The following is a 72,089-nucleotide window of genomic DNA, read 5'->3' on the forward strand; positions in this document are numbered from 1 at the left end:
CACAAATGATGACACTATTTAGTATATAGTAAAAGAATGTATGTGGTAAAGCACGCTTACTCTATCTTCCCGAGAGAATCATATTTAAATCAATAAGTATTAGATGCACCTTCCGATGGTTGCAGTTTCGATTTTCACACAATACAAATATTTTGTATTCATGAAATTCTATTTATATTTGTCTCGACGTTTTCTATGCATTATTTGGAATTTCCAAAAATGTGTGTATATATTGCTGTTCTTAGTTTGGGACTCAATAGAGATTTTTAATGGATGAAAATGGAATAGTTATGTCGCCTGCGCTATCGGTAAATGCTGGCGGGGCACCAGTGACGGGTGATAGGTGAGGATGAAAGCTTAGTTAATTCATGGTGACGTTTAACACAAGAATTAACCATGATGATTTCCAGAAGAAACTACGTGGAGGTCGAATTGATAGGGTATATTGCTAGCGATAGGGCTTTTAGACCGCCTTACTAGGAATCCCTTTCACTAGTATTAAATAGGGTTGTGCGATTGATATGTGGTAGGATTCTCGTTTCTAGTATATAAGCCTATAAATTATATACTATACTAACTAACCCTGTAAATGTTGTTCTGCTCTCTCATATAAGTTGAGGATAGGATACCCTAATCATCAAGCAGTATGAAATATATTTTCATACCTACCAAATATACATAGAATTTTATAAAAATCTGTCGAACCGTTTCGGAGGAGTACGACCATAAACACAGTGACAAGAGATTTCTAGATAAACAAATATAACATTTTACTATGTAATATTCTAGATTATAATAGGTTATGTACTATAATAATGTTGGTTTTGTACAATTGTTTTATCTTGATAATGTCAGGTAATCCCAAAACAGTTTTGTCCTTTGTGTAATAGAAATAAAAAAACGATGTTAATAGCCTAATGTTACCTATTATATTTTACCAAAATGTACATACAATAGTAGCTTCATGTTAGAAAAAAAGTTTTATATAAACTTGAACAAAGTTAGTGAATCTTTATTGATAATAAAGTATGTGCTAATTATGTATTCTTTCATGCATAAACAACATACTCGTACATTAAAAATTTACTTCTATAAGTACATAAATTTTCTTAAACAGGATTTAAATTATTAACAAATTGTTGTACTTTATAAATAAAATAAATGTTAACTTATATTAGAACAATTTATAATTAAATTTTAAACCTATTTTAATATAATTTAATAATAATAAAACCATTTATTCAGCTACAAGTATAGCAGTAATTGGACAAAACGTACTAATGACTAGTGTAAGAACATTTAATATTACCTATACATTAATGTAATAATGGGCGAATGCTGTGGTAGCAGCTAAAATGGTCTCTACTCAGCCTACTATTATTAGGATTATATATTTAACACTTGAATAAATAGGTGTACTTTTAACCAGATTGTAACCAGATTTTAAATTTTTCTATAGAAAAGCATAAAATATTGTTCTGCGTTAAAAAGTATCTTATATAATTATATCGATTCCAATAGTCAAAACGTTTTTAAAACTATCATACTACCATTACATTTTTCAAAAAACATTTAAACTAATATGAAAATCTTTATTAATATATTAAATGAGAAAGTAAGTTCGTTTGTTTCCTTAACGCGCCTATGAATTTTGGTACAGGTACACATATATGAAATGAAGAAGGACATAGTCCACTTTTATTCTCGGGTAATGAATATATCACGCGGAAGAAATAAAGGATAAAAGTTAATATTACATATTGTCCGATTTTATTGCAATGTTATTATTAACTAGCTGTCTGCCTCGAATTCATACGAGTGTACTAATGAAGTAAATGAGATCAAATCTTTCCACTTACTTTTTATATGGAGATTTTTATTCCAAATTGTCCACTTTTTCGTACGATTTTTCAACATTATATATATATATATATATATATATATATATATACTTTGTTCTAAAAATTACAAATACAACAAAAGAAGGATTAGCCAAATTGGTGAAGCAATTTTAAAGAGTGTTGAAGGCAAATAGTAGAAATGGAATCCTAATAATTTCAATTTCTTAAGCTGATTGGTCATCTATTTATGTATTTAAACAACAGCTTTCGATGCTCTCGAAATTAATAATGTAAAGTTTTCGAATAGTTGTCCCTGTGTCGAGATCATGTGCTCCCGAAAAGTCGAAAAATTGTTGCCATTCTTCTTCTTAACTTTTCATGTGAAATTTTTTAATTAAACCACGATAGCGACTCGCAATAAACCAATAATGTTATAAAAGATAAGTTCGAATATTTATGAAATACTGCTGTCACCTTTAAAATGCTTCTATTAAACACCAGTTAGCTATTCTAGATTCTATTAAACGCTGAGCCAAAAAGTTTATATAAAACGACTTGCTCTCATAGAATCTGAACTCCGAAGTGTACCATAAAAGTGGGCAGATATTTATGTTTTATGTTAGACAAAAATATTTTGGTTGTTATAGTTTACGATTGGTAAAATAAAATATAGATATATATAATTATAACAGTAATTATAGCAGTGAACACTTAACACCGACATGATATTCTTTTTTATTAGTATTGAAATTTCACTATACCGAATAAAATTAATAGTAGTTTTTATTATAATGAGAAAGAATTAAATACACAATTACTTTATTACCATTAATTATGTTAATTTAAGCTAATGAAAATTACAAAGACGTTTTAGGGTCCTCTATAAAACTACGTAAGTAGGATAAGAAATCATTTTCAAACAAGATAAGAGAGCATATTGATATTCAATATGTTATGAATTCAAATAAACCTAGTATCTATCTAGTTCTCTATTATAATACTAATAAATACCACAGGGCAATTATACAAAGTGTTGTATAATTGTCATATCTAGTTTTAAAGTAAGCAGAGCTTGGCATATTATAAGACTGTTAAAAATACTTGAGTCTTTTTTTATATTATAATACACATTATACATCAAAAAAAGTTCTGATAAATAGAAACAGTATTTTCATTAATCATAAACAGACAGACTTACTTATGAATACAAACGTTTTTATTTTGTAGGGTAGTTCGAACCTACAACCATGAAGCGTCGTTTATGAAATTGCTATAACAAAGTCTTTTTCAGGAAGCGTTACGCTTTAGTAGTAGTTTAAGGTCATTTCAATCTTATTGATATTAAAAAGTTTGTATCATCCATCTTCATATCAACCCATTAACACACTACAGTTGGACACGGATCATAAAAGAAGTGAGCATTAGTCTACTATTACCACGCTGGACAGACAGCGCGCTATAGTGTTTTATTTTGAATTTCCCTTCTGTTACACTGTACGCGATGTATTGTGCTTTATTCCTTTAGTAGCCTTTTACGACAACGTGGGGATAAAATGAGCGGGGGCATATTCATTCTTACTTTGTATAACTTTAAAATTTCAACATTAAAAATTAGAGTATTTAATTAAAATAGGTAGTTATATACGTAAATAGTTGCAATAATCTTTATTAAAATAATATTAATAAAAATATCGAGTTATAATCTGAAATGAAGTTAAAAAAATGTAAACAAGAAAATGTCATTGTCAAAGACTAGAATTTTTTTAAACTTTATAGAATTTATACTTTGGCTGCGATTATGTAAGTATTCTAAGATTGTTTTTGTGTTTGTATTATGCCCATTTGATGCATATATCTATTTTAAACTGTTACAATAATAATTTAATAGATTAATTGTAATTGATTTGAATTTTAAATCTTCTGGAATTGATTACTCTCATCAATAATACTCTATATTTGAACATAATATATTTTCGCTACGATACAACAATAACGAAAATGTTATTAATAGCTATGAATTCTTATTTAATTAATTAATTGTGGTAACCTTTTGGGTTTCCATTACATTTTAGTAAACAAATAACCAAACTCACTTTCATATTTCTAATATTAGTAAGAGCAAATATATAAATTTATTTTCTAACGTTAGACAATACGAACCAAAATATGTTAAATTTATTATAAATTGGTCGTTTTTCAAGTCTGTAAGATGGTCAAGTTTTCATATAGTTTTAGAATTGTATTGTATAATAAAATTATTCTACCTCTTGAACGTTCATGAACATTATCATTATAAACGTTCATCAAAATCCAAATTAACAAAATAGGCGACTTGCGGGAACAAAGAAAAAATATGCAAAATGTTTAAAGTACTTATTACTACGTATTATATCTTATTACCAGTATCATAATTATTTAAATTACAATTTTTACTTTAAAAAAGTATTAATTATTTTTAAATCATATCACGGATTAATCAAATCTCTTAAAAAGTTCTAGCACGAATTTTCGCCATTTTTGAATAAATTACATAAAATAATGGATTTTTTTATGGTAGTTTGATTTAAATTTTTAATCTTGAATTCCATTTTAGATCATAGTATTTATTCGCTTACATTTATTAGTACGAGGGCTACACTGGAAATTTTTAGAACTGGCTACTTAAAAGCAATATAATAAAAAAATTGTTAAAATTTTGAAAATGGAACTCTTTACGAATAATACTGAGTATATAATTTATTCGTTTGTCATTTGTTTTACTGTTTGGCGGCAAATTGAAAGTAGTCTGTGTAACGTTATCATGAACTTAACACGACAAAATTTTCGTGCGAGGATTTTTTATCACTTTCGATGTCATCTAAGTCAACAAGAAAGTTATGATAGACTACGATTGGTCTTTTATGATAAAGCCCCGTCTCGTGCCATTGTTTACAACTGGTTTAACGAGTTTAAACGTGGTCGCACTAATCTCACCGATGATGTGCGTGAGGGACGGCCTTCTACGGCGATGACTGAAAATAACATCAGTGTTGTGCGGCGTATGATAGTGACTGACAAAAGAGTGACCAATCAGCAGATCCGGGCAAGCTTAGGGATTGGTATGAGTCAAGGGTACAAAATCCTCCATGAACATTTAGCGGTCAGGAAGCTTTATACCCGGTGGATACCTCATAATTTAACCGAGGCTCAGAAACTCCGTAGTGTTGACCGAAACGCTTCATGCATAACGTTCATTCGTAGTTTTACAGAGGTGACTCAAATTCTGTGTTTGACATAGTTACGGAAGACGAAAGCTGGATTTACTGTTCCTAACTAAACTATCCCGAAACTAAAAGACAGTCAGCTCAGTGGGTGTTTCCTTCCGAGGAGTTGCCAACTAAAGTGAAGAGAGGTCGAAGCGTGAAAAAAAGATGGTGGCCTCCTTCTTTAGAACGACAGGTCATTACGCGACAATTGTTTTAGAAGATCGAAATGCAGTTACTGCAGAGTGGTACAGTAACAATTGTTTGCCAAGTGTTTTGGAAAAAATGCGTGAGCAACGACCTCGCAGTAGAATCCTCCTTCACCACGACAATGCTTCGTCGCACACCGCCAGGCAAACGATCAATTATTTGGTGACTTCAGACGTAGAACTACTGGGTCATTTGCCTTATAGTCCCGACCGAAAAATAAAAGAAAAACTTCGAGGAAAACGTTTTATGGACGCCGAGGAAGCTGTGGCTACGTTTCAGAAGGCCGTCGAAGAGATCTCTAAGGACAAGTGGGCAAAGTGCTTTTCTCAGTGGTTCTATCGGATGCAGCGACGATGTATTGACGTGAATGGATACTATTTTGAAAAGGTAAAAACTTGCAAATTTAATAAGTTTTTGATTTTCTAAGGACTTTCAGTTTGACCCTCGTATATTTTTTGTCCTTCTATTATACTTATTTACTTCGTCTATATTACATTTAAAATGAAGATTAACGATTGGTTATATTTTTTTTTATGATGGGTGAAAATGGTATGGTAACCCCGCCTGCGCTAACGGAATACGCTGATGGAGCACCAGTGAAGGGTGATAGATGAGAATGAAAACAGGCCAGTTAGCCCATCATGATGAATTCATCAGGAATTAACCATTATAGTTTCCAGGGAGAACCGCCAGGAGGTCGACCTGGTTGGATTAATTGCTAGCAATGGGATTCTCAGTCTCCATTACTAACAATCCCTTTCCCCCCGACTGGTTATATTAATATTGTAAGGCGCCAAGAGTATCAAACAAACAGACAGACTTACTATTTACATACATTTATAATATTTCTACTGAAAGAGTAAGTATTTTTCACAATTTATTGTACAGATCCTTTCATTTCTGTAAAAAATCTAATTAACTATACTCGATTAAGCTTAATTTCTTTCTTAATTGTTCGCGTGAATAATTTAATTTACAGTCTACTTACTTCATTTGAAACGCCATTTAAATATAGACTGAAATCATAAAATCCTCAATTGTTTCAGTTCTTTCAAAATGAAATCCGATTCAGGAGCTTATCTGTACCAATATATATCTCTCCATGTCGCTACGTTAAAGTTCTTTGATATTTGGCTCTACAAACCACAATCGCGTCGATCTCTCAAATTTTGGTTTTATTTGGTAATGCGAATAATTGTTGGTATACTCGTTTACATTATACCTACAACTGCACAAGTTATATATTTGGTAGAAATTTGTGTTGCTAAAAATGCCGGAATTCAGGACATCGCTGCAATGTAAGTATTTACTCCATTGTTGTGCGGTTTCAACGCCCACCCAGAGGGCGCCACCCTCACATGATTAGTAGTCGGTGGTATTCCATTGTATTTGATTATTATTGGGGTAGTATGTTTTTATCTTATATATTTATATGTTGTGATGTATAATGAGTGAGACGTCGGTAGGGGCCACCCTCGTCGGACGTATGTCAACCAAATAGGTGACATTTTGAAAAAGGTCCAAAAGTACTCGCAACCGACGAGCTCGAATGAATAGATTGATAAATGTGGAGGAAACGAAAGAGGTTTGTTTGAATTGGAGCATTAGGCGTTCCATTGTTTCTGCCTGTCCCAATAGAAGACAAACATATGTGTATCAATATACGTATATAGGCGATATTATATAGGCAAATAAATAATGAAACTAAATGCATACACTGGTCGTAGACTAAAACAGCATGAAAATTTATTCAGCATTCTTTATGTAACATTAATAAGCATACGTAGAGTTTTAATCATTCTAAATCAACTTTTAGCTGTTTTGTATTACTATATTTTTTTAGATATATTAAACATATTTTTATATTTCATTCAACTTTTACACTATCTTTAAACAAAATATAAAATGGTTATATGTATCGCTACAATATATTTACATTCCAAGTACTTTTCAAGACATAAATTCGATAATCTACAGCAAATAAAATTTAAAAATATATAAAACAATAAATGAACATTCTATCATTTAAGTGTGAATAATTTCGTCTAATCTGTTAAAATCGATTCCATAATCTTCTTAAATATCAATTACTTTATAATAAGCTTAATACAAAGCTCTTTATATTCATTTTCATTTTCCTTTCGATCAAGCTTAGAATGTCATTAGATCATTATAATTAAAGAATTCTCTAAAGGTTTTGAATACCAAAATTAATTATCTTTCAGTGTACACCAATAATGCACGTGCATTTTATTTGTCTTCAATTTTTTTATAGAATTTTATTTGATATATTTATTAGATTTTTAAAATATTTTTAAATTAATATTTATATATTTGAACTATATACTATCTTACGCCAAGTTCGAGATTTTTAGGTATACTTTTATCCTTATATATTAAAGCTAATAAATGAGTGAATCAATGACGAAATGATGAATTTTAATAATGTAGATTTTTGTAAAGTAATTATAATAGATATTAATACTATAATCTGATAGTCTATAATTATGAATAGAACAAGTTACATTTATAATAAAAAATCCTTGTCCCTTGATATTTATCAAGGCACAGAAAGCCTCTTAATATATGCCTGTCAAAATGTAAAAATACTTGAATGTTTGTTACTCGAACAGTATGTAAAACAGTACATAAAACTTATATCTTCAGCTAGGCATTATTTGCTTAAATTTCAAATTTGTACCTCTGAAACCAATTTATTTAAGCAATTACGCGAATGAAGTCGTGGGCATAGCTGGTTAATTATAATTTATATTAATAATATGTAATTCATTCTATATATGATATTTGTAATACAGGTACATTATTAATAAATATTACATTAATGAGAGTTGATTTATTATTAGGAACTCAATTATTGGATACATTTAATAAGGTATATTGATTGGGCTCAATCAATTCAATATTAACACAAATAGAAATTATTGACTGACAACCTCGATATTGAGACACGATCAAATAGCGCAATGTAATTAGTTAGATGATTACAAATCAATTCCTGAAATTTTGTTAATTATAACAAGCATAATCAGAATATATGCTGCACGGACCAACTAATTTCAATAGTAAACTATTTCAATATCAATATGTACTATATATGAGTAAAGGTGCAATTACAAGAAACAAACAAAGAGCATGAAGAAAGAGCCAGAATAGTCTTAGAGATAAAAAGCACAAGGGTTAGAATAGAAACCGTTTGATAGAATGCTTTTGTGATTTAGACGCGCTTTGTGCTATTGACAACAACGTTAAATTTAATTATTATTTTGAGCTTATCAAAATATCTATTTTTTAACAAAATATCGGTTATGCTGCTTTTATTACAATAAATACAGAATCGTTTTGCACTTTACGTAATGTACAAGTCCATGTTTTACATATTCGATTATTTATGTTTTCACACTAATCGCTTTCTGTTGTTCAGAGGAATATTCTGTGATCATATTCTTACACTGTAAGTGGACGTTCTTAGAACATTACACAATATTATTTTGTACTCTATTTTTTTTATTGGAAGATAATGTAATGGTAACACCTGCGCTAACGGTATACGCTGGTGAGGCACCAGTGAGGAATGATAGATGATAATAAAAAGACAGGTCAGTTAACCCATCGTGACAAATTCAACGATAAATTAGTCACGATGGTTCCCAGGTGGAGGTGGGTATATTGATAGCAATAGGGTCTAATCTTCCCATCACTAACGATTTCTTCCCCCCTTTAGTATTAGAGCAACGAAAAATATTTATATTACTTTTACTTTTAACATTAATACTACTTCTAGTTCTTGTTCCGTGCTCTTTGTTAGATTATATAATCTGTGGTTCGGTGTAGTTGAGTTTTAACACTTAGATATTTACCTATCATTAAGGTACATAACAGTTTAGTACTGTTTCACCCATGATAACCCCCCATGCGTTGCCATTCCTGAGAATTCAGGTGTTATTCTTCTGTACCCTGTAAATTCACTGCCATATCCCACCCTTCAAACCGAAACACAACCGTGCAAACACAACTGCTTCACGATAGAAACAAATGGGACAGAGGTTCCCAAGCAAACGAATTTTGTACGAAGCCTCCCTCTAGTATTTGGGGTCGACACATTAAGTTATCTTCTTCCATTGGGATTAGACAAAGGCAAAGCAATGATGAACTAGGAATGCCGTTTAATCGTTACAAAGTCGTTTGCATGAGTACCTCTGTCCCTCTCCTGTGTCATGGGAATAAAATATGTTACCATTGTAAAATGTTTCCTATTATGTTTACACAGATATGTACTAATTTATTATTACATCAAATCACATCACAGTTTTTATAATAGTTTTACGTGGTACGTGACCTGGTGATTTATTTATTGATTTTATTCTTATTGCACTATAAAATATGTAGAATAGTTATTTTTTTGTACAGATAAAAAACATACCTAGATATTTTATATTTTTATTATACATATATATTATATATTTTCGCTATATTTATATTATATATTTTCGCTAATTAGAACGTACAATACCGGAGTAAACTTAAAATGAAATGTATAATGTCGTGATGTTCTCATATTAATTTTATCTCGATCGAAGTAGTTTCATTAATATTATTTTAATTTTCTTTTTATTCGATTTGTGTCACCAATCCATTAAAATACAAGTAGAATTAATCTTGTGAATTGCTTTAAAATTACTAATGATCTACATTTCAGAGTAAACCTAGTTTCAACGGAAATACTGGCGTCGCTGAAACTGCTTGATTTGCACTTGCGTCGGAATTTAGTCACGCAGCTAATGGATCAGTTCAATGAATTCCACTATTACGACGAAAATCACAAAAACATTCTCGATAAAGGTATAAAACTCTCGAGAAAATTATTTGTTGTCTTGCTATTCGGTGCCGCCTTTGATGTTTTTGGTAAGTATTTTTAAATGACATCTGCGCCGATTCCGGGTAGATTAAACAGGCGGTAGTACGGAAAGCTGAGAATTGTTTCTAGTCATATTCATTGTAGAATACTCCTTTAAAAATATGCTAATTAATTCGATATACCTGTATAGGTACTTTTGAAAGATTATTAATATTGTAATATAACAATAATATATTTTTTATTTATAAGAAATAATTTTACTGTGTGGTCTCGGTATAGGATAGACAATCCTTTTATTTCCCGTAGGTGTCGTAAGAGCGGCGTCTCTCTTAAAATATCACCAAAATATAACTGCGGTTGCCAATCTGCCTGCCAAGCGTATAACTATTATGGAGGAGGCCTATGTTCAGTAGTGGATAGTTAACGAATGATATGATGATGATGATAGAAAGAGAAAAATTTCAACCATCATAGGACCATCCGTAATGTGCCTTTTTTAATTATAAAACCTGTCTTGAACTCAGCAAAATTTGATTGCTATTTATTTATACTAAAAATTTTATTTTATTGCTATTATTTTAATACATATTGTTTGATTAAATAAAAACAATAGTAATAAAGCCTGATTGCACTCTTATCTTATGAATAGGTTGACAAGTATTGTGTCGTGATGATATTCAATGATTCTAACTCAGTAAATTATTCAACCAAAAGTTTTATAATTTAACTTAAGACTGATAATTGACTTTCGCTTCTGTGCCATTTCCTGAAAAGGAGTATTGCGAATAGACATTATGGAAATTCGCTTAAATTTCAATGAAATGCGTTTATTTTTTTAAATATCATCCAAAAGGAATTTGTCAAGTTGTCTGTATTTTGTGTGCGCAATATATTTATCAGTTCTGAACCGGCTTTGACAATTCTTCTTGCTAACAACAGAATTTACTCCGATGTAGGTCCTACATTAATTTTGGTTGATTAAAACTACTTATTTTCTTTGTGAACTATAAAATGTGCTTACCGTAATGCAAAATTTGTTGGTACAGATACGTAATTTTATTTTCTAAATTCAAGTATTTATTATATGCGTTTTATTCATTTTAAAATAAGAACATAATGTTAACGATTGAAGACTCTGTGTTTTTAGTGGAGCAAAAATGTTTTGTTTCAGTTCATGTAGTCGTAGTGCCAGCATTAGAAGGATTTCAATCATTACCATTGAAGATGGACCTGCTTCTGTTTGATGTGAATGATGACAAATACTTCAATTATATTTGCGCTTATCAGGTAAACTCAACTATTTTTAGGCGTTATCATTGAATAAGGACCAAATCACCCTTTGTTTGAGAGTCCGCGCAATGTTGTTGTTTACCATTCTGGTGTTGATTTACTCATCCCGTTTATCTACATAGCAAACTTTCGTCTCATGTTTCACACAGTTCATAATAAATCCGTGATGTATATATATATATATATATGATTATATGTATTTATAAACAGTTACAAATATACAATATGAATATATTTTAATGGATACCTATTTTGATTGAGATTTTGTCTATTATTATTATTTTATGCAGTAATAAATACAGACAATATTAAATGAAGAAAAATTTACCACATATTATATTAAAAGAACCGAAAACCAATAAGGAAAAACGTTCTAGTGTGTTTTTTTTTTTTTTTTTTTTTATATAAAGTGATTTCCGTCGCTATCTTTGAGGCGACAACTTTCTAATCTGTTTGTATTTATTTCTGTAAAATTTTAACTGTGTATTTTTTTTTTTTTATTTTTTATTTTTTATTTTTTTTTTCTGTATTTATTATTATATGTATATATATATGTACATTAACTATAGTAAAGTCCGAGTTATGTATTTTGTCAATCCATGTATTTAGTGCCATTCTCCTTCCCTATTACTTTAAATATCATTTTAGCGAATTGTATTAATTGGAACCTGCTGGAATCGTCTTCAAATATATTTTTTAAGTTTTCTTTTGTTATATTAGTATTTGTAAGAAATTCAAAATTTAATCTTTTATATGAAAATCTAGTACATTCTATAAGGAGATGCATAATAGTTTGCGGAGTTTCACCATCACAGGTACAATTTGGTGAATCAATTAATTTAAATCTATGCAAATATGATCTATTTCCCCCGTGTCCAGTTAATAGATGAGTAATTGTATTGTCTATCCTTACTGCTTTTAAAATTTTGTGTGCTTTTTTAATATCTGGTAAAAATTCCTTAGTAATACTTCCGGTTTTAGTTTCTGAGTAAAATTTTTGTAATGTTGTGATGGATTTTTCTCTAATTTCTCGCTTAACCAGAGACAGGGGAAATCGATCATATGAGGGTAGGGTATCATTTTGCTGAGCAGCAGCTTTAGCTAGAGTATCTGCTCTTTCATTACCTGGGATGCCTATATGAGCTTTAACCCAGTGTAAAAGAACCTTCCCTCCTCTCGCCTCATGAGCCTGTATTTGGTTGCGTATATCTACTGATAATGGGTGTAAGGAGCATGGATCGGAGACACTGTCTAAAGCCGACATAGAATCGCTTAGAATGTTCGCCTTATAATACTGTGGCTTTGTTTTCATAATTTCGAGTGCTTTAAGTATTGCTGTTAATTCAGCCTGAAAAACTGAGCAATAATCTTCCAAGCGGAAATTAGTATAAAAATTTTCTTCACCATTTATCCAGGCTGATACTGATCCCCCTACCTTATCGTGAATTTTACTTCCATCCGTATACAATTGGGGCCAATCATTGATGTTCTCGCTAAGATCTTTGGAGTCGTTTATAATATTATATTTAATATTGAGTCTTACAGCAGGATGAGGTAGGGTGGTAACTGAGATTAAAGATTCCAGCTTTTTCCCCGGTAGTTCCTGTAGCTGGCGGCCTCTCTTTATACAAAATAGTTCCGCGTGTTCTTGCGCCTTAAGCTTGAGCGGCAGCACACCAGCAAGGACTACGCTTGATGCAAAAGACGTGGTTCTATGGGCTTTTGTGATTTTTATGGAAAACAATCTCGTTACTCTATCGAGAATGGCCTCATTAGATATTTATTGGCTGCATGTGCCCAGCAATTAGCAGCATAGAGAATGGTAGGCTCAACCACCGCGCCATATATCAGCTTGAGAACTTCAGAGTTGAGTCCCCACTGTGCTCTAGCCATTTTAGAAACCGCCTTATATATATTTAAAGCCTTAGCTGTAACATTTTTGAGATGGGCATTAAAATTAAGGTTGCAATCGATTGTTAGGCCCAAAACTTTAATGTCTTTTTGTAACTGAACTGTGACACCATCCATATAGAGCTTGGGAGTGTAATATTTAAGTTTTTTGGTGAAAAGGACCGCTTGCGTCTTATGGGGAGCGAATTTAAGTTTGAGTCGGCTACCCCATTGTACAAGCTGTGAAAGTGCAAGATTCATGTTCCTTTCCACCTCTTCACCTGTGTTTCCTCGCGCTATTAGAAGTATGTCGTCCGCAAACGCCTGGATATGAACACCACGATACTGCGATGGCTCCAGGACTTGGTCTAGTTGCACATTCCAAAGGATGGGACCACAGACCGAGCCCTGGATACATCCTCTGTCCGTGCTCCTGGATAAAGTACTGCCAGAGTATTTCAACATGATTTTCCTCTCCGATAGATATGACACTATAAGGTGAAGAATGTCCGAATCAATTCCCATCTCATATAGTTGCGTTGTAATGGCAGGCCACCAAGCACTGTCGAACGCACCTTGTATATCAAGGGAGACCATTACAGCGATTTGTTTAGATTTTAATGTATCCTTGATGATCTCAAGAGCGTCAAAGAGTGCATCTTCTGTGCTGCGTTGCGGAGTAAACCCGTATTGATTGGGTTGTAGTGTACCTTTGTTCGTGAGCTCCCATTGCAAACGCTTTGCAAGTATTTTTTCAAGTAATTTTCCTAAAAGAGGAAGAAGGCCAATGGGACGAAAAGACTTGGGTTGGCTATAGTCAGTTTTCCCAGGTTTGGGAATGGTTTTTATAACAGCTTCCTTCCATATCCTCGGAAAGTATCTCAATCTCAAACATTGATTGTATATAGCAAGTAGGGTCTCTTTATCTGCTTCATAAGCATTTTGACAAATATCAGCTGTAAAACCATCCCTTCCAGGTGCCTTTTTGGGTTTCATTTGCTTCAATGCAGTTTGTAACTCATGATGAGTAAATGCAGTGAGGTTCCTGTCAGTCGGTGGTTTAAATGTTAATAAGTTTGCCTTTTGTCTCACAGTAATATGCTCACTAGTATCGGTTATAGGATCATCTTGAGGGAAAAATGTGTCTGCCAATAGTGATACGGATTTATCTGGAGTAAGGGTAGTGCCATTGTTGTCTGTAAGAAGATTTTCACGTGTTACTTTGCCACTATGTTTTATAATCCTGTAGGATCTCTCCCAAACTGTTTCTTTTTCCTCGCCTGTACAAAACTTCTTCCAGCTGTTAGTTATTGAGTCTTCTATAGCTTTTTTGTATATACTCTTCTTTTGTAAATATTCTTGTATAATAAATTCCTTCCTTTGTAAATTAGCCTTTTTAATTTTATTTTTTGTCCTTTTTAGGTCTGATTTTAATTCACTAAGTTCTTTTGTCCACCACTTAGCTTTTTTATTTTTAATTTTCGGTTTCTGGATCCTTGGAATACAGTTTGCACATGCTTGGGTGATTGTGTCCTGGTAATCTATTATTAGTCTTTCAAGCTCTTCTATACCTAAGGTATTCAGCACAGTATCGGGATTGATGTTACGCGTTGCAAGCGTTTCTTGTAGTGTATCACGAAACTTATTCCAGTTAACTTCACCAGTATAATAAATTCGTGTAGAGGGAGTAGGTTCTGTAAGATTAATCTGATGATTATTAATATCAAATGTGATTGGGATATGGTCGGATAGAGTACATAGGTTGGGATTTATTCTCCAGTCTGTGACTTGATTCAATATTTGGGAAGAGCAGGTAGTTATGTCGATAATGCTGTTACACAATTGTCCCTGGCGGTAAGCGGTGAATGTCGGTGTTGATCCCGCATTGAGCACTTCCAGATCAAGTTCGGACAGAGCGTCCATTAGATGTGATTCCCTGGTATCCTCCGTGTCACAGCCCCACCAGATACTTCTTGCGTTAACATCACCTGCTAAAATTAAATTAGATGCTCCTGTGTTTGTAATTATATTACGTAAGGAGTTCAAGGTATCGTGTATGTCATGGGTCTTATCAAAGTAAGCGCTTATGAGAGTAATTGTGTCTCTGCCGGTTTTTATTTTGATAGCGACTATGTCTTCAGTCATCCAACTGGGGCTCTCGATTACTTCAAGGCTATTAGGGTTCAGAATAACTATAGCAGAACGAACAGGATGGGAAACATCGTTGGGCAGTTTCTGTATTACTCGATAACTGGTACCTATCGCTAGGTAACCTTTAGATCCGACATATGGTTCCTGAAGAAGCATAATCGAAAACCCCTTGTTGACTGCTGTCTGAAGACATTCATGAGTAGCTGCATATCCTCTACCGAGATTTATTTGGACTACACTAATTTTACTCTGTGATGATTGGGCAATATCTGTCCTATCCCTGTGGCTGCCTTTAGCAGTAGATAACTGCAGATCTAGCTATCCTATCCCATTTTTGCCATTCTGGGCACTCTTGGCTATAGGATGGGTGAGCAAGATTCTCTCTTTTAGCTAGCTTGCAGTTATAGCACACCGGCAAAGAATTTCTATTTGGACATTCTCGAGTATCATGAGTGAGTGCACAGTAGCCGCATCTGTTTTGTGTTTTGCAATCAGCGGCTTTGTGGTTGTACCCCATGCAATTATAGCACTGGATAACTGGAGATTGATCAATCGCAGAAACTACTTGGAGTCCAATATGCAGCTTATGCCCGTGAACAGCTCGCCATATAGATGGAGACACTTCTAGAATAATATTTTTGATATCTTGTGTCCTGCCTTTTGTCCTTCTTAGCACTTTAACTGTTTGATCAGATGCTGTGTTGAGAAGTTGGCGGTTTTGATTAATTACTGCTTTTTCGATCTGTTCATCTGTAATACTATTAACCACGCCGATAAGTCTTATTTGTGGAAATTTGTCTCTAGCGCTCCTTGCTGAAACTTGTAAGCATTTCTCCTTGATTGCCGTCTGTAGGGTCTTCCGGTCTTCTTGTGAACCACAACTCATTATCACCTTCTGGTTCTTAATTTTAGTAACGCGATTTACACCGACTCCTAGGTCGATGACATTCACGCTTTGTTTGACTTCATTTATAATGTCGTCACTGGTCTTTCGAGGGTCTGCTGATTCGAGGAGAACTGCGAAGTTTGGCCTCGATAGTGCTTCTGCATAACTACGCGGATGACGAGCATCCGATTTTTGTGCTTGCGCTGTCTGATCCTGCTTCATTTGATTAACAACTGGTAAAGATGGAGGAGTGCTTACTGTTTGTTTAGCTAATTCAGTTTGCTTCCTGACCAACTCAGTGTTCTCCGTGACCTGGGAGCGTATGTGATCCAGCTGCTCCTTAACTTCGATAAGTGTCATCTCAGTATCAATTGCAGAGCCCTGCTCGGTCATAAGAGCTACGACCTCATCATGCTTGTTCTGCTTTAGATCCATAACGGCAGTGGTGACCATTTTGATATCCTTTTTAAGTGGGTCCATTTCTTCACGGAGTATTTTATTGAGATCATTTCTCCAGATGTGTGTGGCTGCACATTTAGCATCGCGTTCGGCTAGTTCTTTTCTGAGAGATCTAATTTCATCCATTATAGCATCAAACGTTGTTTGTGGAATATTTGTTTCTGTAATGTGAGCTGTAGGGAGTACTCTGTCGCTGGGCATAGTATTGCGAAAATCGTCCATAAATGTTTTAATTTGCCCCAGTTCGCTTCGTACGGCTGCTATCTCCTGTCTGCACTCATAGGCTACTGTTTCCGCTTGTTTGAGTCGCCGAGCCATAGAGTTGTTCGCTAGCCGAGCAATCAAGTGCGCAGACTCAATAGCACGATTCCGCATTTCTGCTGTAACAGACTTCGCTTGCCTAAGTGTGCCAGCAATATCCAGAGCGAGATCCTGTAATCGTTCAGAGCAGTCTGCCATAGTATCGGCCTCTCTCGGAAGCATATACGCAGATTGTGAGACTTGTGTGATCGGAGCTATTTCCGCTTCATCGATAGTTTGAAGTGAAGTCACGCTTTGTTGGCTATTGCTGGGAGATTTATGAACATTGATAGACCTCCATGACGGTAAAAACGTGTTCGATGAAGAGCTAGTAGAAGTAGAAGTTGTTGGTATGGCTGTAGTTTCTGCCCTCTGAGCCTCTGCTGACTCAGACGGCAGGTTAACAGGTCGCCTGACCGGTGACCGCGCCAGAGGCATTTTTGCAATTTAGCACCACTAGAGGCTTAATATCAAGAGAAGGAATGACGTAGGTATAGCTAAGGGATAGTACTATCAATTTGTGGAAGAAAAAAGTAATGGCAGATTTTTGTATTAAATGTCCACCTTATCAGTAGAGAAAAATGGGTGAGTGGGCGGGCAAATTTTTCGCAAAAGTGTTCCGATGGGGACAAGTGTGGTGTCTATGCACTCGGGACGGAGCGCACAGCACGGGAAAAATACTAGAAAAATTCTAAAAGCGACAGGGGGGGAGAAAATTGGGGAGAAATAGTACGATTACGTGTAGGTAAATAGTCAAAATTCAGGGGGTTGACGGGGGTAGGGGGGTGATAGGTAGACGAACGACAAGAGGGGACGAAAACTAACTAATTCAAGAAGAAAAAACGACGAAAAAAGACAATTTACGAGCGATTTTTTGAGATTTCGAAATAACAATAAAACCACTTGCAACGGGGGGTAGAAAGGGGTGAGGGGTGCAAAAACTATATTAAACTGTACGGAGCAACTAGACAACAACTTTGACAACGAGGGACAGCGAGAAAACAGCGAAATTCCAGAAAAAAATTTTTAACTATGATATGTTATTATCGAATTCTGGAGCGCTTAGGTAGCCTCGGTTCGATGCTTTTTCGCAAAAGTGCTCCGATGGGGACAAGTGTGGTGTCTATGCACTCGGGACAGAGCGCACAGCACGGGAAAAATACTAGAAAAATTCTAAAAGCGACAGGGGGGGAGAAAATTGGTGAGAAATAGTACGATTACGTGTAGGTAAATAGTCAAAATTCAGGGGGTTGACGGGGGTAGGGGGGTGATAGGTAGACGAACGACAAGAGGGGACGAAAACTAACTAATTCAAGAAGAAAAAACGACGAAAAAAGACAATTTACGAGCGATTTTTTGAGATTTCGAAATAACAATAAAACCACTTGCAACGGGGGGTAGAAAGGGGTGAGGGGTGCAAAAACTATATTAAACTGTACGGAGCAACTAGACAACAACTTTGACAACGAGGGACAGCGAGAAAGCAGCGAAATTCCAGAAAAATTTTTTTAACTATGATCGTTCTAGTGTGTTAACCCTGAACAGGTGTATAAAGGTAAGTCTCCACTAGATAAAGTAACAATGTCAAATCCGCGAGATGACTTTTGAAGTAATTGAAGTGTGATTAAATCAAAACCGCATCAAATAGACGTCAAAGGTTATGGGAAGTTAGATGCAGCTGACTCAGAAGATGCGATGCGAGAGACGCGGCAACATAAAAACCTTACTCATTCTAAAGAGGACAACCGGATGAAGTTGGAATAGTTGTCGGAAATGACAAATATAATAAGTTCATAAAAAATCCCGTTACAGACATACGTAGATATATACAGACATATTGTGATACGCACAACGGCCTAAATGGGAGGCTTAGTGCGGAAAAAAATCCAATTTCCTTTTTTTACATTTGCATAGTATCATCACAATGGTAACGACCGTTAACTGTCTACTGCTGGACATTGGCCTCCCTTTATTAGGAGGTTTTGCACAGTAGTTGCCACACTGAGCAGGCAGGTTGGCAACCGCAGTTAGGTTTTGGTGATTTTTTTATGTGGGACGCTGTTGCCGATCCCTCGTCCATTACGTTCCCTTAATCGCCTCTAACAATACCCATGGGAAAGGAAAAATTAGCTCATTCTACGTAAAATACATGTATACAATTAAGCAAAAAATAATATAAATGAAAAGAAAAGAATTATTGCAATCAGTCAATTAATTGTTATAAATCTGGATTACAAACACTTGTTCAAGTTTTCTCATCTCGTGTACAATTAACATTAGTATTATCTGCATTTTAATCAAGTTAATCCAGCGAACTTAAGTAAATAATACGTACGGTGAGAAAGTACACGAAAATTATAAAGTTTCTGTGCCGTCGAGAATAAAGTTAGCATCCTAGGGGATCGTGTTGGGATACCATAAAATAAGGCAAGTTTTCTTAGAGATGGATAGTGAAACTTTCTTTGTACGGACAATAAGATTGCTCTTATCATTAATGGAGATCAGAAAGAGGATCTGATCAAAGCCAAATAGTGAAAAGGAAAATGTGTTGTAGTTTGCTTGAGAGCAATGGGTATTTTATACTTAGATATCTGCCATATTTTACTTTAAGCGATTACATAAAGAAGAATGTCGTCAATTCGCCTCTTTTTTACAATGTGTATAATACGGGATATCTTCGATATTTGTGAAACGATTTTAATAATTATTTTTAAAATCAATAATGTTTATACTTGGTATTATTTGCTTAAGTCTACATTTTATTTTATCGTGTTTATCAGCAGTGGTAAAACAAATTTCCTTTTTTTAATTGTATGTAACGTGGATACTTGTATTTTAATTATTTATCTGATCTAATATTATTTTTTTATTAAAATGTCGTCTGGTTTAACACGAGTAGATAATATAAGGATCTGTATTTTTTTTTTACCAAAATATAGTCTACGTGACTCGCTAGTAATGTAAGCTTTCTATAGGTAAAATTTAAAATTGTAAATATTTTTTTTTAAATAATTACAAAAATAAATCATTTTCTTTTTATAAATAAAATTAGTTTAAATATATTTATATATAATTTCAGATTCTGTACAAACCAATGATGGTGAGCACTTATATATGCCTTCAAACTTTACCGTGGGCTTTTATGATATGTGCAAGTAAGTATTCGAGAGTACCATTTATTCACACAGAATGCTTACTGTTTGTAAATCCCTATCATCCTTATGATGGATATATTGATTGTACAAGTATGCAGAGGATTTGGATTAGTGTTGAGTAAAGTGACAAGTTAGCTAGCACAGAATAGCCCCCCCCCCTCCCTTCCTATAACGTGGGTGTTATAAGATCAGACTAAAGGAGGACGAGGGATGGGTAGCAGCATCCCTCTTAAAACATCTCTAAAGCCTGACTGCGGTTACCAATCTGCCTGCCAAGCGTGGCAATAGTGGTCAAACCCCTCAAGTGGCAGGCTTATGTTCAGCTGTGGACAGTTAAAGGGTGATGATTAAATATGATAATAATAAAAGTGATAAAGAAAAATATCTGAACAGATATATTTATAAATCATATATATATATATATATATATATATATATATATATATATATATATATATATATATATATATATATATATATATATATATATATATATATATATTTTGTTGAACAAAAACGTTCTTATTGCGAAGTAAAATCTACTTCCAATTTATTTTGCTTTTTCAATTTAAATATTTTCAATACTTTATATATTTTTAATATACTGTTCTTTTATGTACAAAATATTTTTCATCCATTAATTTTCAGTTAATCAATTGGATGTTATAATTACGAAATTTGAACATATGGAAGAGATTGTAAAAGTAACAAAAGAATTGAGAGGCTTTAACGATGATGAAGCTTACAAAAGTGTACTCAATAGTTTTATACTATATTATTTCGCAATTTTGAGGTATGTATAAGTAGGTATTCATTACTTTTTATTAAAAAAAATATTTTTTATTTACATCATTTATATCTAAAATAGAAAGTATGTATTGGAAAGTAAATTTCATTTTATCATTTTATTAGCTTAAAGAAACTGAGTAAGTTAGGAGATTCATCTGTTTTTTTTACTTTGTTCATTATATGATAATAAGCAATAGTTAAAAAATAAGGTTATAAATAAAAAGAATTTTGGCTACCATAGTTAGATTTAACGAAAAAATTAGTCAATGCGGCCGGATGACGAGGTTCACGCTTAACTTGATATTAAAATTTTATCGCAATAAACTGAAAACAGCATTGCCTTTAATATTCTCTGAAAATCAAATTTTCAGAAAGCACTTCGCCTGATCAATCGCCATAATTATATTAAAAGTGATTTCTGCGAACGGAAATATTATTCAAAAGAAATATAAAATGTGAATTTTATGTAAAACCGTTTTTGAGAGGAAAACCTTTTACCGTACGCAATTTAATTTGTATATTATTATTGTAATCTGTATATATATGTATATATGTTTAATGTATTTTTTAAAATTAATTATAACCTAAATAATTATTTTTTTATTTTTATTATGATAATTACAATATTTGTGACGATTTTAAATAACTTTCACACCTAAGCCAGTGGTATTGTTAACTAATGATATAATTTCACAATTTTTATAATATTTATCTAAACAATTTTGTCATTTAAGACATTTTTAATGGTTTATTTCGAAGAACAAAAATCTTTGATTTATTTACATTTCGTTTCTCTCGTTTTCAATCATTTGGAGGAATTAATAATACTTTGTCAACTCTAATGGCAGCGGCAGTTTTAGTAAAATTGTTTAGTTCGATGTTTGATTGATCAAAAGTAATTGTCTATTAATAATAAATAAATTAATTAATAATTAGTAATCTTTAACTATCGATAATAGTACTTCCTTGTGTACTAAAGTGTATATACCTAATAAACAGGATGACGTAACATTTACTGATGTCTCTATCTTCAGTGTTGTGAGAGAATAATAATATAACAGTAATTGAAAAACAATACAACACAGCCAGAAGGAAAAACTAAAATAAAACCCAAGTCATTTTGTTACACTAATATCCCTCTTTCTTATCTGAAGACCCCATACCCAACAGCGGAACCTTAAATGAGTGTTGATATAAGGATAAGAATGACCGTCCAAACTTGTTCCTAAAGGAAAAGACGTTAAATAATTGTATCCGTATTTATTTTCTATGTATTTTATTAATTATTATTTTCGGTTTGTTATTTTGTTTATAACACTTTATTGAACATTAAAAAAATAGGCAATTTTTTTTACTTAATTATAACAAGTAATTCTTATATTTCAGGTACATAAAGTTAATACAAGCGGCACTTGGCGTTCAATTAACATCTACGCTATTTCTAAGTGCTATTATTATTTGTAACACGGCTGTTCAAATATTTTCAGTAAGTAGCAAAATCATAGTTTAAGATCTCAATGGAAAAATGAGTAATGTTTAAAGTATTTGCTTGTGTTAATGTTTATGACAATGATCTTGATCAATTCGAACTTTTTGGTTGTAATGATAACAGAGTAAAAGTATGCTAAAGGCTGTATGTACTCGTAGTAATCCGGCGTATTTGTCAATTATTGCTGTTGTAGCGAACATATAATACCTGTTATTTATTTCTCCGAAATTATTTCATTCAATGAAGACATAGACAAATGTCTCTCTCGAATAAATACGTTGGTATTATTATAAAAAGTTCCATAAAATATTGTTACTCTATTCTTAGATCTATTAATAATGTATAGTTATTGATCGGTTACTTTTGTTTTCAGATTGAATCTCCGCATAAAAATATAACTGAAGTAATATGGGTATTAACCTATTTGTCTATTTTTATATTTAATCTCTTTTTAGATTGCTATTTCGGGAACGAAATTACGATAAAGGTACCATTTAATAATAAAATTTAATATCACAGACTAGCATTAGAAAGGCAATGTTTTTAAGATAATTTATGAATATATCCAAAAAAAGATTTTCATTTACATTCTATGTTATTAAAACAATCTTATTATCTATGTAATATACGCTTAAGTAAATGTTAAGATAATGATGTTTATGAGCAATTTTCATTTCTATAAACAAACGTTTTTATGTTAGCCTAAAATGTTACTCACAATAACTGTACAATCTTCTTACTAAAAATTTGACAACCATTTTATACTGGTTTGTACATATGTATAAATACCAAATACTATTATCATCATCATATTATCCATTGACTGTCCACTACTAAATGTAAGCCTCCCCCATAAGAAAGATTTTGCGAGTAGTTGCCATGCTTGGCAAGCGTGTTGGCAACCACAGTTAAACTTTGGTGATATTTTATGAGGGACACCGCAGCCCATCTTTCGGTCATTAAGTCTCTTTAGCCGTCTCTTACGAAACTTACGAGAAAGTAAGGAGTAGTCCATTCTATGCCGTGACCATACGGAAAATACTATTTATATTTTATGTGTATGACAAAATTCTTAACGATTGGTTGAAAGATTTAAGGCGACTAGAGATGACAATTTAAGCAGGTACCATTAAAATATTTAAATTTTCAGTGTCTCCATGTTTCAAGGGTGATATTTAGTAGCCCTTGGTTAAAGATATCGACAGCTTTGAAGAAAAATGTATTAATATTTATATGTATCGCACAACAACCCGTCACATTGATGGCGGCGAAACTTGCACCAGTTTCAATAGCGACTTTCACCACGGTATGTGTCTATTTTTGATATATAGGTATTATAATATTACAGTATAAAAAATACTTTTCATGCAGTAGTTTCATGAATAGACCTACGTTGAGTAAATTTTTCGAACATTCGTTCGGTACCTGCTAAAGGTGCCATGCATTTATACTTTTGAATTGTAAAATGTTGGTCGAATTTTATTATTTAACTATGTTATTTTATTTTGGACATTTTTCTTAATCGAAGATCGAGAAATTATAGAATTCAAAAGTACTTAAATTCGCAACACAAAATCATTCAGTAACGATATTTATATTGAACATGAGTACTCAAATTGAGGATCTCCTCATTTTGAGGCCAGTGAAAAATAAATGTGACAATCTTTGCGATGTAAGGAACATGACAACAGGCAAGAAACTACTGTATGAAGACCCGTACATCCTTATACTGTATTATATCATTTAAAAATAGAATGAACACAGTTTATGTAAATGACATAAAGCTCTGATTTGAAAGTTGGTGTACCTCAAGGCACGATACTAGATCCGTTTCTATATTACTGTTTATAATTATTTTACTTATTATTGACTACTTCTGACGATATGTTATGAATTCAATCCTTTTTTAATGTTATAATTATTTATAACCTTAGTCCTAAATAATTAATAATTTATATTATATTTATATAGACAGTATTTGTTAAAAAATAATGATAATCCAAATTTATTAAAATTAACATTTTAGATTTATCTAAAAATGATTCTTAATAAAAGAAAACTAAATCTCATAATTTTATTTTATCATAAAAGTATGCTCCAGAAATCCTCGATAAACATTTACATTGTTTAAAATAATCTTACAAAATATAAGGCAAACATCTTAAAATTCACTTTATTTACATAGTATATTTGATGTCTGGAGACGCATATCATTAATAAATAATTCAACCTCCATACCTCTTGAGAATCAGGTGTGCCCTCTTTGACCTAAGCTAAACTTGATTCGCCAGCCGGGCCGATTTAACTTAGTATACTACTAAGGTTTAATCTCTGCTAACTATCCATAACTTTACTGAACTTGATACTTGTGTTATATAACGTATATCTTAACACATTATCATATTTAGTATTACTTACGATCATTTTTAGATGTTACAATATGTAGTAGATTTGTATCGCTTTGAGGATACCGTGTCACGAAAAATATAAAAACAATTTTATTGACATTAAACAAAAAGTATCTAAAATGGGGTTAAAATTTTTACTAAATAGCATTATATTGACTTTACACCTACAATATACAAGTTTGTGTAAGTTTGTAAAGATGTTTGTCTGTAACTCAATGAAACAACGTATAAATATTTTGAATACCAGGATTCATATAGTCGACATTTAGACATCACTTGTTCATATCCATGACTTTGTCTTCTCCATCTCAAATACTACGTGTACACCAAATTTCAAAATGATTGGTAGAGCTTTTAAAATGTCAAGTGGAAACAAGCAAACAAATAAAAAATAATATTAAATAACTGCTAATAGGAGCAAAAATAATTTTGGTAAATGGGTTACTGTGGACAAAGAGTGTATTTACAAATACAAAGTTATTACGTATAATAACATATTATCCTGTTTTTGCAGATTATGAACTGGACATACAAAGCGTTTGCTGTAATGAATCAAATGAAATAATTTTGGCTACCTATTTAACTAAAATATATTTATATATACATTATACGATGTAATTTCATTCACATTATATTATTTTTAGTTGATATATGCAAATAAAATTTTAGATAAAAGTACATATATTGACTCTTTATACTCCCTTTGTTTACTTTGAATAGACATGATCATCCGCCTTGTAGACATATTTTAATGCGTGCTAAAATTAAAATAAATAAGTAAATATTAGTGTTATACCTACTTCTAAGATCTTTGAAAAGGGCATAATGGTAAGAGAAGGGTTATAAACGTGCAGAATTATGATGTATAAGGTTTAGACCTGAATTCTTTCTATGAATTTTGCAAAGAGATCTGTGAACTGTGATTGACTATGAGTGATTTGCTAAAAAAAATGTAATACTGGGGCATATGTAATCCCGTTGAGTCTTGATAGTAGTTTATGCACGTGTTACTCCATTAAACAGAAAATAGAAACAATTACATTTTAGATCATATATATAGAACATAAAATAATTAAGAAAATAGTCATTGTAAGAAAATAGTAATTTAATAAATTATAGAGAAATAATTTACCTTATAAAGTAGTTCTTGGATTATCATTAAATCGTGTACGAACAAAAATGTCTGTTGATCTTGTCAACAGACATTTTTATTTTGCGGGTCATTAGACTTTGAAAGGTCCATTGTAATATAGTACTTGAGTTCACAGCAACACGTGTAAAATGTTTCTATACCCAGATTATACGACTATACGATCTCTATATACTTACTATCTGGTCGGAAGCTCTGCGAATTCGTCAGTACTGAGCATTGTTATCTTCTTTCCCAATGGGAATTTCTAAAAACACTTTCTTTGTAGATATCTATGTTACAATACCAATCTAAGTGAAATTTCAAATCAGATTTAGTAGTGTAAGTCGTACAATAATTGTCTGTCAGTCAATCAATTCCTATTTTTTAGAGTTTTGTAGTAAAACATAAAAACCTTTATAAATTTGCTATGTTTATCCAACTATATGTGACTATTACTATTACTACATAGTTTAAAATAAAGTCGCTTACCGTCTGTCTGCCCCTAAGTATGCTTGGATCTTTAATACTACGCAACGGATTTTGATACGGTTTTTTTTTTCAAGACAGAATGATTTAAGAGGTAGGTTTATATGTATCATCATCATCATATCAGCCTTTAAGTGACCACTGCTGAACATAAGCCTTGGGGGTTTAGACAATAGTTGCCATGCTTGGCAGGCTGATTGGCAACCACAGTCAGGGTTTTAGAGGTGTTTTAAGAGGGACGCTGTTGCTCATCCCTCGCCCCCTAAGCTTAGTCGATTCTTACGACACCGGCATAGAATAGACCACCCCTTCCATTGCCGTGGGAATGGAAGGGGTGGTCTATTATATGCCGGAATCACACGGTAATTTATATGTACAATACATGCATAATATAGTAGAGAAACATTGATAAATTTAGAGGTTTATAATGTGATGTGATGTAATGTGCACCCGTGAGAAGCCGGGACGGGTCGCTAGTTATTCATATAGTCATTAAATTCATATCATATTATCAGACTAATTATATTTAATTTTTAAATTCCAAAAAAAAAAATTAGATCACACAATTGTACTACAAAAATTCAAAATACGGAGCTAAATTTAGCATAGTATCGTTCATAATATAATATTCCGAATCCTAGATTATTGGGTTTAAGCTATATTAATAATTGGACCATTATATTCATATTGGTAATCCATGCCCCATACGAAAATGCTATAATGAAATGCACGAACATAAAATAATAGTTCTCCAAAATTAATTTATAGTGTAAATATTTATTAAAACCGTAAGAACCTTTGAAGTAATTACAATTGTTTTTCTTATAAAAGCTAGCAAGCTTTTCTATGCAAATAGTAACAAAACCTAAGCTTTCAACACAATTAGTAGCATAGCAACTGTTTTCCTGGAGGTGTTTACTAAGTAATAATGTGTTGCTAACAGTCGCCGTGTTAATATATAAATAATTGTTTTGTTTGAATCTTTGAGTCACTTTAATCATAGTAAAATAAGTATGAAATACACAAAGGAAAACCCCTATAGATAGTTAAAGGAATTATCGAGATCTGTACAAAATTAACATATATGCAACATATTCAAGCAATCAAGAGAACGTTAGCTAGGGTCTCTGATTGGGGACGACAAAACTTAGTCCAGTTTATCCCAATTAAGACACAAGCTTGCGCGTTCACTGCTAAAAAACCATCATTTACCGTGACTCTACAATTTCAAGGCACGTCCTTTATCATATCTAAAAGCATTCCGATCCTTGATGTCAACTTGAGTGACGTACAGTTTTGTGGTCATCACGAAGATAAGGTGAAGCTGACATCGAAAAAACGTAGCAGATATGCTTAATAGAGCGAAGCAAAACTGCACGCCGGATCAACGATTAATTCTCTATAATCACAAATGTAGCCATACATGGAGTATTAATCTCACTTATGGGCACCTAGATACCAGCTTAAACCTTTCGACTCAGAGTAACGACAAACTATGAAAATTATCGATGATCCCAGACTTACAAGCGGTATCGAACTCTTCAGTCTTAGGAAAGATTTTGCCTCGCTCTACGTCTACCGTTTGTACAACGGACTATGCTCAAAGGAATTGTTCAATATGATGCCCACGGTCACTTTCTACCATGATACAGCTCGCCGTCGACATTGAGTTCACCTCCTTACCTTAGAGCCTAGATGGTCGCGTACAGCGCGGTTTCAGAGATGTTTTCTCCCACAAACGCTCAGGTTATAGAAAGAGCTCCCTTTCGAGGATTTTTCAAGAGACTACAACATGGAGTTCTTCCAAAAAGCAGTAAAGAGATTTCCTGAGGATCGCGCAACGCGCGCGCAATGCTCCTGGTATTGCAGGCGTTCATAAGCTACAGTAATCGCTTATGAACGCTTATGCTTACGTCGTATGCTTGTTTGCCACCTCAGTGGTATAAAAGAAAAAAACAATAATAACATATTATATAGACAAATTAAGAAACTTTTTTTTATATTCTAATTGAAAACTATGTCAGGGTGCGAAACGCACAAACAAAGTGAAATATAGATGATGAAATTAGATTGGGTAGGAAGATCTATTAAGTTAGTTCGGGCATTTCCAAATTAATAATAAATGATCGTGAAGTATTTGGAACATTCGGTCCACGGCGAATATAATTCATTACTTTATTAAGAACAAATTGCTTTCTGTAATATACAGTATTATAGATTCTTGCTGATTCTTCTCTTTTAAAGTGACTTTGAAAAGTGGGTGTAATATTTAAAGTGTGTATATAATATAGGCGATATTTGTATCAATTCCGCGTCAACGGATGTTTCTTTTTAGAATTGATAGGTTTTTGATTTCACTTTAAACTTTTATTGATTGACGTAAAGGTTTCTTTGTCTCAGCAAAATAATTCAAATATTAATTATTTGCTAGTAAATAGTGAGTAGGTACGTAGTATTTATTTATTTAAAGGAACACCAACACCATATTGCATTATAACACATATAACAAACATTAAATACAATACAATATTAATGCGCATGCCTATTAAAGATATTCACAGCATTTACTTTAACATAATTATATAGAGTGAGAAAATGAAGTAACAATTATAATGAATTAAATAACACTAGACTACAAATATTTTTAAATTTGCGTTATTAATTATAGAAATAAACATGTAACCTGAGTTGTGAGCATAGCATGAGCATAGCATATAGTATAGCGTGGATGTATGTAGAAAACTAAATAACTCAATATTTTCACTTTGAGATATGTTAAAAATTATTTACCTACTATTTTTGTCTTCATAATGAATTATATTGTGACTATCTCGTAAGTACGAATATATTATTATATTGTATTTAATGTCTACGATAACACTATTACAGCTAAAAAAGCATTTACCTACTCAAAATGCATGTATGGTCCAAATGTTTATAATTGCTTTTCTCCATCCAAAGGTTGCCTGGAAGAGATCGCTCTTAGCAACAAGGCCGCCATCGTTTTCTCAATATAATCTTTTCTTCAATCTTTTTATTTATTGTAAAAACTTATTATAAACCTTATTATAAAAACAAACAATGTAATTGTTTGTATTTATAATAAGCTTACTAGTATCTATGTATCTATCTATCCATCTATACCTACTTAGGTATATACCTTATTTCTTTTTCTTATAGCTCCTCTTATAAATATACCTGAACTAAGATTGAATCGTAATGTATGCACGTAGATTCAAAGTAGGTATATACATATCGCATTTTTGATCTTATAATATGTTGATGGAGCAGCTGTGCAAAAAAATCATATGTTACGGATAGTGAACATTATTATACGCCTAAAATCAGTCCTTTTACGTTCACTAAGCATACAATTAAATTTGTGGTGTTTAAAATGTCACCAGCATGCTATAAAATTAACAATTCGGTAAACAGGAACGTAATGAGTGTCCAATTGCGGACATTTGTCCACGTTATAAATATTATATAGGGTTTCTGTTTTAACCTGATCCGTTGTAATTTATCAAGTGGTTTTAATAGTACTGCTGTCATTGGAGAACAATAAGAAATATATCATTTAAAACTGTATATGAACTAGCTGAGAAAGGTGTCTTAGTGAAGGTATCATAACAATTATATTACTATCATGATACCAATTATCTATCAATTGCAATCATTTTCCAAATAAGAAATACAGAAATTTCCGATGTTAAATGTCATGGTGTCTGTGTCAGTAAAATAAAAATATTGAAACAATAACTTAAAAAAATACCCAGCGGCATTGCTCGCATTAATTATAAATAAATATATTTCTTTATTAAATCTGTCTATCAGAGGAAAGAGGTTGTTAATAACGGGGTCAAGGAACTCAATTTCTAGCTAAGCTTATAAGCTTTTCTTTTTTTTCCTTTTTTGTTTCTTTGTTTATCCTGTGAGATCGGCCCACATGCGGTTCTCCCTAAAAATCATCGTGATTAATTCTAATTACGAGTCCCTGAATTTTGATATATTTCACGACCACCCCAAGTCATTCAAGAATGAAATTCTAAAAGTTCTCTCATAATGCTACCAAAATTTTTCCACAACTAATAATTTTAATACTGTGTGCACTGTTTTAATAATTCTATATTTTAAGTATTCTTATGTTATCACCTGTATGTTTTTTTTATTGTTTTGTTGTCGTCAGTTTTGTTAATATGTAATCGATGACTTAAGAAAATATCGTGTACATCTGTAATTGGTGTAAATGCAAGATGCAAGCCCTATATATCAATTAAAATTAATGTTTGCATTTACATTGTTGATGTACCTTTTAAAATAAATAAATAAATAATTAAATTTTCCTACGATGGGCAAACTACTCTACCAGACCATTTTCACCCATTACAAAGTTTATGTATCAAATGATCAGACATTCAAATATCGTCACAAATATTTACATAAATAATACTAGTTGTAACCCGCAGTTTTAGATGAAAATTAAAATGAAACCCTTATGTCTTAATTTTATATTACAGTCAAAAATTATAGGATAAATATATTCTAAATTTTATTCAGATTTGTTTAACTTGATTAAGAAACAAACATCATAATATTTTTGTAAACATTCACATTTACAACATTGATAGTAAAGAATTCAATAAAGTAAATACTAACAAAATGTACTTACATATACATTTTAGAGAGAGATATGCAAAAACAACTGTATCCAAATGTCTCCTTGCAAAGTTTTAGTTCGACAGAAATTAGAATTTACAAGAGATGTCAGCTATAGAAATAAAAGAAATGCATATCATAGTATTGCTTCGCGCCGCCAGTTCAATTTGTGGCGTTTGACTGTTTAGCTTGTCACAAATACGTAATAACAATTTGTTAGCAGATATGGACGCTGTAGAATTTCAGCTGCTAACAGTTTACTGAAATATGCTTGTAGATCTCGAGTTTAACAATTTTAAGCGGTTCATAAATCTTGGATACATGAGCAAAATTGATAGCTTTGCGTTGTGTTAGTAAAAGCGGATGGCATTACTGCGTCATATTAATTTTATATACACAATATATGTAATTATTTATTATAAATTTCTGTCGATATTATGAATAAATGAATATTTATTTGCATTATTATTTTCTAATATATTATATTGTTTACATAGAAAATCACATATTACTCGAACTAATGATATATTTATTTAATGCAATTTACGGAAATAATTAAACGATTTTTATTATTTACTATTCTTTAAGGTAAAACACCGCAGTGGAAGCGTTTTATAAGGAAAAGATTTGGTCTATCGAGAAGGACTAACCTGACATCGGCTTCTTGAATTTTTCTTCTGTAGGTGATCAACAGTTCTTTCTCAACTCCTATATGTGCACACACAAATTCTTACAGGTTCTTCAGGGCACATACAGTTTAAAACACACAAATTACTTTATTTTACAGGAGCAAGTGTCCGCGCACACGCCTCCATTTAGTCAATACTTTTTTTTTATTCGTTAAACTAAGGTGGGAGAAAAATAATAATGACGGACTCCAATATTGTAAACAATCTGTGTTTTATTACAAAGGGATTAAGGCTTTATTTTGAACAACTATTATATTAATGTCTAAAAAGAAATAAATAAAATACAATAATATAATGTTAATTAGTGTTTTAGTATATTTTATGCCTTGTTACAACATGACAAAATAAAGAAGTATTACTTTTTACTTATGAATGTATTGATGATAGTAAAAAGAAAAAAAATTACAATAAATTTACTTTAAAATAGTTTTAACATATTCAAAGAGGAAGAGATTTATAATTCTACTTTATTTTTATGTATCTATATTATACTCTTACTAAATTTTATTTAATTACTGTTATTCTAAACCAATTTTAAATGTTTACCGAAAGGATGTAATCTAATCCAATAATCTGTTACTTTTTTTTTTATAAGAACAAAATTTTTAATTATTCAGTAAATAATCATTTATAACTACGACTTAGTTTGTCTAATTATCTGAATCACTGAATCCGAAATAAAAAAGAACCTATATCGTTCTCCATGTTAAATACTACACACTCTTATAATATCATAGTCATAACTATATGTCGAGTGGTTACTACGCAAGAAAAAAAAAACAAAATCACTGTCACACTGACATGGTAATAGAATATATATATGTATATAAGCCACTCAACAAACTTAATAACCATACAAGGTTTTTCTGTATCTTCTTCATTCTTTATTATACTTCATTTAGTAATATTAAAATTTCATACATTATTGGACTTTTAATATTATATACTTCCTAAGAAAACTAATAAAGTAATGTATTTTACTTTCAGCTCAGCAAAATTATTAGCTGAGCCAAGTGCTACTAGAACTGATATCGATGTAATAATATTAGTTATATGACCACTAAAGACTTTTGAGACAATCGATAACTTTTACTTTGTCAGAATACATTTTATTGAAATTGAATATTTAGCTTTCAATTTTGATTTTATCCTAAAGTAAAAGGTAACGCTAAGAATAGAAGATTTTTGTAGTGAACATGTGTTTTAAAATAGTATCTTTTTTTATGGTTTTCGGTACAATATTTAAAGCATCCCGTCCTCGCTATTGGATACGGGTGACGGAATGTCTATACAAAAGGGTATATGGTGGGCGCAGTTTAGACACAATATTTGAGGAGCATTAGGAAGGTACTACGGCCGGATACTGCAACAAAAGAGTATGTGGTCGGCCCCCGAATTGGCGAACTCTGCTGTCTACCGGTCCCCAATTTGAAATTAAAATAGTATCTATCATCATCATGATCATAGCAGCCGTTAACTATCCATTACTGTGCATTAACCTCCCTCATAAGGGGGAGTTTCGCCAGTGCTTGGCATGCTCGGCAGGCGTGTTGGCAATTGCAGTTGGGTTTCAGTGACGTTTTAAGAGGGATGCTGTTACCCATCCCTCGATCAATGCTATCAATTCAACTTATTTGTCTGCATTACGTGATATATTTAACAAAGTACAGATTTATTGGATAATTTTTATTCCGCGTTAGTCCAATGATTGACTGAAAATAATTTTGTTTTATTTTCTGAACAAAGTTCTAAATTAAGTACGTAGGAATCATATTTGATCTGACAGGTATATCAAGCAGTGTAATATCTAAAACAAAAATATAAATCCTTAATTCTCAGAAATAGCAAAGCACTAAATATTTAACGGTCTGTATTATTCAGAGATATATAATAAATGTATTAGTGAAATCATTTTTATAATTAAACACACTAATTTTGAAAGTAACGATGACGTCGACCATTTATATAATATTAATGATGACTGAATTTTGGTAGAATTGGGAGTCTATTTTTAGATGGAATATCAGTAGTTTATTATTCATGTTTATAATATTATTATTTTGTGATAGTCAAATAACAAGTGATTGTAACAGTAATTTATTGTACTTTTATTTATGTTAAGGTATCAAGTGTGTTAATTTTATACAAGCCATGAGCAAACTAAACATTTACTGGAATTGAACCGGGATTCTCTAGTGGATTGTTCCAGGTTTAGCTGAACTAAAGTTTTCGGAACCAGACAGGAGTTGGGATTACATCCACCTTTGGCCGAGCCACCGCCATATTGCTTTAAGTACTTTAGTGTATTGTTCAATTTACTCACTAATATCCGGCGTTAAATTCTGAGCATTTAAGCTTTTGTGAATATTTGATGTAAGTTTCTATATATATATAGGGGTGATTTATTTAAATTTCAGACATTCAGATCGCTTTACTACAATAAGACAAATACACGTGTAGTTAGTCAATGTAATTTTTTTAATAATAATAGTAATGTTTATTTATCTGACAACTTTTTTGAGTACAATGAACAATTTATAATAATACCATAGATTTGAATTGTTATATTTAGATCTCAGATAAATTTTACAGTATCAAATAGAATACAAAGGTATATCTTTTAGTTACTAGTCCATTGTCTAATGCCTAATTTATAATTTCTTTGAAGTTGATATGATGTTTGATAGTGATAATACATGTGCCTTATTTTATATATATCCTAATTCCATTGAACTAATCACATTTTGAACCAGCAATGACATTTTATTATTGTTTTGACCGTGCTACTTGTATATTAAAATTGTATGTAGAAAGTATATAAAACGAATGTCAGTTTCAAATTGGATAGTAAAAATCTTATATGTTCCTTCATAGCACAGTCCTTTGACTGTGCATTTCAATTTTCACTCTGCTCTGAGAGTTATTTGTCACAATCTGGAGGTAGAGGTAGTATGAAATATTGCAACTTAGTATATAATAAATAATATTGTTATTATTTAACGTACACTAAATTATTTAACAATAACAACCAGAGAAAGACTTTGTACACAAGTCATCTGCTTGGGTACCTTTATTCCATTCGTGTTTCTACCATAAAACAGTTGTTTGTATGGCTATATTTCGGTTTGAAGGGTGTGTAACGGTTCGCCATATGTGTAAAAATACATTTAACGCCATCTTGTGCAGAGGTGTTGAACTTGCAAGAAATTTAAATATTAAATTAATATTTTAATGTTTGCAGTAAAATGTATAAAGCTAGAAATCGATCTAACAAAATTAATACTATATGAACATTCATTTAATATTAATTTATGATGTTTGATATTGATGCATTGTTAAATAGATGTTCAAAATGGCTACGGTAACCACTTACCATCAGATGGGCCATATGCTTGTTTGCCACCTCAGTGGTATAAAAAAAATTGTACGTCATAATGGATCTGAATTAATAAAACTACTATTTTCATATAAAAATCATATATGTTACAAAATTTATAAATTATAATATTTAATAAATTGTGAGTAGAATTTAGTGAACTTATAGGCATACAATTAAGACTTAAAATTAATTATTTCTGTCAAATTTTACAGAAGATTAGGAAGTTGGAAACATATTGTACATTTTTACGTGAAGAGGGCGCTTTGCGGTATATAAATTAATAGAAATTCATTGATTATAAGATATTATTTTATGATAAAAGTTAGTAATCAAAACACAAAACCTATCTTAATCCTTGAGTATTCTTGTATTAAGTACTCGTAAATTATACAAAATCAAATATGCTATGTTTACATATAGCAGCTATCAACATTATATTGGCTTTGCCAATCTTACGATGTGGAACGTAAACCCTATCACACTATTTATCGGGCTGTCTCCACGGGTTGATCTCTAATGTCACAATATAGAGACGAAAAGGAGCCTCTCCCATAAGTAAGTTCTGGTGTCTGAGTGATCTCGTGATTTCAGTCGCATCTCGGGCTGTCTCCACAGTTTGATCTCTATTGTCATATTTGAGCCGAAGGGAAACCCCCATAAGTAAGCTCGTGACTGAGTGATGCTGGGACTTCAGTTTCTACGTGCTGTATCTACGGGGTGATCTCTTAATGTCACCTTAGAGGACCGAAAGGGGTTGCATCCAAAGTAAACTCTCGTGTCTGAGTGATCCCAGGGACTCCGTTTTGATTCTATGCCATTGGTAAAACAACTACTTTTCTACTGGAAGCATTGTGGGACTGGTGGAGCCATTGTAATGTTGATATACTAATGTACTTTTGATATGGTTTGGAACTGAGAATACTCTGTACTTCCCTACCCACCCAGTGCATCATGCATCTTCAATGTCCCTGTCTTTTCAGGAGGAAGAACTATAGATAGTTGGAAAGTCTTCCACTGGTCTGGGCGTGTGGGGGGCTCGACCACTACCCTATTTTTTTTTTCATTTATTTTGTAATTTAATATTAAATGAACATAACTTTCTAGTTTCATGAAATATGAGTATAATTCATTAAGCATTCTTAGTCCTTAAAGATTTATCAATCATCTTCATTATTTAACTCCTGTCATATACCAATTAAAGAACCTCTTGGTTATTACACACACAAAGGGTCCTACATTACTAGACGATCACACATTTATTAATTTGGCCTAATGATCGAGTGTTCACTATAATGATCTAATTATATTTATGTGTTTAGGGTTTGAAAGGTACATGACCTTTTCTTTATTTTCCAAAAAAAATCTATTCTATTCCATTACAGGTGGAAATGAAATTACGGAGTATAGAGCCATAACACCTTAGTTTTCAGGGATGGCAACGCATGAAGGGTGTATTGGACGATTCTGTTTACTCTGTTATGTCCATGATATTATTCATGTCTGTAGACGACGGTTACCATTTTGTATCATTTGGGCTGTAAGCTTGTTTGTCATTCTAAGTTGCATCAAAATTATATTGTACTAGTCTTTATCTGCAATTTTAGAAGCATGATCATACATATTAATTAAGCCTATGTTCTTCTTTATCTCAAATACTATGTGTTTACCAAATTTTATGTAGATTAATTGGATTGTTAAAGAGCTAAGACTTAACATACAAATTCACTTTCTCGTTAATAATAAATATTAGTGGCGATTGATAGTGTTCATTGTTGGCGCTTAATAGCACTTTTAGAGAAAGAGTGTGTATATTTTATTTGATCCACATATACGTTTTTCAGTTTATAAAATTTTTATAAAACACTATTCCAATATTTTTTTCTATTATAAGATTTCATCTTACGTTCTAATATAAAAATACTACTAATATTAGATCATATAAATTTAAATGCTACTTTTCAACTCTATAAAAATCTATATTTTACTAAACAGTATACTCTTCTAGCTACTAGATATAAGTATTTTACCATTTTAATAATATTTCTTAATACAGTAACTTTAATATAGTGCATAATATTAAAAATCCTTATAATACACGAATCTGGCATAATTTTAGCTACAAATCTATAAAAAAATCTTCAATAAAAGCTACATTAAGTTTTAAGTGATATCAGATTCTTTTTTTTTTCGTTTGCAAAGGCTAGAAACACGCAATTTGTCAATTTTCCACGCAATAAATAATGCGTTACTCTTGGACTGACTTACGATAAATTGACGAAGTATTAATGACTTCTTTATGAATTCGCTTGTAGATAAAGTTGTCGAAAATTGTTCTAGCATAGTCAAACTTTACGTCTACGAAAATAAATATAGCTAACTAATTACTTCTCCCTGAGAGTGTTTTAAAAATAAAGAATGATAAAATTAATGTAAAACCAATAAGAGAAACGAAGATCCCGCCGCCGACTTCTGCGGGATATAAAATTTTTGATGAAACTTAGTTTAAATGAAAGGTGAGCGAAAGTATACAATGCACCTAAATTAACTGTAATCTATAATGTTAGTTATATTTATATACCACAGAAGTCAGCAGCGTAATTTAGACTACTAACTGTGTCGATTGCAGAATTACTAATTACAGTAAGTTTAGATTACTGGCGAACATTTTGTGTAACATATGCATTTTAAAAAGACAAAGTTGTACAAAAAACACATATAAATATAAATTAAAAATCTATTTTTAACTTGGTGGTATTTAAAGTATGTTAAAAATTTTTGTCGAAGAGCTATAAATATTGAAGGAGGCAAAGTCTAGTCAAAGCATTTGTAGCTGTTGAGATTACAACAGTCATATACTCTGTTGATTTGTGATCTAATCTGGAAACAAAATAAATTCGTTCAATTATATTAGACATGTATTTAGGCTCATAAAAATCCATAAGCCTAAAAGTACTTTTATGAAATACGAGCTAGGCCTCTTGTATAGTATAGTAATATCATTTTTACACACTTTTGAATAGTAATGTTTGAAAGTTTCTAATTTATATTAATGACGACGGTTAAGTTCAATATCTTGTAAAAAAATTATCACAATCAGTCCCGTTATTTTATACATAAAACACTAACACAACCAGACAAATCAACAAACACCCAAACAGTAAATAAATTCAAGAACCATTTAGTGTCACCTATTTTCATAAATGATATTTACTAAAATATTTAACATGCAGTTTTGACTTCGTTACATTTTACACATATTATAATGGTAAATAACTGTCATCTTTTTATTCCATTATAAATATGATAGACCGTAGTGACATACGTATTGGCATACCGCTATTAAGTATATTGTTAATAAACACGTCCATTACAGAAGCTACTAAAACATTTTATCACACATCGAGGGATTTTTATAGTTTTAAATACACTTGTACGGGTGACAGTAATAACGTTGCATCATGCGAACATAAACCGATTTACGTCGTTTTTACGCGCCCGACGTGCAATGCGTCCAATTTGCAGTAAATTTAAAACAAAGTATTCGATATGGTATCTCGTAATAGAGAATAACTATAATACATGCGTATCTATATTAAAATATTTTCTATTTGATCATAATGGTCAATTTGTGAAAGAAAAATGTCGAGTCCATTCTAACAAAGTGTTAGACAGAACTAATCATCTATCTAACGTTGCATATAAATTGAATAGAATATTAAGCGATTTTCAACAGTTTAAAAAATAATTAGAAAAAATCATTGATATCGCGCGCTTCAATCCGTAGGGGTGTATGTAAAACCCTTCCGGAGAGAAAAAACTTAATAATATTTTTTGCAAATGCCAAATCATTTTTATGTGCACATCCTTTTGTGTTATAGGTTGAAGCCTACAATATATGTATATGTTAAAAAAGGGTGCTCAATTAGAGAGTAAAAAGTGGTAATGAATGTATAAAACATTCAACAATATTTTGCACTGATTTCTATCAATCTAATGCTAATATTCAAACTTTTTAAATATTTGCTAATTTCTTTTTTTACAATAAACAGTTTACTCATTTCCAAGCTATTTATTATTTACATTGTACATTTTTACTTTTAGAAACTTTATCAATACCAATAAACACATCATTTTGTTAACTTTTAAAAGTCCTAAGACTTTTGAAACCATAATAAACCTTTATACGACATTTGCTTACAAATGTCATCTAATATTTATATTGATAGTATATATACTCGCATACTATCCAACTATATTTGTACCTTAAGCAATCATGTGCAACAATCATTTTATCGCTTCTTATTTTAATATAATGAACTTACGAACTTGTAATGTAAACATTATTTATACATTTATGTATAAATTATTAGATATTCTAGTCAAACTTTTAGATGGATTATGATTTGTATCCCATTATTTCTTATTACCTAACTGATAACGTATAGAATTTTAAATAACACCTTTTTTATTCTATTTATATGAAAAAAATATCACTAAGTAATACAAAGTAATAATTTAATGTGTAATGTAGTATATATTTTGCGGAACTCCCTAACATCACCCATCAATACGTCATTGGCTTTTATAATAAGGACTGTAACACAGTTTTGTATGAGGCCCTATTACATTGCAAATTGAGGTATAGAGCCATCAACCATTTGGGTCATCAGGTCACGCTCGTCAGTATAAAGGTCGGATTTTGTCGCATTATGGAACTTTTCACAAAAGCCCCGGAATTTAATACTCTAACAACGTTTTTTTTATGAAAATAATTTGTTTCCTTTGTTGTCTTAATTAGTGCAATTACTTCTATTTGTTCGCCTTTGTGCTTTTTATACATATAATCATGAATAAACTGGTACAATTTGTAGGGAAGTGTCCTCGCACGGGTGCTCGGGTTATGAAATGAAATTTCAATGGTTTTTCGTGTGATTACAGTGTGAAATAAAGGTTTCTTTTGGATTGTCATGCACGCAATGCTCCTTGTGTAAACTCTTTTATTAAAAAAAATATACATCAAAGTCGATTCAAAATTGGCGAACATATTGAGTAATATAAACATACAGAAAAATATTGGCAAAGTAATAACCTTCGCTTTTTGAAGTTGGTTGGAAAAAAATATGAAAGTGAGTTTATTTGTTACCTCGTGGAGCCTTAACGGCTCAACCAATCTTTATGAAATTTGGTACTACTTGAGATGGAAAATAACAGAGACTTCTTTTCATCTCAATCAATCAACGTATCCGAGATGACACGGATGAAGTTGCGGGTAAAAACTAATTCGTTCTAATTAAATTTCAATTTAAACATTTATAATTAAATTTCATTATAAAAATTACTAATAACAATATCTACCTGTTTATATTGTTCATTCAATGTTAATGATTTTGATAGTGAAGTTTTATAATAGAAAATGAATTCTATTATCAGTCTTGTGGATTTATTGTCCAGTGAATTCTATATTGTTGTCAATTATCATATTTTTTCTGTTATCCCTTATCATGAACTCAGAGTTCGTAGAAGGAAATTCCATTTATAACGACCTTAAGCAACAATTTGCAGGTCACCCAACCGAGATAAAACCTCTTTCTCAACAAACTTTTTTTCTTTACTCTTTTAACAGTTTTAATTAAACTACTTCTAATTAGTTTGTGTTTTAATTTAAAATATTATAGTATACATATTAGAAAATTTAGATATACAACTACAACAAAAGCGAATAAACAATATATTGTACCTCAATTAATATTTCAGTATAGGTATCGTAAACGGCTTACTACACAATAGTCTATTTCCGTAAATTCCCAGAATAAGGATCCTTGTATTAAAAGGATCTTTAATTATTGTACAATGTGTATCAAAATTCACCTGCATTTGCCATAACCAGACATAATATCATTTAACATCGTTGTAGTCGTTGGTCGTAATAATAATTATTTACAGTAGTCAAACTGACTTTATAGAATTGTGTTATAAATAAATAGAACTAGTACTATATATATATATATATATATATATATATATATATATATATATATATATATATATATTGATTGCGTTGTCGCATGGTTTAAAAATGAGCGGAGAAACACAGAAACTAACCAACACGAATAGTGACTTTATTTCATACTATTCAAAGACTACGCTACTGAACTACTTGCTGTGATATTACAAAAGTTTCTTCACCTATTATTTACACTAAACCCTATTGAAAATACTATATCTCTATATACTGTAATGCTATTTTCCAAATCCTCTAAAATTTTTCTACGAAGAAACTTCGAATATACAGAGAATAAAATATCTTTTCGTAATCACTTTACAGGGGGTTATCGAAGTTGTTGACCGTACACAAAACTAACAATCTATTCATTCAATAAAACATAATAGATAAAAATTTCCTGAAACAAAAATTCAAATTCGTTTAGATTCAATTCAAGATAGTAACCAATTTCCGATCACTTTCTATTTCTATGAAATAGTTTTGTAACTAAACTTGTACGATGAAATAACTGCATAATTTAGTACTCTTTGTTATCGTAATTCTTATTAGCGATTCTTATGAGAAAAAAATGTAAAGCTACGCCCATATGGATCAAGGTCTACTAAGTATTATAAATCTAGGTACTACGGCTAGAAGTTTTAAAATTGTTTTGTCCTTTATCGACTTATATCCATTAGGAAAAATAAATCGTTTTACTGTAAATCACTTAATAATTTGGTTTTGAATCTATATATTATATAAAAATAGGTATTCATACAATATAATCTATTTTCTACAATATTTAATATTACTCGGGCACTCATGATACGCGGACATGTGAAGGCAATACAAATATGTTTAACAGACATTTATTTGTTCTCTCTGATAAATTGTCCGAGGTTTTTTATGTCCCTGAGAGATTTATTAGATACGGATCGAATCAAAGACTTAGTTTTTTCTTTAGTAAAATACTGTCGTCGGAAGAGAAATTCCTTGATGATATTGGATTATTATAAGAAATAGACATTGGATTTAATTTATATAAATAAAAATTTAATATCGTTTGATGTGCCGCGTATCAGGCGTATAATTTGTAAATCCTGAACCAAACGGAACAACAAAATAATAATAACAACAATTAGGGTTACACAAAAATAAAATACGTCTCTCTTCATTTCTTCATTTTCATCCCCTAGTTTGTCTAGTTTTGTAATATCTGCAATGTAAAATATGTGTCATCTAGTTTTATTATTACTTTCTATATTAATATTTCATCTCATGTGATTTTAATAAATTTTAATAATATCTTCAACCAATGGGACAACTGAAAATCATATTTTAATGTAATTCTAAATAAAGTCTAAAGTATTCATTATCATATCAGCCCTTAACCGTCTACTGCCTCCCCCTTGGGGGGTTTTGCCAGTAGTTGCCACGCTTGGCAGGCAAATTGGCAACCGCAATCAGGCTTCAGAGTTGTTTTAAGAGGGACGCTGCTGCCCATCTCTTGCCGTCCCTTAGTCGACTTTTACAACACCCACGGGAAAGGAAGGGATGGCCTATTCTATATCGGGACCACACGGCCATTATTATTATTCGTACTTATTCAAAAATGGTAATGCCCATGTTCGTGTAATATATTGGATTATTCGAGATAGTAGGTTAGTTAGAACATATGCCGATTGTCAATGACTAAAAAATAACAATTATATGAACATTTTTTTATAACCCATCACATTTCTAACATATTTTTTTAATTCAATATATAAATATACTTTGATTATATTTTAAATACACTATAGTGACTCATAGCAATGCAATTGCAAATTAATAGTACTTATATATTTAAAACATCAGCAATAAAAATCAGGTATGTAAATACTATTTACCTGTAACTACGTCGCGTTAAGACCTCATAGTGTACCTAAAATATGTGTCGAAAACGCGAAAGTTTAAAATACCTTAATTTTTTTCATAATGCAAATAAAGTTAACCTTCATGCAAACTTTATAATAAGAAATTAGCAACTTCTATTGGAGAATAGGTACTTGCAATTTATAAAATTACGTTTATCCTGAATAAACATCGCTTTTAATTTAAATGTATTCTAAGTATTCTTAGTAGGTATTGGAAAAGATATTGAATTGTTCAGTTCACTTTTATTACCAAGAAATAACCTTTGCTAAGGATTTTAATGCTTTCTATACTTTCTCTCAATAATTACCTTACCTTTATAGTTTAGTTCATAAAACATATTTCTAACATTACCTCTACACCTTTAATAGGTGTACTTGCACGCAAATATTTAATCAAAACATGGGCATATTAAGGTAAGTAACTTATAAAATACAAGGAATCCCCTACCACCGATAAATTCAAAATCTTACTCTATATTTTATTTTTATTTAAATTATAAAGAATTCTATATCAAATTTCCATATCTACAATAAATAGTTCTAGTACTGAATTCATTGACGTAATAGTGTTCGATACATTTATCGATATTTAAGTTCGAGTAAAAATTTTGACTCAGAGCCTAACTAAACTTCATAATATTAAAAAAGTAGTATAGATTTTCAAATATAATAACGACATACACATAAAAGATAATTCAATTTTAATGACTACAAAATGCTCATTATAAGAAATTAATGTTAAGGTGTGTGCGCTCTGTGTGTCCCGGCATAGAATGGGCCACCCCTTTTTTTTCTCCGTAAGAGGCGACTAAGGAAGGGCGAGTGATGGGCAGCAACGCCCCTTTTAAAACATCTCTAAAGCCTAACTGCGGTTACCAACTCGCCTGCCAAGCATGGCAACTACTGGGAAAACTCTTCGAATGGACAGTTAGCGACTGAAATAATAATGTTAAAGTGATGGACCCGATGCATATCGATATCGGGTTACAGATTAATGTCACTGCTTTGTAATTGCTAGATTGCAGGATTGTGGTGAGTTGACATCTGTCATGCGACAGATGAATGGCGACATTCGGTCTCCATACAAAACACTCAACACTATCCATCTCCTGTGTTTAGATATCTATGATCATAGTTAATCCCAAGTGAATTCGTGCTCCAATTAATCATAGGACTCTACTCTACCTATCATCACTCCCTGGTCGCCAGCCATAAATATCTAGGCGAGGTTACCGTTCCATTTTTGACCATTGACGAGTTCCTTCAGCATTATTATTTGCTCTGTTATTACCTTGTGTATTCACAAAAGACCCGCTGGGTGAAACTTGATATTTTAAGTAGGCTAAAAAATAATTTCTCGGAAATCTCATAAAATTAGGCGTTCGCAGGTTAAGACGTAATAAGAGGTAGTTTTCTAAGAAAAACTGATTTAAAAATTATCAAGTACCCAATTCATTGCCACAATAACGAGAGTTTTATAATGAGATTTCATTGTGTCATATTTATTCCCCTCTAGAAAAAACACATTAACAAATTTTATAGTATTTATTTACATGTTGCATATTTATTTATCCTTTCTTGTGATATTGTAAAAGACGTCATACTATAGCGATTGCTCTCCAAATCGTTGTTTGTTGTTTTATAACCATAGTTGGTGAAATATATTGCTATTTGTGCTCAAATCTGACTCTTGTATAACAAATAGTGCATTCAGCAAATGTTACTTTAGAGTTTGATATAACAGATCGAAACGTTGCAAGTGATTTGTTTACTGTTGTGTTACATTTATGTATATACTTACAATATATTTTATAATAAGAGCAATTGGTATATTTACCACTAGATATTTATTAAAAGCTTTATTTTCTTTATACGGTGTAGCTTTGTGTCGGTGAAATATAATCTAAAAACATTTTTCGTTGGTACAACGTTTTTCAATTCTCGCATGAAAATTTATCCGTTGTATAAAAATGTGATGTTGAACATAACAAACATTTTAAAATATATCCAATATTGTGATTTGCATTCGTTAAGTTTTAACTGCAAATAAATATATTTAAGCTTATTCGAAAATACATAGAAAAACCTTTATTCAACAATTGTTGGAAGGAAAAACAAAAATATTGATATTGACTTTAAAAGATTTTTAAATGTCTTTTTATGAGATAATAAAATATAAATTATTTATTACGAATGTTTTAAACGTACTTGTTGTTTTTGGATATGTCCATATGAATGTATTATATGTCCACTGCTGAACATAAGCCTCCCCTTGGAGGGTTTTATCAATAGTTGGCAACCGCAGTTAGGCTTTGGTGATATTTTAAGAGAGACGTTGCTGCCCATCCATCTACCATTAAATTTCTTAAGGCGCCTTTTATGACACTCACGGGAAAAGAAAGGGTAGCCCATTCTATACCAAGACCATACAGCAAATTATAATTAACAATGGGACTTAATTGTATGAATAATTTATAAATAAATAATAATCCAAAAAAATGCACAGATATCCTTAATGTGTACTCAATCTAATAAGCGTTAAACCCACCTAATAATTTTCTAAGAAGCATAATCTAATTTTCGTAAAATACGAGCTATATTATATATAAAGAAAAGTTGCCTTACGTAATATGAAAATATGGATTTTTTGTTTTTTAGTATAAAATTTTGCCATTTTATCACAAGATTGATGCGTTTCTACCCTCTACTGATATCATGAACTATTATTCAAGTATACGGAAGAAGGGTAAACGGGGAAGTTATTGTGCTGTAGTTCAACGAAGCTAATGTAAAGGGCGTGTCACACGCCGGATGTACCCGAAACGCAAGACTTACCCCATCGCAAACACATCCTCACTAAAAGCTCTTCTAAGAAATGAAGAGAATCTTCGCTAGAACTTATCGAGGGGTGTAAGGAAATTGTGGCGTACATGTAAATATATTCCCATGAAGTACTTGGAATTTCCTTTTTAAATCAATATACATTTCCAAAAGGATTTCAGAATTGTATTAAACTTGAGCACAGTCATCATATACACAACTTGTAAAAAAAAGTAAAGCTAAAACATATTCCAATTTGATACATCTTTTCTTTTTTGCTTTGTTTTCTAACGCCCAAAATAAGTTCAAAATTGAATATTATACTGTCGATCCCAGCCATATAATAATTTATAAAGTCGTAGGGATATATATTTTCATAACATTATCGCATTTGTTTTGTGATCTTAAATGATAATTAAGAGAAATTGATAGCTGTAAAATGTAATATGCGATTATTTTTTCATACTTCTGTTTAGGTGAACGGTGAAAAATTATTGAAAATTATAAAGATAAAGCGCAATTCGCACGGAAACGGTCTATGCCAAGATGTATATTTATGTAAAACAAAAATAAACATCAATGTCATTTTGATTTATATTGTGTGGGGTAACAAACTTACGAAATTCACAATAATAGTAATTAAAGATTATATCTCACTAAAGAAAACCGACTTCAATCCTGACAAAAACAATTCTTTTGACCTAAAAACCAAACGACTGAACTAATGATTTGAAATTTCTACAGGACCAATCTGTAAGTACATCCTTTCAGATAAAAAAATATGTTTCCAAATCGATTTAAAACTGCCAGAGTTGTGAAGTAATAAATATAAAAAAATACAACCGAATTGAGGACTTCCTTCTTTTTGAAGTCGGTTGAAAATGCATAATATTATTACTTGTATATAATATATACTTGTATGTAGAATTAAAAATTAATTAAATTCTATCTGTTAGTATTAGTGAAAATAATAAAAAAATATGTGTTTAGACTACAAATTATAAACAAATAATAATATTTTATATAGATTTTAAATAAAACATTTCTTTGAACATCCAAAGGGTTCTACAGGAACCTTTTCATTAGAAGGTATATAAACTATAAAGCTTTGTGATGTTTCTGACAGCCTTTAGATATAGATAGGTCTTTGTTTAAACGTCTTACTTGCTGCAACTCTGTAAAAGATCTTCTTGTAAAAGGAAATCTCTGGATTGAAGCATTGTATTAACAGTTCTTTAGAAATTATGTAAAGTTTTACTTTTAATTAAGGAACTACATAACTGTTGAATTAATTAATATAACTATATTGTTATAGTAAGATATTAATCAAACAATTATACCAGAGGTCCAATAAACAATGTATGGAAATCAATAAAAACAAGTGGGTAGATTTTAGTTGAAATATTTTTTTTTTTTACACAACTTAGAATGGCAAATAAGCTGACGGTCCGCCTGATGGAAAGTAGTAACCATCGCCTATAGACATGAGCAGTACCATGGACATAACAGAGTATACTGTTTCGCCCATGATACCCCCCATGCATTGCCATTCCCGAGGACTCAGGTGTTATTTCTCTGTACCCAGTAAATTCACACCATATCCCACCCTTCAAACCGAAACACAGCCATGCAAACACAGCTGCTTCACGGTTGAAATACGAATGGGACAGAGGTACCCAAGCAATCGACTTTTGTACAAAGTCTCCCTCTGGTGATTGTGATGTTTCTGTGTAAATGTAATAGGTGGTTTTTAAAAACATAATGTTGACAATAAATCATTTATTATTTAATCGGATAAACCGGTCATGTATTTATTTATTCTTTTAATGTAGAAAAATACAAACAAATGTTTTTTTTTAATAATATCAATATACGTACCGTACGTAAATTCCACGACATCACAACTATTAACATACTTTTACGTACTATTAGTCCACTACTAGGTAACTCCCTCTGCATTAGAGGAGGATATTAATTTACACACTCTTCAAACAACTTAACACAGATTATCAAGTTTTTCTATTCTTACATTACATTCATAGAAAGTGGTGCTATGTTTCCTTATTGACAGTTACGACATTTTGGATATAAAAAAAATCTTGACACATTATATTTTAACTCCGTCATCACACGTAATTAGGTACTATAGATACAATGGTATTAAATAAGAGGTGGTTCACAGTTCTCGTGTGTTTTAGCCAAATTCGTAATATTATTGACAATTTAATATAACAAATATGAAAGTTTGTAGTATTGAATAAATGGATGGATTTTACTCTTTCACGCATATACCACTTAATGGATTTAAATGAAATTTGTTACACAGGTAAGATATATCCTAACTTAGCACATAGGGTACTTTATGTATTGTTTCACATGAGCGTAATCGCTGGATACAGCCATTTAATAATAATTCTCTTCACAAAGTTTACAAATTCCTTACTTATTTTTAAATTACAATTTGAGTCGCTTTATTTGCGAGATAAAATTACTAATTATGCCAACCGTATTACAGCTATCATAAAACAAATTATTTAGCTTATTTTCTTGAACTGAGTTTAGGATAAAGTAGAAAGCAAGAAAATCGTGAATGTAGCTTTAAGTCACGTCACTTTTTCTTTAGTAACTAGAAAATATGTATTCTTGCAAAAGAGGTTGTTTTGTTGTAATAACGGAGACTTTAATCAAAAAGTTGTAGCTTCATAAGGACGGGAACAAGGATACAGTTTGTGTTTTAAGAAAATATGTCATATTAAAAATATTATTGTTATTATTTTGATTTGTAAAATTTTACTCGTAATTCCACTCAGGAAAGATTTTTGTATATTTCATTCCTATTATAACTTTTTTTATAAAAATTCTTCACATTGAGATAAATGTATCTATGTATTTGTTTTTGTAACAGGATAAGAAAGAAATTAAATTGGAATTCCCTTATTACTGTATTTTTTTTAATGGCATGGGTAGCAGCGTCCCTCTTCAAAATCACCAAATGCCAAACTGTGCCAACAATTGCCAACCCGCCTGCCAAACGTAAAAAGGGGGGTTTTGTCTACTAGCAAAACTCCCCTTATGGGAAAAGAGCAGGGGATAATTAACGGTTAATACAATACAAAAAAAAATACATACTAGAATTATCCCATGATTTCTTCTACGTAACCGGAAAATATTGATTGAGTCGAATATTAAGTAGACTTTGTCTTTCTCTACCCCAAATACTACGTGTATTTTAATTTTGATGGCGCATTTAATAGAGTAGTGAAAACGTCAAGATATAACAAACCAATAAACAAACTCACTTTCCCAATTTTACAATAGCAACTTTTACCCGTGAATCACCAGATTAAAAAGTGGCTCTTCTTTTCGATCTCATATAGTACCTGTATACCACATTTCATAATGATTGCTTAGAGATAACAAACAAACTAAAAAACTGACTCGGTTTTACATTTATTATTAGTAAAGGTTTTAATTGTATAGATTCTAAAACTCGTCTAAAAATCTACTAAAGTCTAATCCACTACGATGAATTAGATAGGATAAGATAAAATGTCATATAAATTTTTCTCAGTAAGTAGTTATATCTATCTATCCTATTTTCTGTTGAAGCCACTATATTTCCCTAATAGTAATAAAAAAGTAATATAACCATATAACTATATATTTACAATTTACGTTTACCTCCTAAATGACTAAGGATTTCGATAAAATTCGATAGATATATGAAGAGGTTTTAGGGATGAATTGATATCATCTCTGGGAAAATATCAATTTCATGTCTAAACAGAATTGCGTAAGGCTCGGATGCCCACATATATATACGTAATATGTAATTTATTGAGATGCTATTTGTTTATTTATTATAAATTTGAATTTATATTGTGAATTAGTGACATGAAACTTATTTCAATATAAGTTCGAATTTCATTATTAGTTTTGGTTGTAAATAATTAGTTAACTATTAATTCATTAGTTTATAAAATCAACAGTTTTTGTCGATTTTCGATTTTTTTATTAAACTTTTTAATTAAATGGCGAAGTTTTATTTTACTTTCTTTTAAAAATTATATTACTATTTTTTATTGTCAAATATATTTATAGAAAAGGAAATGTTATAACGTGTACTTGAAGAAATATAATACATTTACTTTCGGTTTTGACTACTTTATTTGTTGTACCTAATTCAAACCTTTCACATCGATAATAATAAAGAAATATTTAATTATTGTTTTATACAAATTATTTGATAATTTTTTTATGCAACTTAGAATTGCAAACAATCTGACGGTCCACCCGATGAAAAGCCGATGAAAAGGTAAACATCGCCTATAGACATGAATAGTATCATAGACATATCAAAGTATACTGTGTCGCCAATGATACCTCTCATACGATTCTATTCCTGAGTACAAAGGTTATGCCTCTGTGCCCTGTAAATTCACTGTCATATCCCACCCTTCTAACCGAAACTACAAACACAATTGCTTCACAGCAGTATCACGGATAGAACATAGGTACTCAAGCAAACAACTTTTATACAGTCTCCTTCTGGTTAATTGCTATTTTTATCTTATAATTTTAATTTCATACAATGTGAAATAAAATCAGTTGCGCAATGTAAATTGGGCTTTAATCAAAATAAACGTGAACGTATTATTGAGGTAGCTTTTATAATAGGTACTATTAGTAAACAGTTAATACGATGTGGTCGATTACCTTACCCTCATTTAGGTAATCTGTCCTCAATATTAAATGGCATTCCGTATACCGCTACGAAATTCTAGAATAATTTAGCAACCGGAATGTAATACCAGTATTGTAGTATAAGGGTCCTTTAATTTACTAGAATATATATCGTATAACCAAACTTTTTTTAATTAAATATTACGACGGGTAAAAATACTCGATATTGTGAAAATAAAGTTCACGATTTGTTCCGATTTTTTCAATATGTACATAATAGGATATATAAGAAAATTCCACATAAATTTCAATAATATTTTGCAAAGGATAGATCGTTCATTTTTCAATATTTGTGTTCTATTATCTATATATCGTACCTATATATATACCTATGTACATCTATCATCTATCTATATATATACCTATGTATGTCTATCATAAAATTTTAAATTCTATCTTGTTGAGATGGAGATGAGATTTTAAATATCTATCAAAATATGCATCTGGTGTATTTAAAATCGCATTAATATATGACCGTGAACTTCAAATACCGGATGTAATATTTAAAAAAAACTCTCACGCTTCCCCCAAATAAATGAGATGGTAATGACTTCGCTATTCGACAGACCGAAGAGGAATACTCGATATTCTAATGCAGGTAATAAAAGTTCCGTATTAGCATCCGAAACGTTCGGCCAGGGAATGGCTGAATGTACAGTTCTTCAGCCACATATAGGCACCTATCTACACAATTGAATACTGCAGGATAAGTTTATTTATTTAGGTACTCGTACTCGTTTACTTATTTTTAACCACGACTTTGTCCAAGTGATTAATTAATCAATATAAAATGTGACCAATGTCCATTTCTATCTGATATTACGTGTATACCAAATTTCATGATAATCAATCGAACCATTAAGGCGCTAAAAAGTAGCAAAAAAACTTGCTTTCATTTTATAATATTAGTAATTGTACTATAAATATTATAAATATGCTACAGTAATTTGTTAAACAGACGTGTAGTTCGATTAAATATAAGTATAAGGTAAAACAAAGATGAGACTATATTAATGTACTTAATATTAACAATACGCTCCGACTTTGGACGGACGTAAATTATACGGACAAACTTACCATAACGGAATACCTAAGTAACAAAATCCGTATAAAATTTGTTGCGTGGTTTAAGAGAATTAATCGAAGAAACCAACAAATACATATAGTGACTTTGTTTTAATACCTATTTTGTTTTTTAATTTATAATATAATTTCATGGTCTAGAAATGTGTACATAGTAGACACATTTACCTAGACCTACAGAGAGGACAGCAAACTGTCTTGATACTTATAGACTCGTCTTTGATCTTTAAAACTACATTTTATTGAATAATTTGCAAAAAAACACATATTAATATGGGAATTTAATACGATATGAACATCAGAAAGGGATTGTGCGCGTAACATACAGGGTTGAGTGACTTCAGAAAGGCTTAGCATGAATACTTTATTGATTGACTATGAAGGGGTATCTACCTACATCACTAGATGTACTATAGCTCCATTTGTGATATTTACGACGCTTGTATAAAGAAATATGAGGAATAGTGAGAAATTTATATAGGAAATAGTCGAATATGTATGTTTATAATAAGATTATCTATATGGCGGCATATAGATAATTTTAGCTTTACCTGGCTGAACTAGTTGTGATCAAATTTTCACAGTATATTAAGCTAAATATGTAAGCTATGGAAAGTTTAAAAAAATATCTTTCGAAAGGTTTCAATTGTTTTCTTTTTTTTCTGTTTATCTCAAAGGCAAAAGCAAAGAGCTCTGCCTTTACAGCTCATGTCTATTATTTTTTTAGAATATTATATATTATATTGTTAAATTGAATAATACTCTACTGGACAATAGATGGCATAACAAAATGAAAGTATAAAAAAATACAGCACACAATGTATTGTGATGGAAGATTGTTATAGTAGTATAAATAAATAATTGACATATCATTATAGCAATTTGCGGTCCATGTAAAAGGTCAACGTAACAATGACAACAACAAAAGATTCATGAGTTCCAATGAGGTGTAACAATACAAATATTGGGGTTGCCTCCCCACAAACAATATCCTTATTTGTGTTTTCGCTGACAAATGCAAACAAAGGTGGAAACAAATAACGAACAGCGATATTCAAGCAATTTATCCCCGTCCAACGGAACGGGAACCAGGTGTTTTCTGTTGAAAATTTCATAATAGTTTAATTTTCAGGTGTATTCGCTCGAAAAACAAGTTTAAATATATTGCGTTAACATGTTTGTGTAATTTCATGGAAGCGCTTTATAATATAAAAGTGTCCGCGATTTTTTAATCGTGATTTAAAATAACAATTGACAAAATAGATAGATTCTTTGCACTCATTTTGAAAGTTAGGATAGGTGAAAACTAGGATTAATGATCATTGTAGTATTTAGTCATTGTAGTATTAGAATAAAACTAAACCCAGCTTAGACACAATCTCATTTACTGTTCTTAAAAATAAATGGATAGATTAATCAACTTACTACAAGTGTGATATTCATCATCATCATCAACACCTCAGCCATTATCTGTCCACTGCTGAACATAGGCCTTCCCCATAAACTACCATAGAGTATGATATTATCATAGATTAAAGACAGTATCTGATAATCTTAAATCTACTTACCTTGCTTTTTCTAAACATAAATACAAACTAAAATCTAAAATACCACATAACGATATTTCTGTCAATACTGTAAATAATTATATCTTGATACATCCTTACTTATATTATAGTTGTGAAAGTTTGTTTGTCTGTTACCACTTATCGCCTTAACGACTTAACCAATCACTATGAAATTTTAGTATATATGTACTATATGGGGTGAAGAAGGACATAGCCGACGTAGGCTACTTTTTATCTCGGTCAGTGAACTTATCCCGGTCACGCGGACGAAATTGCGAGTAAAAGCTAGTATAACATAAATTTGGCCTTTATCTGCTCAAAAACACTTTTGTACAAAAATGTACCAGGTCCTTTAATAATAGGAGATATTAATTTATTAACGAACAACCATAATTTCGAACCCAGTATGGTTATAAATTCTTATCTACATTAAATCGAGTAAGTTAATGTATTAGCCATTCTGAGGGTGCCGACATTGGACCAGTATGTGTTAATTATCTCAAAAGTTGTAACTTAGGTCCTAAATTAACAATTAACTACAATCCTCGGGTCCGTTGAGGCCCTTAAAATAACGGAACAACGAATAACATGATTTTCCGTAGTACTTAAACCTTTTACTGATGTAAAGGTTTAGAAGAGTAGGAAATACTTGAAAATACGAATATTTGAAAATTACTTATAAATTGCTTCACGAAAAACAATTCTGTTTTTGTTATTATTATTACCTTGCCTTTCAGAGTAGGAAAAGGTCACAAAATGTCGCCTATCTATTTCAATATATTTTATTTGCGTCTATAATAATAAAATATAATACATTTAGATATATTTAAGTAAGATAGGGATTAGTAATTAAGGTTATCCTATTAACAAAGATAAGAGTACAAAAAAAACAAGATACAAAAACAACAAAAAAACATGAAGTGCTTGATATATTTTTCTCACGATTGTTATATAGTAAATGTAACAATTTGTAATTAATTTATAATGTTTGTTACATAGACATGCTTAAATTGCTGAATGGGTTTATATGAATTGAGCATAATTTTTATAATATTCAATTCGTTCTACATGTAACGTAAACTACCTATCTATTATATTTTCAAGACCCTCTATTATGCTTATTTATTTTACTGTAATAATATTGCAATAATTAATACTCTACTAAACAAGAATGCATCATAAAGTCCCAGCACAGTATTGGGCCAACTCTTTCTTTCCCGTGGGTATTTTAAGAGGCAACTAAGGGAAGTTAATAGGCAAGGAAGGGCATTAGCATCTCTCTTAAAACCTCACCAAAGCATAACTGCGATTGCCAATTCGCCTGCCAAGCGTGCAACTATTGGCAAAACCCCCCTCTAGTGGGAGGCTTATGTTCAGCAGTGGACAGTTAACGGCTGACATGAAATAAGAATGGCGTAAAAGTATCAGGAGGGTTTACTTAAAAAAAAAGAAATATCCAGGACATTGATTTATGTACTTTAATACTATAGTAATGAATTTGAATTTTGCAAAATGTATTATAAATAAAAGCAAATAATTAAAACATATATAAAACGCCCTCTATGTGCGTCACAAGCCTCTACCCGCGGAACTCCCGGGGTGGTGAATGGTAAAAAATTTTAAATGAAATTGCAATGCTCTTAAAACGTGACTGGAAACTGGTGGCGCGGACTTTCGCTCAATGAACTTTAATTTGAGGCGACAGCTTTGTTTGCCGCCGTGGTCGTGATCAACCTTATTGCTTCTCTTTACGTGCAAATTTTCCCTTCATTATATTGGGAGTTCCATTGAAAATTACCGTCGCCCTTTATAGTTACTAAAAACTTTTTATATTATCTATTAAAATCGTAAGAGCTAAAAAGTCGTCGCGCGTTAAATTAAATTGACATCCAAAATTATTTAGGCAGGTGAATTTTATTCGTGTTACACCGGAGTAAGAATACATGTCTTCACTTATTGTCACAGGATATCATAAAAAAATATCTACGCGAGAAGAGTGAATTTTAGATACCTTCTGACGTTTGATTAGAGATCAAATCGAGAATCGTTGTCGATAACTAAAAGAAATATATATCGCCACGGCTATAGTCTTTAATAATGTACTAAAAAGCATTTTTGAAGACACGTAAAAATTAATTATTATTATGACAACTCTTTAACATTCCAATGAAAAGTCTACTCTTAATTTAATGATCAAAACATAAAATAAAAATATGAATAATAAAAAAAATAATTGCATATAATAAAAAGGAAAAATATGAGCTGTAGTCACAGATGGACTATAGGCACAATAAGTTATGTGCTTACCACTGTACCTATCGGATTTATTTTGTTTATGATGGTTACCATCGCCGGATGGTTAGACGAAAATTTAAATAGATTGAACAATTATCTGTGTGAGTTGAGGATAATGGCAATATAAAATTTATATAAACCTATCCATTTGAAACGATATCAAATACCAATATATTCATCATTACTTTTCATTCAAATTTCTTTCTATACCCATTATATTCGACACGCCCAGAATAGAATATTATTGATGAAAATATTTTACTTTGTCGTTCAAACTCAATGCCAATTTGTATCTATTCATTGGATCCACTCAATACCTTATCATACTAATTTGTTTATTGAATTAATTAGGGAAATTAACATAGTACAATTAACTATCATCACACTAGACATCTTGAGGAGTAGATAGACAAAATTGAATTTTAAACGTATCTATCTTTACATAAATCTCTTGTTTCTTCCACTTTTTAAAGATACATTCAATACTCGCTCCAACTAACCACAACATATCAGTCACTCTTGAAACCTGTATTCAATTTTTTTCGTGTTCTACATTTATTTTGTCAATCATTCATCTGACCTTCTTTCCAAATAATTGAATCATAATTAAAAGGGATTTTTATTAATGGGATCTATAATATCAGATCGACCTCCACACTTATCCCTCTGGAAGATATTGTGTTTACTTCATTGTGAATTCGTTACATTGGGTCAACTAACCTGCGTCATCATTCTCTATAATCTCTCACTAGAGTCTCGCAAACATAACATGCCGATAGTGCAAGCTGGGTTACCATTATATTTTCACGTATTAAAAAAAAGAATCATGGCCTGTCTTAAGAGAACTATCTAGTACTTTTATATTATGAATGCAATCCCTTAGCCAAATTCCGCACAGTGCTCGCATTTTGACCGCATTTATTCTATTTTCATACCCAACTGTCGCTACCATACAAGAATGCGAGGAATATATAATATCTTTAAAATAAATTCATCTATCCATAGCAGTGTTAAAAGCTTGAAAACTTTCGTGGTACAGGAATAACTAGGTCGGCAAGATCCGACTGGCTAGTTTCCAGAATAGAACAAAACGTCTTCTACGGACTTTGTCGTAGGAATTCAAGGTTGTGACCCTAGGATTTTTGAATGTCCTTTATTTGTTTTAATATAATAGAGATTATTCTAGCTACATACAAACTATGCGGTTACATATCTAATATCTATATATATAATATATATATATAGATATTAGAATATTATATATAATGTCGATAAATAAAATTTTATTACGATTTTTGTTTATATTACTTGCAAATTGCAAATTGTTAAGTTTCATGGCCACTAGCACTAAGATTTCGTTTGATATATTAATAAAATATAAATACAGGTGGTAGGCATACAAACAATAGATAATTTCGTCATAACCTATTATTATTTCTATATACAAGAAACAATAACACGTCTACAGATCAGAACGTAGACAGAGATATCTTGAAAATAAAAATCCTTTCATGGGCAAATAACTTACGTACCCTTGGGAGCTAACACATACGTGAAGGAGGGTTATTACCTGGTCCTGCAACCGGCAGAGAGTACGTTATCGCCTCAGGATACCAGAGGCGTGATATTTTATATACGCGTGCGTTGAGCACTCGTAAACAAACTGTAGATACGCAAAAGTATTACTTTGATAACGTGATAGAAATATTTTTCTCTAGATACGTTGAATCACACATATGTTTCGTTATATAATAACATTAATTGTATTATACTTAATCCTATTTTGTGCCTATCCATGCGAAAATGTAATGTACTATGTTACTGTTGAAATTCTAATAATTAAGTACAATATTGTTTTCCATAATATTACATTTGAACAACAATAATATTATGCAAAGAGTCTATAGGTACGTATTTATATTATACTGGCTATAACCCGCGGCTTTTCTCACGTGAATCGGTACATAAAGTATACTTTGTGGAAAATTAAGCTATAACCTACTCGTATACAAAATTTCATTTAAATCCATTTGGAAAAGTTTTTGCGTGAAAGAGTAAAAACCATTCATCCATCAACCCAATTATCTACCCATATTTACAAACTTTTGCTTTATAATATTATAATAGGATCTTTAAATTATTTTCTGCTGTATCTTGCTATATTTATAGTTATTATTCTCTCCATCAGCTAGATCAATTGGCTAACTGATATTTGAATTATAATAAGTGAACAGTATTAATTAATTGATAATAAATTGCTAGGCAATACTATGAAATATCATAGCTTTCATGGAAAGAGCATATTCCTTTTTAAAAGGCCGACAGTACACCTGCAATGCCTCTGGTGTTTTTTGTTTTGATGGGTGAAAATGGTATGGTAACCCCGCCCGCGCTATCGGTATACACCGACGAGGCACCAGTGAATGATAGGTGAGAATGAATGCTGGTCAGTTGGCCCACCATGATGAATTCGACAAGAATTAATAAACATCATGGTTTCCAGGGGCAACCGCGAGGAGGTCGCCCTGGCTGGGTATATTGCTAGCAATGAGATTGCTTTTGGTGTTGCAGGTAATCATGGGCGGCGGTAGTCACTTACCATCAAGTGAGCCGTATGCTCGTTTGTCTCCTATTTTTATAATAAGCAGGGCAAGGATAATATGTATTTGTAATAGACGTGTTTGTTTTGTTTAAATAGTTATATACGATCTACAGTCGAGAGCCCATGCCAGGATTTTGGGTGCTTACAACGTTAATAGAACTTGTTTTGGAACACTGCCTTTATCGTAACATATTTATGGTTGAGAGATATATAGGATAATAGTTGGTACTCACGCAATTTTTTTTTTCTTTTTTTATAAACAGTATTTTTAGTAGTTTTCATTTTATTTTAGTAATAAAATAAAAACAATTTATTAAAGTATCAAAAATAATAATATTTACAAATAATGTCCCGTAAATAGGATTAATCGTCTGAAATACTAGCTATAACTTGCTGCTTTCCCTGAAAATACTTTGGCTATCTGCGTACATAATTATATTCGAATCCATTTAGCTATAGCGTTTTACATAATGAACATAGAAATAACTTCACGAACTTTCATATTTATTACATTATAATGATATCTTGTATAATTCAGAGAGCTGGAAATAATAATACTTTTTAAATATTAGGATACGGAGGACACGGATACGTAGCAACTGTTACCACTTTCCATCGGGTGGGACAAAGTAAAAAAAAAATATTTCAATTGTGACAGAATTGTGACAATCATCAAAAACAGTATGTAACAGGCGAAGATATCGTATAATATATTGGGAACGCAAAAAATATCGTTGAATCGAAGATTAATATCGACCATTTTATATTAAATGTGTTCAATGTAAAATAAAGATTTTACAATACCACAATGTAAATGCCGCAAAAAAAAAACTACAGCATGCAGTAAAAATAAAATCATATTAGAGTAAAATAAAACCAGTTAAAAAAACATATAAAAATGCGATCAAATTTAGAAACTGCTCCTTTTTGATGTCTCTTATAAAATTGTTGCCTAGGTCTATTAGATTAGAACCCCTGCCACGGCGCGTGTAGAAGACGATAAATCGAAACATTTTTGCATTGAAGCACAACACACAATAAATCACGCTTGCTTGTCTAGTTACCCTAGCATTGAGTTATTTACAACGTAGATTCATATTTTCTATACTACTGGATATAGCAAACTGACAGCTCACTTGATGGAATAGTAATAACTTGATGGAACGAAAATAAATATTTTACTTATGAAAAACACGAAATAAAGAAGAAAATAGAAGTTAAATAAAGGAATATTCTTGTAACATACAATTGCAGTAGTACCTGTTTGTATTTTTGTAGTTTTTTGTTAAGAGAGGGACTAGCTGAAAACCAGCACTGTGCAGCTGTATACATTGCACTGGGGCACTCACAGTATCAGCTAATTCAGTTCTTTTTGCCTAGTATGAGACACTCCTCATATTTTATATAGTATTTCTGTATTTTCAGTTGTAACTATGAGTTTTTCTTGCACTAAATTATTTATATTCTATTCTAATTATCTTTATACAAATAAACTAGTTTACAATGTCTTTTAATTCGTAATATTTTTATTATACTGTTGTGATTAAAATTGTTTTATCTACTGAGAAAAACCCGTAAGAAACTCAACAGTTACCCTTTTTAATTAATTTATTTATTCTATTTGGGATAACAACAGCTTTTTACAAATTTGAATACATATTACATTACATTTACTACATGCCTGCCAATTATAGTTATCCACAGCGCAAAACATACGTACGTATTTACATACGTATAAAATAATTTATCATATGTATGGGTGCTGTGACTATGATAAACATTGAGTTTTATTTATATGTATCATTTATTATGAAATTTCAATATCAGTTATAAATAGTAAACACGAGCAAACGAAAAATGAATTGTGTTCTACAAAAAAACCAACTTCAATTGTAGCAAAACTAGTTATTTTGAATAATAAACTAACTACTAGATTGATTTTTATACAATTTCCATGGCCAATTGACCAATATGAAATGTATCTTTACAGATGGAGTTGTGTGGTAACAAACATTAAAAAATACAACAGAATTAGAAACCGCCTTCTTTTTTAACTTCTTTTTTAATACAGGCAGCCCTCGTACTTACGGCATGTTTTTTTTTGATGGGTGAAAATGATATGGTAGCCCCGCCTTCGCTAACGGGATACGCTGGCGGAGCACCAGTGAAGGGTGATAGATGAGAATGAAAACAGGCCAGTTAGCCCATCATGATGAATTCATCAGGAATTAACCATGATAGTTTCCAGGGGGAACCACGAGTAGATCGACCTGGTTGGGTTGGGTATATTGCTAGCAATGGGATTCTCAGTCTCCATCACTAACAATCCCTTTCCCCCCACTTACGGCATGTTAGGTTCTCGCAATACGCGACGTAAATTGAAACGACGTAAGTCGAGACATATTTTTTTATATGTTTACATGTAAAACTCAAGGGTTAGGATATAAATATTTTTTTATGAAAAATAAGTTTTTAAAATAATTATATCGTCATAGTCGTAGAATACTGACGGATCTTTATATGTAATCTTTGTCAGATCCGCCAGTATTCTACGACTATGACGATATATGTACTTATGTAATTGCTAATTAATTCTCCTATGCCAGAAACCGAAACAATTGACGTATGTTTATGAAATAGTGTCATAAACATTCTTCGATGTAACTTGAAACGACGTAAATCAAAACGACGTCAGTCGAGGACTGCCTGTATACCCATTCGTAATTGAAGGATCTGACAAATATTAAATATATATATATATATATATATATATATATATATATATATATCCGTCAGTATTCTACGACTATGACGATATGTTATATTTATTTTTAGAACTACACCTATAGTGTACATACAATATGTCAAAACAGTTTTTAATCGACTTTAAAAGAAGGGGGTTTTAAATTTTAAACCTATTTGATAATTTTATTTAGGAGCCTCATTAGAGTGACGAAATTCTGATCTAACTGTATTTAACCTTGACCTGAATCAAGAAGAAATGGAAGATATAACATTGGCTTTATTTTAAAAAAATCATATTCAAATTATTTTAATTTATGTTATTTGATATTCACCACGTCACATAAATTTCAAAATAATATGCTAACTACTAGAATAGCTAGGCTACATATCGGTTACCTATGTCATCTATGTTATTTATTATATTCTTTATTGCACTTGTAAATTACGTTGTTAATGCATTTATAAATATTGTGAGCAAGGGTGGACTTATCTCTGACAGAGATCTCTTCCAATCAACCCAATGCAGTTAGAAAACGTGTTGTTAGCGGGTAGTTGAATTGCTACAACTATTAATATTTAGAGTACATAAACAAATATACAGTTAAATAAAATATGAAGATACATAATAAAATATTACATAATATAATATAATACCTACCTACTTATACAATGGATGTTAAAATAAATTAATATACTACCAACAATAGAAATTTAGTTAAATGATTTTAGGGTTTGACAGTTCAATTATAAAAATGAAAAATTAAGATTATGACTCAAACGAAAGAAAATGTAACTTTAACCTTTCCTTGAAAGAGGTAATGAAAGGGCTCTCTTGTATGTGGGAAGGAAGTTTGTTCCATAATTGAACAGCTCGATACAAGTTGCCCATAAAATGTGTTATACACAAAGATAGGTCGAGAATTTTGATACTCAGCACATAGGCATGCAACATTAATTTACTTTAAATTATTTAATTAAAATTAAATGAAGTCATTTGTGAACTTTGTTTGGGTCGAGACGTGGGCGGCGTTATAGTCCCTCCAGCGATGCCAGATTTACTATCGAAGTACTGAAATGTATATAAAGCTCAAATATCTATCTAAGACGATCCATGACGATCAAGAGAGAGTGAGAAGGAGAGAATATATTTTATTTGCATCTCTATAGCGTAACTAAAAGATATTTATTTTTGATTATTTTTGTAAGACCTTTTTTATGCTTGCATTTCACAAAAACTTATTCTGGCGATTTTATATTAGGTCGATATTTTACTGAGTATAAACATTAATATAAATTATGTTATTTATTCATAATTATGTAAGTTACTAGTATAAATTTTTGTTAATGTAATGTCAGTGATTACTAAATAATTCTGTTACATTTTTTTCTATACAATTTAGAATGGCAAACAAGCTGACGGTGACGGCCCACCTGATGGAAAGTGGTAACCGTCGCCTATAGACATGAACAGAACCACGGACATAACAGAGTATACTGTTTCGCCCATGATACTCCCCATGCGTTGCCATTCCTGAGGACTCAGGTGTTATTCCTGTAAATTCACACCACACATTCACACCACCCTTCAAACCGAAACACAGCCATGCAAACACAACTGCTTTACGGTTGAAACACGAATGGGACAGAGGTGCCCAAGCAAACGACTTTTGTACAATGTCTCCCTCTGGTAATTAATTATATATAATCAATTATACATATAATAAATTTCTATATTCATAACTGGGTAGCAAACCTCCATTATGGTAATGCTTTACCTAAGTGAAAGTTGTGTAGCTCATAACTTCACAAAAGCAATAACAACACCCTGAAATGGCCCGTGTCTGTGGAACTATTTGGTGAATTTCGAAGTTAATAGATCGTGGCGACCGACGATGACGTCGAGGCATTTATAATTAAAAACCTTCCTAGAAACGTAACTATTTCAATTTAGTCATTTTAATAGTTTTCTAAATTAATAAGAAACCCTAAGGAACAGGGCGTTCCACAAGACACTAATAAGAATCTTGATTAATTAATTCTAATTGTACATTACTACTCCAGAATATTTTTATAGAGAACTTTTTTAGTGTTTAATATCATTAAATTTGCCAATGATAAAGCTAATTTAATCTATTCTATTGATTCTGACCTATTCTTCTTCTAATTATTCTATTCTGTTCTTCTTCTTCTATCTATTTTACTACGTTTAACAGGAAGCGATTCGTCCATTTATAGATCGAATATCGTTTAAATTATCGTTTCACTTTTATATATTTTCATAATATTATTTATAACTTCAATCGAAATTTAAAATATTCAATCTAATGTCATAGGTAATTTGTTAACCATAGCTAACACCTTATCATGGTTTTAAATTTCTATTTAATTGTAGTCCAGTAGGCAAACAAATACTCGTCAATAATTAAGAATGCCGTGTAATTGCCACTCCAAATAAAAATATCTTTGCCGTGTATTGGGATTGTTACGTATTGCTACATCTTTATAAAGAGCTGCTATTTGTAGCGTTTCTAATTTTTTGTATACCACTGAGGTGGTATACAATTATACAGCCCACCTGATGGTAAGCGGTTACAGTAGCCTATTAACGCCTACAATACCAGAAGTATTACGCGCGCGTTGTCGACCTTGAAAAAATCTCTTTACCCCCTTATTGAAGAAACCCAATCTGTAGACTTTTGAGAAAACCTTCGCAGGGAGCTCATTGCATTACCTAAGTGACGTGCCTGCATGAAATTAAAATGGTTCTCACTTTTATTGCTTCTGTCACCAATACTTGTTTTAAGTTTACAAAGATTCATGAGATATTTGTATTAAGTAAAATCGGTTGAGTAAAAAATAAATCGATATGGTCGTCCCTTTTAGTTATGTTATCCGTCCATATTTAAAGTATATATGGATCCACAAACACCGAATTTCAACCTTAACCTCTAAATTTTATAAAATAATTATGAAGTTCTATGTACAGCATTCTTTGAAATATAATAATAATAATTAACAATGTAAATAAAATAAAATATTACAAAGGATTAAATACATCCTAATACCTTTATCTATTTTATAGCCTATATACATATATATAACCTATATCTAAAGTAATAATTTCTAATCTGGTAACTTTATCACGCAACCTATTTTTTTTGAAGCATTTATATGGAGACACTCTAGCTATATAATCTATAAACGTAATATAATGTAAGTAATCCATTATTCGTAGTCTCTCACTTAAACTATTATGTGTAGAGTACCCATTCAAATAATAGAGCTTTATGTACTTCGTAGTACATTAGCTAACAGTCAAATCAGATCTTCCCAGAAACGCATTAGCTTACTGGTAACTGTGTATGCTTCAAGGAACAATCTTAATGTTCCAAAAATCTGTGCACATGGTAAGTTGCCGTTACATATTCTATGATTACGTGGGTGTATACTTCAGGGTCAAAGGAGTCTTGGCATAGAGGGCAGTTTATAACGCCTATTGTGTATAAGTGATTTTATTTAAGGGACACTGGTCAATCATTGTCCGAATTCTATGTACTCGTATTAAGTATGCGCCCATCTGTAAATATGAGTAAACTTGAAGTACTCATTGTCATTCTATAAAATAAACCTAATTATATCATCTACATTGTTTGGCTATCCTGTACTTTTTATTTGGAACTATTTGGTAAAATTTAAGAGAGTTGATTTTTTTACCAGATTGCGGCAAAGCATAAAGGTGAATTATGATTTGGACTCATATATGGTTGTGATTTCAAATGACGAACAAGCTGACGCTCCATTTGATTTAAAGCGGTACCGTCGTAATGTCGTCATGTTTGTAACATGCAACATTGTTATAAAAAAAAAACTCTAATTTTCATACGTTGACATTTCTGTGGAATAAACTGCTATATATTCGTATCGTGTAATCTTATTTACCATGCGAGTATAACTGGATATTAATAATTCATCTAACAAATGCTAACTTCTTAACTACTATTAAAATGTTACGTCAAAAATGAGTGTCGATATTTTGATATTTCAATACAATAAGAAGTATTCTCAAAATTAAACATTGGTACACCAACACCTTGTAAACAGTAAGCTCTATAACTCTTACCTTCAAAGGATTGTGTTACAGATGTAAATAAAATCGAAGTAGTGAATAGCAATGAGATAAAGAAGTAGGTACTTACTTAGAAGCACTTCTGAATTAAGCCTGTACTACGTTTCATGAGATTACATTATCCTTAGTAAGTTTTCTGTTCTAACATTCTATTTTATTACTTTAATAGCAGCATGCATCTTAAGTTTATTTGCAATTTAGTTTTCGTAATGAATTTCTTAAAGTACTGCGTAGATACAGATATTGGATCTTGGCCATAGACATTATAATATCTCTATTTTAAAAACTATTTACCACAGAATTAAAATGAAAACAATTCGGTATGCCTTTTTCTAATATTACTTGACAAATATATATACAGTCCTCAGAAACTCGAGGAAACGTTAGGACCATGAGTGGTATTACCTAAAGAGAGGAAGATTTTTTCCTCGCCAACAGTTAGCCACGCTATGCCTGTTCACAGAATACTTATTAACTCCACGCTTGAAAGACCTAAGATTAAAAGAATAGGCATATCTTTACAGAAAAGGTTATTCTACGACCTGGTTTACGTGGAAGTTAGTAAATCCATTTGTACACTACCGTAGGCTGTTCTTGTACTATGACAAAATATATGAAGGGTTAGAGAATATCGTTCTTTCAAGCACATTCAGTAAAATAAAAATATTAAGGGATGTAGAACATGTTGAAACTAAAGCAACAGCGCACGTTGGAGTGACAAATAAACATAATATCAAAGTATCTAATTTGAGGACAAACCCAGAATAAATAAAACTAAGGGTTCTGTACATAAATCTTTTGCATCAGACATTTAAGCGGCAACGGGGTAGGAAAGGATGGTTGCTTTCTCACATTTTCGATCATAATTAAAAACTACACAGCATAAATTAAATAAAAATAAATGTTAAAACATACAACTAAAGCCCTTTCATATAATACCCACTTGGATTAGTAGGTTAATTTTGGAATCTTTAGTATCTGTTTTAGATTGCTGAGCAAAGAAAATAATAATATTTTTTCAATTATATCCATTGCAATATATGTGGCTCAATAATATGTAAAACTGTTCTAAACTTCAAATTAATAGCATTAATAAAGTTGCCTGTAAAAGACGGACGGACAAACAAAGTCGCTACATGTTTCTTTGTGCCTTTTTGGTTCGTAACCCTAAAAATCGATCCAAATGAATCAAGATTATATACTGTGAGACAAGGGTCTCACAGTATCTAATGTTAAATAATAAAGGTTTGTCTCCAAAACTCTGTATTGGAAGATTTATTCGTACTACAATACAGAAAAAGGAATATACAAATATGTCCAGCTATTTGATTTTCCTCTGATATAATAAAAAATGAAGGACGTAAAAACCTGTCCTCTGTGATTATTGAGTATCTATTTCGGGAAACTTGATTTGAAAACTTCTTCCCACCTACACTCCGATATATTTCACGCCTGATCAGGTATTAATATTAAGATAATTTATATATAGTACAGCAGGATGTGAAAACCTTTAGATAATTTTAGAAGATACTGAAACTATTACGAGAACAAAATAGCTTAAGATTTAAGTCGTCGCCACATTTTTCTTTACAATATTTTTTTAAACAATAAGTCATAAATGTTTTCTGTTGTGTTTATCAAATTTAATTTAATTTCAATGAAAAATAAACAAGCTGAAGTGACATTGGACTGGTCATATAGTTTGTAGAAACAACAACCGACAGGGAAGAAAGTTTCTTGAGTAACAACCCCGTACGGACAAATGCAGTGTAGAACGATCCTCCCACTAGATGGAGTACTGAAATACATTACAGGGAGTGGGCGGATGCAGGTGGCTCAGGACCGTCAGTTTGGGGAGGTGTATATTCAGCAGTGGACACGTAATGGCTGATATGATGATGATGATGATCCTCAATGAAAATATTATTTGAATGTTTAGGTATAAATTCTTTACAATAAATTAATTATTCAAAATAAGAAAGTCTGTAAAGATATTTAGATATTTGTTATTCAATCACACTTAAACGACCCAATATACCATATACCGCGTCCAGGAATTTTACTGCAATAACTCAACCCATATGGTCTGTGTGAAATTTTATTCGATTTGAATAAAATATAATATCATTACTGCAGAGTGACAAGTGTATACTGTGTCGTTTACGATGCTATACATGTTTATAGGCAACGATTACTACTTTTCATTGAATAGTTAAATAAATTGTTTGCCATTCTAAATCTTTATAAACAATTAATATTATTTTAATTGAAATGCACTCCTGAATCTATGAACACTTCCTTATATCTTAGTGTACACCCAACTCACACATATCCGATTTTATTATTACAATACCTTACACAGCAGATATACATTTCAGTTCATAAATTATCCATAGAACAATTTATACTAACACGCCATTACTTAATTGTGGTATTATCAAATTACTCAATCTAATTATTCCAGTATTATCAGATTAAACTTGATTTTGATGAATATTACTATCAATACTATATTATAAGGAGTTTATGTAATTTATATCTGATCAGATTTTAATGGCTTTTTTAATTGTAATGGTATACTTCCAAAATAGTAAAGAGTCCCACAGGTAAACTTAACTGATTTTAATACAGTTACCACTGTGTATGTTAATTTGTTTAAAATGTAATATAAATGATAAATGAACGTTACTTATATAATACAGAAAATACCTTCCCTTTAATATGATATTATAATATATATTATTATTATTAATTGTAAGTATTAACTTGCTAATTATATCATTAACAGTATGGACTAGAATAAAAAGTATCCAATGTACTTCTCCGTCTTAAATACTACTCGAATGCCAAAAAAGAATTGTTTAGATTTTGAATAACGATGATTTTGAATACGGTAAAGAGTGGGCTTTATTTGAATAAATATTATTATCATTTTATTCTAATTACTATTAGAATAGATATTAAAATTGTGTTTCACAAAAAAACTAACTTTGATCGTGGCAAAACCATACAGATCACAAGGGCCCTAACCTACGGAGATGACACTATTACACAGTTTGTATTACACATTGAAATCTATTTAGACTCGCTGTTCCGAAGTATCGTTAAGAGAAAGTTAATAGGTCTTTTATAGGAATGGGCATTAAATGTTATAATAAGATAACGAAGTACATTTTGGATCTACCTTTTAATAAGTTTAAAACTGTTATTAAAAAACGCTTATTGAACAAAGCCTATTACGTACAAAACGATTACTTGGAAAACAAATGCGCATGGTGTTAGTCGATCATTCACAGGCTTTTTAATGACCATGTAACAGACATAGTACATTTAAATAATTAATGTTAAGAGTAATTTAAAAGAATAACTGTTGATTTTCTTGCGGGTTCTTCTCAACATATAATAACTTTCTGAACTTTGCATTAATAATAAAATGACGATTTAAAAATGCTTGTAAACAAGATTTGACAAAGATTTGAATAATAATAATTTTATAATGAATTTAACATTTCGGTAAGCGTAACTGACAAATATCCTTATATAATTTCACATTTAAAATATACTACGTCATCTTTGTACACTCGGCACACTATTATTGAAGGCCCGTTCAATACCAACGTGAATTTATTTCGAGGAATGGATCTGTCACGTCATATGTCACCCTATGTCAGCGCTGTCAATCCATTGTGTGAATTTAATATACACGATATAGTTGTATCGCGAAATTTGTTCATACGTTCAGACTGTTTACCGTATCACAACATTGCATAGTAGGTACTATTTTATCGTCGCAATACATATATTAGAATAACAAAGTATATGCAATTGTTTGGAGATGCTTTTAAGTTTCCACGCACAATCACGATATTGTAATGCCATGCATGGTCACGGTATCATCGCAAATTGTTTCCGTAATTTCATTACTTTACTCATAAAATTGTAAATGTCATACTCAACGAAATAAATCATAACCCTTACCAATAAATATAAAAGTGAGTTTGTTTTATTATTACCTTATAACCGGTTTAACCAATTACTATGAAATTTAGTATACACGTATTATATAGGATAGAGAAGGATATAGGCTACTTATTATCTGGGTCAGTAAACATGTACCGGTTATGCGGACGAGGTCGCTGGTAAAAGTTAGTAAAATAATAATTCACTTACATACACCAAAATTAAAACTGCAGTCATGGTTTGTATTTTTTTTATTACGCAAATATGTTGCCAGAAAATCCTTTTTATAACACACTTGAAAAATTTAACAATTAAATGTTGCTCCACATAAAAAAATCACCCACTTCTATCGTGAGAAAACATGCTATTTTGATTCAATAACCAAACTACTGAACAATTTTGATGCAATTTCTATGGGACCAATCTGAATATATCCTTTTTTATGGTAAAAAACATAAAAAATATAACGTAATTGAAAACAAACACCTTTTTTAAATTGATTAAAAAATACGGTCTATTCGAAACTAAAATGAATATGAATAATTAATGCTCCTTTCAACTCAAGGTTTGCAGCATGAGAACTCTTACAGAGTTAAGCCCGCCTGTTATACATCTTTATTCAAAAAGAATTACAACAATGTTTTTTTTTTGTGTGTACAATAAGGTATAAATAAATAAATAAAAATGAATAGGTAATAGAATACTATAGAAAATTGGATATACTAAAGCAATTTAACATACGCGTGTTCACCCAAACCCATTAGTAGTGTCATTGAGTACGTTTTATGTCTATTCATTTAGTCCCAGTACTAGCGATACAACACGTGTTAATTTAACTATTATTTATTCATCGGAAATTGCTTTTGCTGACTAAATTGATTTAAGAATATTTAAAATGTACCTATACAGTAATCATTCTAAAATTTTGATGCTTTCCAATTTTTTTTAATGGAGACAATTTTCTGTTTTTTACTAATTTGGATGTATTAATTTAATTGAGTGAAAGTTGAATTAATAAAGTCTATATTTAAAACTGAAATGTTTATTTAAATTCCCGTAAATACCTACTATACAGACTGAAATTAAAACTCGATTAGTTTATAGCATATAGATAACTATTATAACCCACTTAAAAAAGAGTTTAGTTCAAGTTGTTTGTATACTCTGTTTTTAAAAGTTATTTCGACGATCTTCTTATGTGGAAAGAGTGAGCCAATATTATCAGCTCTGCCCCTGTGGACAAATAGCAAACGAATCCATCGATGGAATCGTTATCGATAAAGAGTCCATAAATTAGAATAAGACATCCGACGTTGCTATCGCATTCTATCTCACAGACTCGCTAGTAATGTCAATTCCATCGATGAATTCGCTTTCCACTTGTCTAAAGGACCTGGTCTCTATGTTCTGGATTGTGTCCGCAGATGTTTGTTTCTTGATTCCTCGGACACAGGATCCTAGCTTGAAGACCAGACATAATTGTGTGCAAAAATTGGATGTAATACTGCATAAGTAACATTCTGTTAAATAATAACTATCGTGAGTCGTATTGTATTGTAATTATTTTCCACTACTACCGCCGCGGACTGCACACGCGTTGCGACAAATAGCGCGCTAAATGTGCATTTTTGCTCGCAACACTGCCGTCAACTACGTTCATGATTAAGGGCTTCTATTGAATATGAAACCAGTTGGACATTCTCAAATTTAAATACAGTGACTAAAGTACATTTTATTAAAAATAATAATAATAATAAATTCTTATTAATGTGTGTTCGACGCGTTCTTGCTTCTTATTTGTAATAAAATACTACTAGGATTAGCCCCCTTAACTTTCTACACGAGAATTCTGACTAATATTCGAGTAACGTTCAAATATTAGTCTAAATAAATCCCTAAACTTTTTACATATAAATGTTGTTTGCTGATTTTATTTAAGATGTTCTCCTCGTAACGTCGCGATTTTTTGTCAGACATTGAGGTTTTTGTTTAGGTATTGGGAACTTAACGTGAAACCATATTGAAAATTTTATCATCATGAAATAATAATAAAGTAAAATATAATATACGCATTTATATGGAGAAGTTGTTAATTTTCAACCAACTTTAGAAGAGGAGGAAGAATTTCCGCCTTAAAATACCACCGAATTGAGAACAATCGGTTGTATTTTTTTATGTTTCTTTAGAATTCCTTCATATATATGCAGATTTGGAATATTCTTGGTATTCTTGATTTGTAATGTATATATATATATATATATATATAATATATAATAATTATTGGGTTTTTTTTTATCTGAAAACTACATATATTTTGATCTACATATAATTATATGTATTTCCTAATGAATGATAATTATGATTCGATAGAAAAAGCAAAACATTGTTAATAATACTTTAATAGTTAAATTAGGATTATTAGACATTCAACTTTTTTATGAATTAGTATTAGTTGTTAAAAGTTTACTTAGAACCCAACAAGTGTTCAATAATGATACAGATTGGCAACAATAAAATTTGACCCGAAATCGTAACGTTAAAAATATATCTTTGCAAAGATGGTCCCTTAACGACACCCACATACATTTTACACGTGTTAGTTTGTAGTTTGGGAATCACACATTGATAGGCCATAAGAATAAACAATATTCGAATTCATTCTTATTGATAAGTTCAAAAAAAAAAAAAAAAAAAAAAAAAAAAAAAAAAAAAGAATTGTTGACTATTATACATAATAAAAGATTTAAGAAAAACTAGGGCCTCAACGATTAGCCGAATGAAAAACAAAGGAATAATATATACATAGATAACTTAATAAAAAAAAATAGTTTATATTTATAACAAACATTGTACCCAGTTGAATTCTAAATTGCTTATAATTAAGTTTATGAATATACCTATTACGAAAAACAAAGAATTC

General features: G+C 31.2%; 1 protein-coding gene across 1 annotated transcript; it reads left to right on the top strand.

Annotated features, from left to right (window-relative positions):
- The first annotated feature begins 6,349 nt into the window (after nucleotides 1-6,349).
- Nucleotides 6,350-25,551, top strand: LOC113510749 (odorant receptor 46a-like). Its single transcript, XM_026894266.2, has 9 exons — nucleotides 6,350-6,591; nucleotides 10,011-10,216; nucleotides 11,341-11,456; nucleotides 20,225-20,300; nucleotides 20,949-21,093; nucleotides 22,476-22,575; nucleotides 22,952-23,065; nucleotides 23,729-23,884; nucleotides 25,501-25,551. The coding sequence occupies exons 1-9, from the start codon at nucleotides 6,350-6,352 to the stop codon at nucleotides 25,549-25,551; spliced, it is 1,206 nt and encodes a 401-aa protein (XP_026750067.2).
- Nucleotides 25,552-72,089: the final 46,538 nt, after the last annotated feature.

This window comes from Galleria mellonella, unplaced genomic scaffold, assembly GCF_026898425.1.
Source record: "Galleria mellonella isolate WM207_F2 unplaced genomic scaffold, CSIRO_AGI_GalMel_v1 utg32, whole genome shotgun sequence".
NCBI classification, from domain to species: Eukaryota; Metazoa; Arthropoda; class Insecta; order Lepidoptera; family Pyralidae; genus Galleria; species Galleria mellonella.

Bases quoted from the DNA above. Each gene is read 5' to 3' on its own strand.
- LOC113510749 (XM_026894266.2), top strand. From the start codon at position 6,350: ATGAAATCCGATTCAGGAGCTTATCTGTACCAATATATATCTCTCCAT. The intron at 11,457-20,224 runs GTAAACTCAACT...ATATAATTTCAG, and splicing joins ATTATATTTGCGCTTATCAG to ATTCTGTACAAACCAATGAT. The intron at 20,301-20,948 runs GTAAGTATTCGA...ATTAATTTTCAG, and splicing joins GGCTTTTATGATATGTGCAA to TTAATCAATTGGATGTTATA.